At 35.5% G+C, this 72,089-nt stretch overlaps 3 protein-coding genes across 5 annotated transcripts; 2 read left to right on the forward strand and 1 right to left on the reverse strand.

Moving 5' to 3' along the window:
* Positions 1-5,816: 5,816 nt before the first annotated feature.
* Positions 5,817-37,965, forward strand: LOC129264540 (C-1-tetrahydrofolate synthase, cytoplasmic-like). Of its 2 annotated transcripts, XM_064102530.1 has the most exons (21): positions 5,964-6,529; positions 11,690-11,774; positions 12,746-12,805; positions 13,247-13,300; positions 14,775-14,911; positions 15,833-15,933; positions 16,306-16,442; positions 17,418-17,529; positions 21,874-21,906; positions 26,690-26,859; positions 27,622-27,851; positions 28,224-28,407; positions 28,953-29,135; positions 29,846-29,948; positions 30,712-30,998; positions 31,454-31,565; positions 32,465-32,604; positions 33,878-34,020; positions 34,467-34,644; positions 35,104-35,364; positions 35,900-37,965. In XM_064102530.1, exons 1-21 carry the CDS (start codon positions 6,315-6,317, stop codon positions 35,987-35,989), a joined length of 3,015 nt encoding a protein of 1,004 aa, XP_063958600.1. In that variant the 5' UTR covers positions 5,964-6,314; the 3' UTR covers positions 35,990-37,965. The 2 variants fall into 2 exon arrangements, with proteins under 2 accessions (XP_063958601.1, XP_063958600.1); XM_064102531.1 differs by lacking the exon at positions 21,874-21,906 and having other exon boundaries at positions 5,817-6,529.
* A 428-nt stretch (positions 37,966-38,393) lies between these two features.
* Positions 38,394-42,385, reverse strand: LOC129265270 (uncharacterized). 2 transcript variants are annotated; one of them, XR_010294184.1, is made up of 3 exons: positions 42,118-42,385; positions 39,514-41,831; positions 38,394-39,475 (listed from the first exon to the last, which is right to left on the reverse strand). XR_010294184.1 is itself a non-coding variant. In XM_064102532.1 (2 exons), exon 2 carries the CDS (start codon positions 41,821-41,823, stop codon positions 39,940-39,942), a length of 1,884 nt encoding a protein of 627 aa, XP_063958602.1. In that variant the 5' UTR covers positions 41,824-41,831; positions 42,118-42,342; the 3' UTR covers positions 38,394-39,939. The 2 variants fall into 2 exon arrangements, 1 of the variants encoding a protein (XP_063958602.1); XM_064102532.1 differs by having other exon boundaries at positions 38,394-41,831; positions 42,118-42,342.
* Positions 42,386-44,213: 1,828 nt separating this feature from the next.
* Positions 44,214-50,358, forward strand: LOC129264538 (cartilage acidic protein 1-like). The gene is made up of 8 exons (XM_054902420.2): positions 44,214-44,335; positions 45,143-45,542; positions 46,094-46,392; positions 46,937-47,134; positions 47,665-47,802; positions 48,327-48,472; positions 48,926-49,148; positions 49,427-50,358. Exons 2-8 carry the CDS (start codon positions 45,166-45,168, stop codon positions 49,873-49,875), a joined length of 1,830 nt encoding a protein of 609 aa, XP_054758395.2. The 5' UTR covers positions 44,214-44,335; positions 45,143-45,165; the 3' UTR covers positions 49,876-50,358.
* Positions 50,359-72,089: the final 21,731 nt, after the last annotated feature.

Consider the following 72,089-nt stretch of genomic DNA (forward strand, 5'->3'; position numbering starts at 1 on the left):
AATTACGCCATGCATGGCTGGGATATTATATCTGGGATATCATATCCTTCTTGCATATGTCTTTACCCCAGGGATTCGTGCCAAATTTTGATTAGTGATATATTATCTTCAAGAATTCTAACAAACGGTCTTTAAAATATTCCTTTTTAAAGACTTGTTATATGATTTTTAAGCCTAAGAATAAGACTGTTGAAGTAAATGAATTGGAAGTATATATGCATAATTACAAACTCAAGAAAGTAACCCAGACTACATTTTTAGGTTTAGTCATAGATGATAAATTAAGTTGGAAATAACATGTTAATGATACTTGCTGTAAAATGTCAAAATCGATTGGTGCAATGTATCGTCTTAAACAATTTATACCAAAACAAATACTGTTAACTTTATATAATACTATGGTATTGCCTTACACTACTTACTGTAACATTTTATGGGGCCATTGTGCCAAATATTTGACCAAAAGAATAATTATACTCCAAAAACGTGCAATCAGAATTATAAGTAATACTCATCCTCTTTCACCAACTGCTCCTCTTTTTTATCAAAATAGAATTTTGAGAGTATATAACAGAAATATGTGAAATCCAAACAGCAAGTTTTATGTTTCTATACTTCAAAAAATCTCTGCCTGACACTTTCAATGATATATTTTTATCTGACAACTTGACCCGCAGATATGAAACTAGGTCATCTATTACATGTAGTATGCGTCTCCCTTTATTTAGATATAACTTTTCTCATACAACTATAAAATATTCAGGACCTAAATGTTGGAACAGTGTACCAAAGAACTTGAAAGCTTGTAACACACTTGCATCATTTAAACGTAATTATAAATTTTTTATTCTGAAAAGATTCACATTTACAACTTAGAATGCCTGCTTAGGGGGGGGGGGGGGTTCTTTCTTTTAAGTATTTATTTGTGATTGTTTTTATTTTTGTTTTTGTCTTTGTTTATATCTATCTTTTTTAACCATATATGACCCTGGGAGCAACCTCGATAGGTATTTGACCTTTGTTGCTCCCCCACATTCTAGACATATATTACTATTTTTTTTTTGGTTCATTTTTCTGCTTTGTATTCTGATGTATTATGTAAGTTTTCTATGTGTCTTTGACATCTTTTTATGTATACGAATGTGGAAATAAATTTTTATGAACTTATGAACTTAAAAGTACGCAAATATAACTTTTCATCTCTAGCTGCGTTTCCATTTGGATTCGTTACTCTTCATTTACTCCTACACACAGGTCTAAAACACTTATTTTTTTCTGATTTAAATGTCAAAACTTTTTTTCACGCGCTGCTTTGATAAGGGAGATACAAATCTTCTTCATCATTTTTGTTTACAACAATCATATGAATACATATGGATACATATGAAAACAAAAAACAGCTCGCTCTTCGCGCTCGAAATACGCCGGTGAGATACGTACCGGCATAGGCGGCGGAAGCGGGGGGACGTGTCCCCCCCTAAATTTTAGGTGGGGGGACGACCCCCCTAAATTTTTTTCTTTTTTTGCTTGTCAATTTTTTTTCCTGCGTCCCCTCCCCCTATAATTTGTGGGTTTTTTTTTTTTTTTTTTTGCTAGTCAAAAAATTGTGTGGTGGTCCCCCCTAAAATCTTTGGCTTCCGCCGCCAATGCGTACCGGTAGGTCTATCCTTTTCATGAATTCCAACAAATAATCTTTAAAATTGTCCCCTTTCAGGTAAGTATTCAGCTCACCCTTCGTGCTTGCATTATTGCTTAGTTAGATCCGCATCATGTGATTACTTCTTTCTAAAATGTTTCGATTTCAGGTATCAAAAAATAAATAAACAAACAAATATCAACAATTTTTCAGCTCGCGCTCGCATTATTGTTGAGATTATAATTATGCATTATGTTAATGATTACAAAAAGTCTTCAGAATATTCAAGCACGCTCATAATATGTCGATTTATTTAGTTAGATACCTATCATCTTTCTGAATTTCTGAAAAGGGTATTTTAAATTACCCTTTTCAGGACAGTCTGAATATCAATAATTTTCAGCTCGCGCTTCGCGCTCGCATTCAATATTAAGTTGGATACGCATCGTGTTAATGATTACAAAAAAATGAATATTAACGTCTTAATATTGAAAAAAAATATTCGTACTCGCATTTATATTATATACAACACACTTTGAAAGGGTCTCGTTTTAGCACTTGGGCCTGGGTGCCGTTGGTTCTAGACTACGCCACTGTCCAAATTAAAATCATTGCTTTGTTTTTCAGGAATGGTGTTGGGATCGCGGAAACGGAGTCCGATGGAGAGGGGGGGGGGGGGATCCCCACTTTTTCAATAAACGTGTACACAATTGTAAAGATTGCAATGGTCAACCCCCCTCTTTTTTTCCAAAACCGTTTACAAACACAAATAAGCCCCATTAAATTTTAAGTCCAGTTTCATAAAGACTGGTTATAACTTAATAACAAAAGGACCATTTCTATAAAAAATGCTATCGAACAATCAATCAAACTGATATAGCCTTTAACTGTTATTGGAAATATATGTTATTGAAACTAGTTTAATTATTATTTTTATTATTTATGATTTTTTTTTTGCCTAGTCCGCGCCCCTCCCCACCTAAAACCGTTCCGGATCCGCGGCCCCTTTTGGGGTGTCCTATTGTTGTTGATGCTGTTGTTGTTTTTCTATGTGCACCTGTACGTCTGGCGCTCCACCAGACCTAGGTATGTTATTCCTTGCTTTCAGATACGTGGTTATAATTCTATATATTCCAGTTAGACGTGAGATGTGTAGGTCGCAACCGGGGTATATAGGACCATGTTCCAACTGAATATCTAATATCATTTATTGGGATGATGGACTGATACCCGGGGCTGATATCTCTGATTCCAATTCTCTCTTTTCCTTCCCGTTCATCAATTAACTCAGTCAGTGGCGTAACTACGGGGGGGCATGGGGGGGGCACGTGCCCCCCCAATCGGCTGGCAAAAAAAAAAAAAAAAAACGGGAGAAAAGGGAGAAAAAGAGGGAGAAGAATTTATTGTACATTATAATGTTATATTATATTATATGTTGTGTTATATTACATAAGAATTATTTTTTTCATTACTTTATGAAACATAATGTGCTCAGGGCCTATTTGTTCATTATTCCTGGTACTAGCATTGTCTGTTTAACGAGATATACATGTACAATCATGTTGTACCAAAACGTCCTGTTTTCAAGTCAATATGCACCAAATATATATCATCGCACTTCAAGTTATTATTGTTTTATGTAGTGACATATGCTTCTTTTCATGACTACTTAAAGTGATAGCCCCATTTTAAGGTCTGTATATAAAAAAAATCCTTGTTCGTGTTCGTGCTTACGTTCGAATTAGTGGATTGATGAGATTTGTCTGCTCTTCATGAATTCCCTGAAATCGGTCCTTAAAATGTCTCTTTTTCTAATGTAAATATCAAAAATTTTCAGCTCGCGCTTCGCGCTCGCATCATTTGTTTAGTGAAATACGTATGGTCATAGTAGATTCCTACAAACAAGCCTTAGAATGCCCCTCTTCAGATCTGAATTTCCTATATTTTCAGCTCTCACTTTGCGCTACTGAGATGCGTATGATAATCATGATTACTATGACTACAAAAAGCTCTTCATGTGTTTGAATGTGATTCTAACAAAATCAGCAATCGCTTGGCACTCGCATTGGATGACTATGGTGAGATATGTATACTCTTAATGGATTAAAAAAAAGAAATAGTCCTTAAAATGTCCCTGTTTGGGGTCAATATATACAAAAATTTTCAGCTCGCGCTTCGCGCTCGCATCATTTTGTACGTGAAGTACGTATGGTCTTCATAAATTCCTACAAACAAGCCTTAGAATGCTTCTCTTCAGGTCTGAATTTCCTAAATTTTTAGCTCGCGCTTTGCGCTCGCAATATTTGATTAGTGAGATGCGTATTCTAATCATGATTACAATGACTACAAAAGGTGTTTCATGTTTTCTAACAAAATCAGCAAGCGCTTGGCACTCAAATTAGATGAGTATGGTGAGATATGTATTCTCTTATTTGATTTCTAAAAGATAATCCTTAAACTGTCTCTGTTTGGGGTCAATAAATACAAAAATTTCAGCTCGCGCTTCGCGCTCGCATTGTTTGTTTAGCGAGACAGATACGTATTTTTTTTTTTATTTAATAGCTTATTTTGACCCTTTTTAGGTATGAATTTCAAAAATTTTCAGCTCGCGCTTCGCGCTCGCATCATTTGATCAGTGAGATACATTACATATCCGTTTAATGGCACAGTCCTTAAAATGTCTCTATATAAGGTCAATAGGCCTATAGCTGGTAATTGAGCGCGCTTTGCGCGCTCACTGAGCGACTCAAAATTTTTGCTGGTGCCCCCCCAATGCCGTGACCCACGGTACGCCACTGAACTCAGTCGAATAACTCATTTTTAGTGCAGCTGGATGCAACTTGATTATGTCTACTACACTCTAAAAATATTGGGTAAAAATGCTCCATGAGGGTAATTATGTGTCCAACAAACATTGGGCATTTCTTTTGGGCATTTTTATTTATCCTGTGTGATGAAAATTTTGCCCATTCTAAAGAAATTACTGCCTTTTTGTTTGACCTTACTAGACAATATGCTTTCCGCATTGCTGGGCCTGCCCCAAATTGGTAGGGACACAAATTACCCTCGTTCTGGTTAAAATTTCACCCAATATTTTTTACAATGGAGTCACAGCTGACGTATATTCTAGTCAGAAATAATCCTGTTCTAGTAAAATATGGCTAGAAAATATAATCAACCATGACTAGAATAACGGTTACACCCAGCTACATATGACCCGATTAACTAGTCATTTTGACTGATTGGTTTTGAGATCGTAAAGATCAATAAAATGTCATTTCCTTAAAAAAAATGAAAATGGTTTTTCTTCAGTATAACAATAGACAAATCACTTCACACACACACACACACACACACACACACCTATATAAGAATAAAAAATAATAATCACGAACCCTTGAAAATATAATATTTATGCATTTTATAATACTAGTATAGTGGGGCAGCTGCTCGTTATGACGTCACAAATAAGAATAACTTTCTTAATCTTTGATGGATTTTTCCTCAAAACTTCACTCGTGTTTTTTTTTTATTTTCTGCAATTTTTTACAACAAACTTTTCGTCAGGGAACTTCCCCTTTAAGAAAATATACTAATGGATATCTATGTGATTGGGCCAATGCGTCTAGTGATCGAGGATGGAGTCGGATGGATTATGTAGGCCTACTTACTTGCGCGTGCCTTTATATGCAATGATAAATACATCAATAATTAATTATTCTTCATTGTTGTACATGCCCAATTATGTAACAAGTTCAGTTTGATCAATCTTTGTCTTAGCCCCGGGTCTTATTATGTTCGTCTTAGCCGCTATAGGCTTACAACCATACATAATTTTATTAACTTTCAACTGAATTTCATATCGGATGAACTTGAACTTGATTTTGTTTGTTAATAGGACTCAGAAGATGTAGGCCTATGTTTACATATGTTAGGACAACGAGCCCATCTGTCAATTATAATAGATGGTTGTTATTTTCTCTTTTTTTATCCCAGGTTGATCATATCCGAGCTTTGTCTTAATTTCTTCCTTTACATGCCTGTTCAAAGTCAATAGGCCTAAATTAATAAATAAATGTGTGAGTAAGAAATTAAAACAAACAAATATCCTCGATCCCTTTCACTTTTCGTCCGCTTTTCGTAGAAAATCACAACATCGCTGTACATAGCAGGATGATAGGACCATGAGTTTTTCACGTGATCAATGTCTCTTCACACACCACTTCACCGACGATCAACGATGACGTAGACGCCACCACAATGAATTCGAATAATAGAATGGTATTCAATCAGGCGCGCGGTTTCCGAGAGCAGGGCGCGAAATGAGAAAAGCATTTTGTCTACTATACTACCGGTATGTTTTCATTCATTCTAATTCTCTCTCCGATCCCGCGCTCATATGTATGCTCTCATCCTAAATACACAGTCTCGACGATCATCTTGTGACGGTTTTCGGATTTCTTACCATGTCAGCAAAAACTTTTCATTCTATTTTATGATATTCTTTTGACTATTCAAGGCTTGTATTCATTGTGATCATGTTTTTCATCCGCAGACAGTGATAAATCGAGATATTTGGTATTTTATCCAGCCTACATCCAGTTTTTTGTCTTCTCTTGCCAGCCGAGCACGTTGTGAAGCAGCGCCCTCGATCGTCAGCAGCTGATCATCTCAAAGCATGTTTAGGATACGAACGTGTTCATGTCTTATCTCAAATTCGGAGGTGGTTAGTCCAAGGTTCACTCAAATCAAACGTTGGGTCTCAAATACGACGACAAGAGAACTGTCGAAAACGACATTATCTGCCAGTCAGAGGCTGAAAGTTCTCCCATATCCATATCTTCGTCCGTGTCTAAATATGGCCAGTATAATTGATGGAAAGGGCATTGCCAAGTGAGTATTCGAAATCGAATGGTGTTCATTCATTGACATTGTTGACATGGCATGGTTGATTTGATTCGACTCCAAAACAGTCTCATTTATTCTGCATGCATTCATTTTATCATTCATCCAAACATCTCTAACTTCACATTAAAAGTTAGCGCTAGGAAGGTTCTCATAGTCATAATCGATAATGATAAATGACATTCTAAAGTTAATCCAATTCCAAATTGGCCTAAATTCAGAGTCAGAGTCAGAGAGGAGTTTGCATGTCTGTGGCTGTGCAATAATAATATTGACATCAAGTGTAAAACTAGACCAAAAGCTTCAGTCTCTGTATTTTGGTTGTTCCGCTGAACTACGTTGGCTCCACTCACCATACATAGACTGAAGGGGATGGGGCCCCGTACCTACAGCCAACGTATAGTGAACTAGCATTTTATAGATCGCGATTTAAAACTGTTTTTTAAGCAAAATTGAAAGTTTCATGGTTTCCATCAGTAGAGGCGCACGGCCAATATGGGAGACTCTCTCCAATAGGGGAGACGATCTCCCATATTGGAGACTTGCTTTGCAAAAGAACAAAAGAAACAACACCAACAAAAGTGTAATTTTTTCCACCCAAAACTTTGTCTCACTGAGGTCAGAAGCCCATTTGTTTTGTGTGTGGATGACAACAAAAATCCTTATCAAAACAAAAGTAGACGGTGAATTTTTAAAGTAGACGGTGAAAAGGGGTAATTTTTCATGAGGAATCTCCTTATCACATTTTTATTTGCCGCCAAGGTAATCCTTTTGCAGCAAATGTAAACAAAGGAAATTGGTCTCCCAAACTGGAGACTGTCTCTGAAATTGGATACCCAAATTCTTTACAAAAGTCTCTGATATTGGAGATAATCTCTCTCATGGGAGACAGTCTCCCATATTGGCCGTGCGCCTCTACTGTCCATTATCAGGAAAATATAAATAACTTAAGCAAGGCTCCACATTAACTTTTTTTGGTGGTGGCCCGTTCGGGCCACCAAAACCATCAAATAATTTTTTTGGTGGCCCGATATTAAAGTTTGGTGGCCCGAAAAATATAAAGAAAAACATTAAAAATTAATAAAACAAACTTCTGAAATATTAATTCTGCAGCCACTACCACTAAGTTCCTTTCACTTTATACATCTTGTATGTAAACCTTGTTTGCTGTTATTTTACTTTGCTAATTGATAATTGTTTCTATCGTTGTAAAAATGAAATGATTTAAAGTGAATAAATGAATTGTATTGTTCGCAGGTTGTGTGGACTTTTTTTTAAATCTCTGTATAGAGATAATGGTAAAGTAAATAAATAGTGCATAGCAAACTCGGATAGATGTACAAAACAATGGTTTTTCCTTCCTTCCTCTTTGAATCCTAAAACCTAGATTATGCATGCCCCAAATCCAGTTTTTTTCTGTTTTCTCTTTTGCAGCATATAGAAGGAGAAAATCACAGAAAAATATGCTGCAAAATTAGAACAATTATGCATAAAAGGGAGAAACAAACGAAAATTATTTTCAAAAAGTATATAACAAAAAGAAAACAAAAATAATAAAAGGAATTAGTGAAATAAAACAAAAGAAAGAAAATGAAGAAAGAAAAAAACAAAGAACAGGGAAAAAAAGAAAAAAAGAAAAGAAAAAAATTAGAGAGAAAAAAGAAAAGAAAATTAAAGAAAAATTAATAAAACAAAGTTAATATAAAAATGGGGAAAAGGGGAAAATTAAGAAGCCATTACATATATTTTTAACAGCTGTGGCAACAGTCTATTCTGACTGGAATATAATTAAAAGCCAAGCATATAATTTTCACTTACCTTTTGGGAATGGCACATTTCTATTTTTACATCCTTTAGTTTGTATTATTTTATTTTCAGTAGAAACATATTTTTTAATCAGGCATATTCAATGGGAAGGGGTATAAATGGTTTAACCACTGTCAAAAAAAAATGAAAGAAAAAAAAAGAAAACAGCAAAAACTATATTGGAAAAAAAGTGTGAGAAAAGTCCTTCCCTATATTTGCCAAAATGTTGGAAAAAAAAAATCACATTTCATATCAATGAAATGCCTTCCCAAAGTATTTACTTTCTCAAGAGTTGTTTAAGAAGTCATTTATAAACAAGAAAGAAAGAAACTGTCTGTTTGTTTAAGGCTAGAAAATACACAGCTTCGAAAGAAACCAAGTATCAACATACATACAAATGCACACGTGGGACTGTGATGTACTTACCTATGTGTTTTTATGTGCATTAATTCATGTGGAAATCGGTCTTTTTGAGTCAAAAGAGAGGTCATAATTCCTCTTCTTAATACTTGCAAATAATCAGGGTACACCAGATTTTCGTAATATAGACTGTAGAATTTCATTTCGTTGGTGTAAAAGGTGACTTTGACTTAGATTTTCAAAGTTCTGTGGAAGATTTCTCAGCAGCAACATTTTTTATCGCAGCTCCCAGAGTCTGAATAGGCTGAGCTAGATCTAGAGCACAGCTGTATGCAGTGGCTTCATGCAAAGCTCACGCCAGCCGGCCGGCGCGGCTGGCTGGATAATAGCTACTGTATGCTATAGCTGTAGGCCTAATATGCAAACTGTGTGTGTGTGTGTATTTGTGTGTAGATCAACAAAAAAGGCGCATGACGAACTGGCTTGCAATTTGAGCTGTAGAAAGTTGATAAATGCGTGCAAAATTGGGAGAAAAATTGCGCTACTTTGAAAATTATTGGTTGCCCGATTCGGGCCACCAAAACTTAACATTTTATCAATAATGGTTGCCCGAGGTGAATTTTTGGTGGCCCCGGGCCACCGGGCCACCGCTAATGTCGAGCCTTGACTTAAGTAATTGCATACCTTGGGCCGGAGTTATTGAAAAAAATCCTCTGGATGATTGAGAAATCTGTCATCTAAGACATTTTCACCTGACCTGACGGTTTTTCTTGCAAGTTGCCATCTTGAATGACGTCATTATCGTTATTAACTTAATGTCTCGAATCGATATATCGCGATTATAACTAGTACTAGTACTAGTATAACTAGTATCGTTTATCTTCGGTTTCGTTCGCATATGGAGCAGATCGTATAATATCGAAAGCAATATCGATATCACATTCGTGATTGTTGACGTTCGTTTGTAAATATTTTATAGTTTGGCTGCCATTGTGACCATTTTTATCGTGTTCAACCCAATTAAACATCGGTAAAGTATATTTTTCATGCCTTTTTCATCTATATCGTTTAAAGTTTTTAAATATTGGAATATCAAGGTCTAAAAGTTTGTTGTTTATACATCCTTAGATTGTAAATTCGATGTGTAAAATTACATCAAACTTTGGACTGTGAATTGACAAAAGGGAGGGAATGAGAACACATGCGAGCCCACACGTACACCCTACCGTCGGTAAATGGGGATTACAGTAAAATGTCAGAAATTGTTGAATAAATCCCCAGAAACGACGGTTATTCCTGTCTAGTGTAAAACATGAACTTCATTTAAATTACACATACATGTACATTACTGCTAGGGCTAGGCTCCACACTATTTTTTCTTGGTGGGCTGATGGGTCCGCCAAATTCATCAATTTCTGACTTGGTGGCCCGCAAAGCAAATTTGGTGGCCCCAAAACAAAGGAAAACATTACAATTCATCAAAACTTTGGAAGCCCTACCGGGACACCAAGTAGGGTGTCTGGAGAAAAAAATTCTTTTTCTTATTTCAAGAAAATATCACATTTTCTTTGTGAATTTGAAGAGAAATAACCTTCAGACTGACAAAAATGTAACATGTTTGAAAAAAATCCAATTATTGGCTGCAAAAAAGAAGAATGAAATTAGGTAAATTTTCAGCATTTCTCTGCCATAGACTGTGTAGTTAAGAAATGGACGCACACAAATCCAAATTTTTAGCTTCCGAGAGCTGTTATGAATTTATTATTAATGCCAAAAACTTGTCCATGAAGAGTCCAATATGATTTTTTATGCTCTATCTGATGGTATGATTTTTATAAAGATTTGGAAACCAGATCACAATGAAAATTTGCAACAAAGTGAAAAAAATTGTGCAAAACAGAAATTTCATTTTCCCATAGAAAACGCATGGAGAAATGGCAATCTCAACACACACAAAAATAAGGGTTTGCAATTTATCTCTAAATCCTTATTTAAAATGATCATATAAACTTGTCCTTACTGTCAAAAGAAGCCCCTGAATTTTCTCTTTCCATACATGCCAAACACAAGTTAATAATCAATTCAGATCACATTTTTCTAGTAGCCTGAACTTCCCCGAAAAAATGTGCCATATTTTCCCCTAAATTAGCCTGTTTTATGCTGACACTTTTCAGTGTGGCTTCAGACACCCTACACCAAGTGTGGGCTTTTAACAGAATTTTGGTGGCCCAACTCTCATTTTGGGTGTCCTGGGCCACCGAGCCACTGCTATTGGCTGATTTTACTGTTAGTTCGTCCAATTGAAAGTTATTTAACAAAACATATATTGTTCCTCCTGATCCTGCTTGATTCTATTCCATACCTATCCTATGTAGGATGACTGGGATCAATCTATTATTGTCAGGCTAATCTGGTAAGATCCTTTGAACAGTAGTCATGGGTCAAGGTCCGAGCTGACGGGCCAGAATGTGTCAGTTTTGAAGAGATAAAGTTCACTTCAACAGTCACTCCATCAGCATACGTGTACATCATAATATCTCTAAAGACTAATTATATAGCAGTTTCTGCAAGCTAGTCTGAACAAATTTAGTAGTATTGTTATTATTGTTGATTTTTCCAATGCCGGTTTCTTACTTCTTTTTACATTCCTACACCCTGTCACACCACATCCCTCTCTTTATCCTCCTTATCTGCCATTCTCTATTTTCTCACCCTCTCACTCCTTGTCTTTTCCGGCTCTCATTCTGTCTCCCCATCTCTCCTTGTCTTTTCCTGTCTCTCATTCTGCCTCCCCCTCCTTGTTTTTCCTGTCTCTCATTCTGTCTCCTTCTTTCTCTCCTTGTCTTTTTCTGTCTCATTCTGTCTCCCCTATCTCTCCTTGTCTTTTCCTGTCTCTCATTCTGTCTCCCCCTCTCTCCTTGTTTTTCCCATCTCTCGTTCTCTCTTCCCCTCTCTCGTCTTTCCCTATCTCTAATCATCTAGGGAGATTCGTCAAGAACTCCAAGGAGAGGTGGCCATGTTGAAAGAGAGACATCCTGGTTTCATGCCCGGTCTTGCCATTGTTCAGGTCGGTTATGAACCCTTGGCTGGGCCTTGTAAATAATAAATGATAAATTGAACAAAAAAATTGTAAGCCTAAGTGCAGGGGCGGAACCAGGTTATTCCAAAGGGGGGCATATTTTCCCCTGTGAAAATTTGACAAGCAAAAAAAAAAGGGCTATCGTTTTCAAATGGGGAGGGGGCATACTTGGGTAAAATCTGTATTTTTGCATTACAAATTTTGGTTATGGCTCTCAAAAAGGGGGACATGGGTAGGCTGTCCCCCCCCCCCCTTCTGGATCCGCCACTGCCTAAGGGGGTGTTGAAAATCAATTAATTGCAAATATTCAATATATCAATTTTAACAGTAGCAAATCAGATTATGCTCCTTGTTTCAACAAGCGGATTAGCAACCAATCTCAAATTTGATGTTAATTGCAAAGCATACATGTATGATTGATTTAGGGACTGAAAATGCACTTGCTATTGATCTTGCAATGCCCCAATTAGTCTATAGCTGAGACCATATACAAAAGCTTAACAAAGAATAATGAATTTTATCTTGGGTCATATTCTTATTCATATTCTAACACTTCATGTGGCTAATTAGAGGTTTAGAAGTAAAGCCAACGGTAACAGAAGTTACAGGTCAGTCGCAAATTACAAGAACCATGTATTATGTAACCTCTATGTAGTTTTGTCACAAAATGTATTGTACAAGGGAGCATATTGCACCTTTTACTGTATGTAAATTGACCTCCAAAATAAAAAGAATTTATCATTTTGTGATGTCATTCCTCTGTCGATTGATTGGATGGCAATTTACTTCAATAAATGTATAACATGTATCTTGTCAATTATGAAATGTACAAATCTCAATTATTTACTTTTAGATACAATTATGAGCACCCCCTGCCCCCCCTGCCAATATCCTGTACTTCAATCAAATATTTGTGTAAATTATTCTGTTTGCATGTTTATGTTTGTTGTTTTTATCAGGTTGGAAACAGATGTGATTCTAATCGATATATCAAATTCAAGCTTGCTGCAGCTGCCGAGGTAAACTTCATAAATATTTTTACCTTTATCTCTAATTTCTTATATGACTTGGTGTGAGGGAAATATCTTATTCATATTATGTGAGAATGGTGATGAGGAAGAGGGGGGGATGGGGTGGTTGGGATGACATTGATGATGTTGATGATGATGATGATGGTGGTGATGGTGGTGGTGGTGGTGATAATGATGGTGGTGGTGGTGATGATGGTGATGGTGATGGTGGTGGTGATGGTGGTGGTGATGATGATGGTGGTGATGATGGTGATGGTGATGATGCATCAAGGTGATAAAATCTGTGTAAATGTGTGAATGTCAAACTGTCAAAGTTCAAATATGGTTTAATATGCAAATTACATGAATTCAATGATCATACCATTTTCTTATATATTGTATGTTATTGTTTGAAACTAATGTTCTGTCTATTTTTCCATTTTGGTTTAGATTGGCATGGTAGCCCAGCATTATAAACTTCCAAGCTCCAGTACACTACCTGAGGTAAGTTAAGTGTTGATATTGGTGTTTAGACCAAGAATCAGGCTTTCTTACCTTGCTCCAATATTAAATGTTGGTTTACATTAATTGCAGTCACATTTTTGATATTTTAACACGTGAAATCAGCCCAAGCTCCAAACTCATTTCAATTTAAGGGCAGTGACTGGTGTAGATACATGACACCAATCACATTATTGCTAGCTCAACACCTCATGAGATCTGTCTATACACTTGCCTTATTTTGAGTTTGGTGTTATGCATGGTGTAGGAACCGGTTCCATGCTAACATCACCCAACATCAAACTTCTATTAAAGGTAAATTCCAGTTCTGGTAACGATCTCAAAATGACTTTTTACAGAATCTAATATAATGGCCACCCAAGTGTCTGTTTGTATGAATAAAGAATATGTGCCAAAGGATTCTGGAAGAAATTGTGTAATTGCTGAGAAATAAGCAAAAAAAGCGCGGATTCGATCACTTCCGTCTGGTCTTTATTCCAGCAATAGTAATACACTGTCCCACGTGTGCCTATCTGTGTTGGCGATCTTCAGTGTGATCGTATTTCAGCTTAGATTTTATGATTTCACAATTTACGTAACAGTTTATGTAACTGTACCAGATCTAGATCCACGATGATATAGCTATACTTAACCTTGGTTTTACAGACTTTCTCACAAAATCAGTGTTTTACTGCAACTACTGTAATTTAGCTTTAAATACTCATTCAATATACCATAAACTGTTTTCTTATAATATGATCTATATCTCTAATCTGACTTCTAATGGATTCTAACAGATTTATGTTTATGCAAGAATACAAAGATTATTCTATTATTGACATAAAAAGAAGACATCAGTTTATTGTAAACAAACATTACTGGCAAGCAAGACAGGTGCAGGGGTATTCTGTCGTCTGGGTATCGCTTTCTAATCTATCATTTAAAGAACTACATGGTCAAAGATTTTCTGATTGAATTGAATATTTTAATTTATCCAATGTCACAGGAATTTTTTTATATTTGATGTTGGATGATGTGTTTTGAGAAACTGACCCTAATATCAATAGGGCAATGGAAGCTTCATGTTTACATTTATGATCTCAGAATAATTTAGCTTACCAGAGTTTGTTAGCATTTTGGGTCAAAACTAGTTTCAACTAGTCTTGTACAGTCATGTAAAAGTAAAAATCTGCTACACGGAAGGCTTTTTCTGTAGCAGTCTGTAAAAAGTTTGGAGCAAATTGCGGTGCAATACCAGGACCCTGTTGCATAAAAGTCACCATTATGGTAACTTTCCTGAAATCCTGGATTCTGATTTGCTGTTGAGCTTTGTTGCCATGGTAGTTACCATTGGATGGCAAAGTTACCATAAGAATAACTTTTATGCAACAGGGCTCAAGGAAATTATTCCTTGAATCTTAACATACATGTAAGTGTTCTAGCCTAAAATTTGCGTGATTTTTCTATCCCATCTCAGGTTGTGAATAAGATCCAGGATCTGAATAAGGATCCACGTATCCATGGTATCATAGTTCAGATGCCACCTGAAACCAATGAACCCATAGATGAGGATCTTCTACTCAATGCTGTGGCTCCAAGCAAAGACGTGGATGGGTAAGCTTAACGGCTGTTTGTTCAAATTCTTGACTGGAATGTGCGACTACTGGTACAGGAGCTTACCATGGTATATAGCCAGGGTTACCTGGAAAAATTTGTGTTCAGTGAAAAGTCAGGGAATGTGGAAAATTTGTGAAAAGTCATGGAAAGGTCATGGAATTCCATTTACCTCTTGGCTGTGGCAGCTTTCCAGTTTGTCGTGTCTCGCAACTCTCATACTCTGCTATTATAATTGGTGTTCATAATTTCCATTTTTCCCATTTTTGTGACATCTCAAATACTACACAACTCCCGGGACATCACAGGAATTCATGGAAAGCAGCATTTTAGTCATGGAATTATGTTTTCATATTTCTGTGGGAACCCTGATAGCTTAAAGTGGCCGGAACGGGAGGATTCGTGGGGGGAAGCAAACCCTTTCTTGGCTTAGGTTTGATGCTATATTTCAAGTGACGTGATTTATTGCCCTAAGTTTCAAATTTCATACTGTGGTTGGTCAGTCAGGCGAAGCAGGTGAACGCATGAAAAAACGATAAGCAAACTCACAGACGAAGCCTGAAAGGGTGGTATGTAATAATGGGCACTGTTAGGCCTGTGTCTGGAAAGGTCTAGGAGAAGGATCAAGTGATAGACTCATCAACCAGCTCGCCCAACCAGGAACAAACTACTTTTCCTTGCCCACTTTGAACATATTACAAGCACATTGCTGTCGGGGGGGGGGGGGGAGATGTGTTAAAATTTGGTAGAAACACAAAACCAAGCCCCTCCCCCTGCTGTGTATGGCCATGTTTTAAGCATTGAGCAATGAGCATGTTGAAATTACTGATTTAATGATTGACTGATAATGAATCATGCATGGAAACATATTGTCATATTTTCATGAAAATGCAGTGTGATCTATCAATGAATCTTTGACAGATTGACTGACCGCAGTGCAGGGAAGCTAGCAAGGGGTGAACTTGGGCAATGCTTTCTACCATGCACACCTAAGGGATGTCTGGAACTGCTCAAGAGATCGGGTAAATAAATGTCAATATTTGCAGGATTCCTTTGCTAAGACAGTCCGATCAAAGATCGTTTACAGAATCATTGGTCCAAACAGTTGAAAAGTGCAAATGTGTGTTTTTATGATGAAGATAATAGGTGTATAGATTTTGTCATGCAATTTGAAGAATGAAATACAATTATTCTTATTGATGATACAAAGTCATCCAGTTTCTTTCTTAATCTGAAGAAGTGGTTTGAAGTATTTCCATTTTGTTTCATCCATTTCTTGAGTCTTTTTTCTGTTTAATTTGGCAGTGATATTGTTTCAGAAGAGATGAAAATAATTGGCTGCATGTAAATAAGGAAGGAAAAAATTATTTTTTTTATTCTGAATAATATTTCAGGTGTTGAGGTAGAAGGTAAAAAGGTGGCTGTCCTAGGAAGGAGTAAGATTGTCGGAGCTCCGATGTCGGATCTCCTTAGAGCTAAAAATGCCACAGTCACCATGTGCCACTCCAGGACAAAGAACATTGATGAGATTGTAAGTAATATTTTGTCCTTATTTTCCCATCTTTTGTGAATGTAGCTTTATTTTTGTTTATTTTTCCCATCCCATTGCTGGTAAATCAGGCCTGAGAAGAGAGAGAAAAAAACTAATCAACACAAAAAGAAAAGTGTTGATTAAGCAAACAAGCTCAAGAGCCTCTTGAAATAAAGCTATCTGAAAAATGTTGCTTCAGATTGTGTATTTGAATGATTAAAAGTAAGAGGCACATATTCTGAAGTCTGATTTAACCTAAGCCATGGTCTAACTCTATGCTAAAATAATGGGAATCCAAAAACGTCAAAATGGTTGTAACATTGTATATTTTTTATGTCCATTGTGTTCTTTCATCATAATGGGGTAGAACAGTTCCAGTTTCCAGTCAGTTTTGAATAATTTGCGTGTCAAACATGCTGATAAACATAAATTGTGCTATCACAGATGTGTGCCACAATTGGCTATCCATAGTTTAACCACATCCTTAGACCAGAGTTTAAATTGCATGTAAATATTGAATACTGATCATAGTGTTCATGTACATCCTGACCTGCTGGGCCCCATCTTAGAAAGAGTTGCGATTATTCTCTGTTCCCCCTCTATGATTCCTCCGTCCCCCTCTCTGTCTCCTCCGATCCCTCTCTAGCCATGTATTCCCCCATCTTTCTCTTGACAACTATGGACGGCCAGCAACGTCAACATCTATTATGCACGTTTGTTCAAATTTTTTTCTAACTATGATGTATATTCATGCATTCATTGTTTTCTTGAAAATTCACTGTGCTTCTCTTTGTTTACAAAAGACATTGTGTAAATTTCCTGTAGAAAAAATTATGACACTGATGGGATTTCCATAGAGTTACGATTGATCGGATCAATCGTAACTCTTTGTATGTATAGTAATTCTATCTTGTTTCAGTCTGAGCAGCATATGAATCCTCAGTGACATAATGGTATCTTGCTGTTTAACACTAGATTCGCGAGTCTGATGTGATCATAGTTGCTATACGTCAGGCTAAGTTTGTTCAGAAGGAATGGATCAAACCGGGAGCAGTAGTTATAGACTGTGGAATCAACTTCATTGAAGGTAAGGTTTATACTCATCCATGTCATTCCGAAGATTTGCCTTGCACTTTGATAATATATCCTCAGTCATCAATGCAAGCTGCTTCAGCTTAATTTGATAATAAAGCAACTATCTAGATACTTACATTGCCTAGACTTTGTATACTTAATTTTCATTGCGAGTTTCAGTGTTGTATTTTACCCTGATGAATTTTATAATTTGTTTGATCTTTTTTTATTGTATTAAGATTATTTAATCAACACTTGGTAGACAATAAATGTATAAATCACAATTCAAAGTCAAAGTTTAGTTTTTATTATTATTACACACTTAAAGGGATGGTCTGGGCTGAAAGTATTTATAGCTTAATAAATAGAGTAGAATTCACTGAGCAAAATGCCAGAAATTTCATCAAATTTGGATAACAAAGTTATTGAATTTTAAAGTTTAGCAATATTTTGTGAAAACAGTCGTCATGAATGTTCATTAGGTGGGCTGATGATGTCACATCCCCACTTGTTCTTTTAGAAAAATTGGATTGACAACTGATTTAGTGCATTAGATATTCATTGCTGCAACTTATTTCATTATAAGGGAGACATATTATTCACCCAAGTATGAAAAAATGAAAAAATTATGATTTTATGTAATAACATAAGAAAACGGAAAGTGGAGATGTGATATCATCAGCCCAACTAATGAATATTCATGATGGCTGTTTTCACAAAATATTGCTAAACTTTAAACTTCAATAACTTTATTACTTATTATCCGATTTTGATGAAATTTTCGGCATCTTGCTCAGAGAATTCTACTCTATGTATTAAGATATAAATATTTTCAGCCCGGACCATTCCTTTAACAAATTTCGTGTCTTTTTTGTATTTTGAGGAGTGTACATTTGTTTAATCATTTTAATATTTTTGTAAATGATTTTTTATGCCTCGGCTCACCACTGTAGATGGTTGCTGGAAGCATTATGTTTTTGGGTTGTCTGTCTGTCCCATTTTCGCTCTTGCGATAGCTAAAGAAGCATTTGATGGGTCAACTTTAATCTTGGTCCTAGTTTGCAGGAGTATGTAGGAGTGACGATAAGGTCAAAGGACACGTCATAAATTATCTCTCAAAATAATTAGAGATCAATTTGTTCATTTGAATTTCAAACTTGACTCATTTATGCATATGAAGGTGATGATGATCTCAAAGGTCAAATGTCACAGAGGTCATATAAAACATTGAAGAACTATATATTGAATATATTGAAGAACTGTTAAAAAGAGATCAACTTCAAATTTGATTCATCAGGAAGACAATAATCTAGGGGATTAGATTTTAGGGGCATGAGGTCAAAGGTCTCAGAGATCAAAGGTCTTAAGTTCAGAGGACATTGAAATGAGGGATCATCTATAATCTTGCTTCATGTGTACATATGTTTTATCTTGCTTGGGGTAGGAATGAAATTCAACTGTGCCGTCAAGAATCCATCTAGTTTGTTGAAATTATTTTAGTAAATGGTACTATTGAATTATTTAAACAAATTAAGTTGTTGCATCAAGATGTGTTTCTATTTCAGGCTAATACAGTGATATCTCTTGCATGACAAATACATTACATTTCCTCTGTTTTATTTAAGTCAATAATTATGAAGTGCCTTTGAATATTGTTGATATAAATATAGAAAAAGATACAAATCAAACCCGAAAACATGGCGTTATTGAAATTTTAATTTTTGTTTAATTCAATACAAGATCAACATTATACTGTATATTGCATTTGCATCGCTCATAATTACTCTTCAGAATATTTTCCCTAGTTTTTACCTTTTGTATTGGGTTCATAACCATTTAAGATTAAATAACTCCACTCTAATGAAAATTGATTATTAAGAACTCTCAATTTTTATTCAACCATATTGTATATTGTTTGTAATCAGATTAGTTACATTAGTATTAACCACATTAACATTATCAACTCATTAGCAGCGAATCCCCCCCCCACCGCAGGTGACTTTATTTTTTAATTTTTTTTTAAAGTTTTAGATTGACATGCACTAAAGTCCAATTTAGAGATATAGACCTAATGTGAACTATTTAACGCAATAGTTGATTGATTTGAGTTGGTTGATTAGATGTACATGTAGTATTTGTGTGTGACGATTAATTGGCATGAAAATAGTTTAATGTATGAATTCAATACAGAAAAAAAACATGTATTTCTCTTGTGACATAAATCCATGAATACACAGTATGAGTGATTTTAATCATATCTAATGACATAATTAAAAGATCAATTTCGATAATCACACTTTAATGACTTTTATACGTAGTTAACAAAAAATATTAAAAATGGAGTGACATCAAATTCCAAGACCACCAAATAAGTACACATATAAAAGAATCTCATAAATCATCAATTTTATGATGTGGATGAATCTGTTCCTAAACATTTCCAATTACCATTTTCCTTTTTTGCTGTTTTACGTGGAAAAACCAGGGTCTGGTGAAGAGTTGGAGGTAAGGTGGGGGGGGGGGGGATGGGGTAGGCAATCTCCTTATTGTACCCTCAATGTCACTTTGATAGGATGTATGCAGTTAGTCCAGCTAATCAGTGAATACATCTATATCAGCGTGTTAGTTCTCTACTTGATTTTATTTCAGTATGATCACAGTGCATCGAGTGCTTGAAACAATCAATATATTCAAATCATGCTCCCACTGCTGATGTTGTCATATACTCCTGATAGTTCATTAACCCTCAATGAAATCGTACCATTTCAATGCATTCTGAAGGGATCAAGATTTAAGTCTTCAACATATGTACATGTACATCACTGGCGTGCATCTGAGGGGTTTTGGTCCTGGACCCCCCCCCCCCCCCAATTTTCTTGATCAAGAAAAAAAAAAATTAGAAAAGGAAAGGGAAAAGGGTGAAATATGATATTGCTATCTGAATAATATGTCTAAGTCTATCACAAACTTAGATTTTTGTATTGAAAATGTCAAAAATTTTTGCTTGTATGCTTTGCTCGCTTGCAGCTGTTTATGAATTTTGCCCGATTTGCTTGTCATATGAGATATGAAGGAGAACTATAGCAATTTAAAATGCAAATATTAAGCACTGTAAAATAAAATGATTCTTATTTCATACCACATCATGTACATATATATTATTAAGTATATTTTGCCCAGGTTTGGCTAAAATGGAATAATAGTCTATTTTATATAAATATCATTCATTTAATTTGGTTCTTTATCTTATTTTATTTGTACTGTATCTTAAATAGTGACCCAAATGGGCAGGATCTGGGGAGCGTTTCATCAATATTTTCATCCGACAAGTTGTCAGATCTGACATCTTTCCATGATTTTGATTGGCTGAGAGGCACTGTTCCTATGGTAACTGTCGGATAAAATGGGACTTGTCGGATAAAACGTCCGACAAGTCCTTTCATGAAACGCCCCCCAGTTCTCGAGTTTGATTACAAAAAAAATGTATCTGGAGATCCCTTTTTTTTTCCAAAAAGGAAGGTATAAAGATATATGTAACCCCCCCCCCCCATTTGTAGCATTTGCCATTCCTATACTGTCTGGAATATTTGAATGATATAGAGGCTCTATTTTACCAACACAACAAAGCAATCGAGGGGTGGGGGCAATGCACTTTTATTTTATAAACTTTTACTGCTAGCACATGCATCTAGATCTTGCAAGATCATCACTGCATACGATTAAGAAAGATGGAACAAACATAAACACAAGTGGCAATTACACCTATTTCGCATGCATTTACTCAAATAATGAATACTTAATAATGCATTTAATTATGAGTTTTATGAGCCTATACGCTGAATTTATCAGTGAAATACTAAAGTTCCATCACTGTTAGTGATGATGGAAAATCACATGATTGACTTTTGACCAATCCTGTAGCATATGTGGAATATGATAAATTTAAACGACCAGTTATCATTTTTCAATTAACACGTGAAATCAAACTGTCTTTTGTTTTCCATACGTTGGGAAGTAGATATACACATTGTGTGAGAAACTTATTGGCTGTATCTTTTTTATGTGAAATTGTGTTCCTAAATTTACTACCGTGTGTAGTAGTCATGGACTTTCCATGATGTAATGTAAAAGTTCCTGTTCTAGATTTCATTTACGTGCATCTCTCGAATGACAGTGTGATTCTTGATGTCTGTTCAACTTCTGTAATTATATACTGACCCAATTCCAGTTGAGAATGAATGACCACTGAACTATAGGCCAGCCAGAAGTCACTCCCTAGACTACAAATTCCCATCTTTGATCCATTCAAAAGTTTCTATACAAATCCACTTTGTTTATCCACTTTTGCATAACACAGATGACACCTCTGAATATAATGATGATGATGATGGTAAGAGAACTAGAATTGATCATTAATAACCCCCGACTCTATCACGCTATAGGCCAAAATTCCACCTAATTGATAACAATAATGTATTCACCTTGCTTTAATATATCCCAATTGGCCAATTCGCAGCTTACCAATTATTACTTTTTTTTGCCAGTACATGTATGTCATTCTGTAAACATGATTTTGTTATTAAAAAAAATACTGGTAGATGTTTTGGGGTCATTTAAAAAATCTAAATTATGTTTTTAATTTACCAGTCTCTGTTCAGTTATCTGCCTAAAATAAAATGAACTCTGAAGCAAAGAACAAAAACAGAGGTCCAAATTCAAATATTTTGTTTTCTCCTTGAGTAATATCTTAGTTAAGTTTGAAATATACTGTGAATAGTTTGCTTTTATAACTTTCTTCAGTAATGTAATTGTAATATCAGGGCGTAATATATGCAGATGTCAAGTTCTGAATATTGTTATCACTTAGGATGGACAAGGGTTGCAATCCTTGGAGAAAAAGACTTTCAAAATACTAATAAACCCATCAGTGAAAACTTGAACAAACTTATCTTTATAACCCGATGGATTATAGAAATGATACTTAAAATAACAAAATCCACTTTTAACAAAACAGATTGAAGAATATTGCTTGATGTCTCAACATCCAAGTGAATGTCAGTTTTCCTTTGAAGCCTCTACATGAAGCTGGCTTCTACTTGGAAGGAAAGCAAAATAAAGACAAAAATTTGTTAAAATCAGTTTGAAAACCTAATGGAGAATTGATGGGTCCTGGGGGCAGCAAAATGATTGAAACTATGTGTTCAACCCACCTCTCAATTTGTTCATATTTTCACTGTTTGATTTATTGATCAAGTCTTTTTTTTTTCTGAGGATTGTAATTACCATTTGTGTCTGCTTGGTTCATAGGTGCTTTGTACATTGCTTATTATATGCATCGTGTGTCTGTGTTGTCAGTAAGGAACGATTTAGTATGAAGTTCTTAATTTGAAACAATTACATGTATGTAACACTTGCATGCATCTATTATTTTTCTGCACACTTTCATGATTTACATGTATGCATATTGCACAGTAATCATTTTAAACTAGTATTGATGCTTGGAGCAAGCCTCTTTTTACTTGCATATATCACCATCATAACATTAAAAAAATGTTTGCTTTTGACATTTTGGGGCTTACGCATCGTCAGAAAGGAAATGTATTAAAGTATGCATTAGTTGTGTAAAGGAGCAGGTTGGAGAGGAGAAGAGAAAAGAAAATGAAGAGATGGAAGGAAAAGAAGAAAGTGGAGGGGAAGGGGGGATGTAGGAAGAAAAGGATGGTTATTTTTGTTTATTTATTCTATCACATGAAAATTCAACCAGTCTTTATTCGTATATTGTATTCAAATTCAATTTATTCAAATATGAATAAAAGAAGGGATATTTTTTAAACAAGCACAGAGTAGACTTTTAATGTGTTGGGGAAAACATCTTCCTGGTATCATTTCTTGGTTTAGATTTGATATGAAACACTTTTGTGTGTCTCATATTTACTTATGCATATCTCAAATTGAATCTGCCATCATATCTGGTTACTTTAATTTTTCTTGTTGTAAATGCAACCTCAGATTTAATTAAAATTCACTGAATGAACTTCAGTACCGGTACATTGTTGGTGACTCCTTATATCATTGTGGTTCTGGGTATAAACTGCAGACTCTTGTATAGTCATTGCAAAATAAATCTCTCCTGTCTGTTCAGTTGTAAAAACCAAGATTTATGATAATCAGAGAAAAATTGTAAGAAAACTTTAAATGATATATATTTCATTGATAAAACAAAAATACTAGGCCTTTGTAAACTGATTTTTGATTGGTACTTTAAAAGGTCTTTAACACTCACTCATTGAATCATTCAAGTGTTTGCTGTTTGTCATATTGTTGTCTATTCAGACTTTTTATCATTTAAAATTTGATTTGAAAAAAAAGTGATTCAATTGAAAGCTTTATGTTTTTCTTCAAAAATTAATTTCTGGTTCCATGATTATAATTATTTAACTCATGTTCAGACTCAGTCCATCAATATGTTATGTATTTCTTTTATTTTATCAACATAATTCCACATCTAAAATGATGATTAAGAACAGAAAGTATGTTCATCCATATCAAATGCTCAAATCTGTCATGCTTGAATTGCCACATCTTCATGCAAGCACCCATCTCACTTCTCACAGGACGATGAATCTCACTCTCGCATCTATAATTCAATCCTCTTCCTCCGCTCACTCGATCTTTTGATAATGCCAACATTCATCAATTCCTCTTTATCATCCTCTCATCTCTGATCTTTGAAAGCCCCTCTACTAATGGAACAAGCTGTCCCGTCTGACATTTGGTATAAATTGGCTTTATTAACCAGTGGCCTGACCACCACGTACTGTACACCCACATTGCTTGCACAATGTACTTGTTGCCTGTGCATAGTTCAATTACGTACTGAAATTTTATTTTTGTGTGTAAATGTGTGTGTACTGTTCATTTTGCCATTAAAATAGTCTACAAAAGTACCCTTGTTCATCTACTCTTATGCATATAAATCGTAATTAGAAATATTTGAAAATGTACCTTTGAATATCATATCATTTAAATTATTTGAAATCATGTCTTTATTAGTGACATAGCTGAAAATTTGAGGGGGGTTTGTAAATTTGCAAATAAACCAAGAACTTTTATTTTAAATGATGATAGATTCTGTCCTATTTCATAGATAATGGTAGCTGTAGGTAACTTTTATTTATTCCTCTCTGGTTACTATCATGTGCATGAATGCAATAGTTTAATTATTATTGTTTGTATTCAACCAGTCGAGGAAGAATTTCTGTTATAGACTTAAAATTGAATTGAATTTGATTTCTAGAGAAAAAAAATGGCAAAGTTTTCAAAAATATGATACAAATTTGTCATTCTAAATAAAAGTATTTAACAGTAATTGAACATTTAAAAAAATGTTCTTAAAAATTGGGGGGGGGGGGACTCTAGCCCCCCTGACAAACTTAATATCACTGAATAAAAGTTAGTTCATTGTGATGCCCTCTTGTGAATTAATGTAACTCAGAAATAAATATTGATAATTTACAAGTAAAAAATAGCTTCTTGTGCAAAAATTGATGAAATGCATTTATTTGCATGAATGCACCTGAAGAAGTTATTATTCATCTTTTATAACTAGACATAGCATGTATCCTTATCAATTTAATTGCTATTAAATGAAATTGCTAGGTCATCCAGTTTACCTAGCAAAGAACAAGCTCTCAAGTTTCAATGCCAAACTATTCCATTTTTTACACAATAGACTTGATTGATAGTGACGTCTTTATATATGAAATCAAGAAGGGAAATCATATTTGTGAGTTCCAAAGAAGTGCAAAGACAAAACTGTTTCTTGGGGATCAAATAACAAATGGGTCAAAATTCCAACGTCTTTTAAATAAAAAAAAAATGGTATTATTTAGTGTTCGGAAATTGTAAATTTGATTTGAACAATCGTTGAAGCATTCAATCAAGGAGAGTCCATGATTCAAAGTTTGATTGGGAATAAGATAGACTTCACTAGAAATTCGATGGGAATTAAGGGACAATTCGTAATGAAATATTGTTTTTTATAGTATTTCTTATATTAACAGTGTACCACTGTTACCATTGATGCTAGTATTACTTCACTAGAAAGTCAATGGGAATTACGGGACAAGTCTTAATGAGATATTGTTTTTTTTCAAGTATTTCTTATAAAAACAGTGTACGACTGTTACCATTGATGCTAGTATCGATATACATGTAATAATAAGTGTATTGTCTGATATAATGTTGATCATCCCATTTTCTTTGTTTGTAGATTATAGTCTAGTATGATTTCTGTTATCTTTTCTTTTATTTACTTGTACTTTTCACACACACATTGCCATGTCTGTTTATATGCATATCTTTGTCGTGTAGAACTTGACATGAAGATGTACATTTCAGTGTTTTCATTACTGGCAATGTTATCAAATACCTTTAGATATAATTTACCACACTTTTTCATCTTGTAAAAGAATACTGCATTTAAGTGCATTCTCAATGTAGTGGCATTGATATATTTTAATATTTTCATTATTTATTTTGGTCTGTGTCTTGTCGAGTCAAAGTAGTGCTAACCAATGGTACGAAGATTTAGTTTATTCTCATATGTACCCATATTTTTGTATATATGTTAAAACATTTTGCAGTTCAGATGAGTTAGAACTCTACCAAAAAACTGTGATAATTCCAAAGCTACAAATTGACTTTATTTTAGGATATACATGCAATTCTCTCTTTGCCTGAAAAAAAATATATAAAAAAAGATAAATGTATTATTGTGTTCTCATATGCATTAACTTAACAAACGATTCTTAAATGAACTTTGATAGCATACCTTCACTCTTCATTTATTGTACAAAATACTGTACCCTCATATTATTCAACACTCAAATACCGTTCTGCATTGTCCTCATTAACCTCGTTTTGTATGTGTACATGTAGATGAAATCTATACCCAACAAATGTTAAACTGCATTGCTCTTTCCAAACAGAAAATAAAGTGGAAAATGTTTGCAATCGATTTGCTTTCTGGTTATGGACTGAATTTTAGGAAAGGAAATTACAAATAATTGTTTGCATTCAGCGTTTGCAAACAAATATGTTATGAAGGTACCATCTCACCGTGTAAAAGATAGAACTTTTGATGACGATGTTCCTCTCCATCTCCATCCTAGATCCATTCTCCAAGCAAGGTAGGAAGATGGTTGGTGATGTAGACTATGATGGTGTCAGGGAGGTAGCAGGAGCTATTACTCCGGTCCCCGGTGGAGTAGGACCTATGACTGTAGCTATGCTCATGGGGAACACCGTGGAGAGCGCCAAGAAGACCGTCGAAGGAACTCTGGTGAGTTCAATACGTTGCTTGCAGGAATCGGATGTTCCCTGTACAAAGTCTGTGGGATTGCAGGGTCCCATTTTTCTGAAGACTTGTATGATAACAATTGCACAATTTCTATGACAAATTTACAATCAGCCAATCAGATTTGAGGATTTTAGTAGCTTTTAACTGTTATTTGAAATTTGTTATTGTAACGAGTTTTATGAAACTGACCTTAGAATTCAGGTTAACCTTTTGTCTTCTAGAATCATGTGATCCCTTTTCAAAGATCTTAGCCGCGGATCGCGAGATCGCGATGAAAATTTGCATGATGGTAGAGAATGACAATCTGCAATATGCCTAATCTATAGTACATGGTTGCATACTTGAATTTCTCTTTTTTTATGAAATCACATAATCTGCTCCAATTCACTAGCTAAAGCTCCTAGAATGCTAATTTGGGGATTCTTGGAAGCAAGAAGTCAGTGAGAGGTGCTGTCAAAATTTTTTTGCATGGCACGTTTATCACAAAAAAAATGTTGAGGGGGGGAGCATTATGACCCCTCCCAGCCAGGAGTATTGTGGTTCGAAAATCATGAATTCAATGATAATATAGAAATGGTCATCATATTCCATAGCAAAGATGTGCTCTCATGCCTCTCAAATAGCTGATTCCTGAAAAGTTACATTTTCCTCCTTTGGGAGGGAATGTTGGAAGTCTATGTGAACAAATGCTGAACGTGAAAGTAAATGTAAGAGATTTCATACCTATGTTACTGTTATTCTCAGGGTGACCAATGGAAGATGAGATACCTACCCCTTCATCTCAAGCAACCTGTCCCCACTGACATTGAGGTCTCCAGGGCTCAAAAACCAAAGGAGGTCTCAGAATTAGCCCAGGAACTACAGCTTCTACCCAGTGAAATAGACTACTATGGCAAGACCAAGGCCAAGATCTCTCTATCAGTACTAGATAGGCTAAAGGACAGGGCTCCAGGAAAGTACATCGTTGTTGGAGGGTGAGTATGTCTGAGAAGATTTGAATCAGGTCTTTACTGTAATACCGCTCCAAGGAAAAGCACCACATTTACCAAACGTACTTGATTTCAATATTTAAAACTGATTAAACTCTTTAAATTTGAGGAGGAATAGTAGCTTAGTCTGTAAAGGGGGTTTTCAGATTGGTGAACTTGGTGCACTTGTGCCTTAATGCATTTATCTTCATTACCAGTTAATGATGATGGTGGTGGTGGTGATGATGATGGTAGTGATGATGATGATGATGATGATAAAGTTTAAGAAAAAAGCTTGATCAATCTTCTCAATATTCCATAACAACTGCACACGCTTGAAATATCTCAAACTGATTAACCACCCTCTCTCTGTTTCAGAATCACACCAACTCCTCTGGGAGAAGGCAAGAGCACCACCACCATCGGACTAACCCAGGCTTTAGGATCCCATCTCAAGAAGAATGTATTTGCATGTGTGAGGCAGCCATCCCAAGGACCCACCTTTGGTATCAAGGGGGGTGCAGCGGGTGGAGGCTATGCTCAGGTCATTCCTATGGAAGAGGTGAGACTTCCCTTCCTGGAATAGATGGTACCTGTAGAAAATATGTGGGGATTACAGAATTTGGCAGTAGTTTGTCAGAAAATAGGTGCACGGGGGATATGCCATGGTAATCATTTGAGGGGGCGTAAACAAATACCCCATCTCCCCTTTCCCTTAAAAAATATACAATAGATCTGATTTTATATTTAGTCTTTTTTGCAAATCTGTAGTTATTTGGCAGTAAATGTCTATTTTACCAGTTTTGCTAATTGTAGAATATGATAACATTCTGATGGTTTGCAAGTTTATTTAGCAACAACCCAATATGCCACTCAATTTTCTTGCGATGAGTAATAGCTTCTGAAACAATAAAAGTATTACAAGCGACCATTCAATTTCTTTGTCCCGTGTTGCAGGTGGCAATACAATCTCTTTAACCTATATTATAAGTGACAATTACAATTATCTCTAATCTGTATTACAAGTGACCATTCAATATTTTTCACCTGTATTATTAGTGACGATTCAGTTTCTTTAACCTATATTGCAATCATTTTGTTTTCCAGTTCAATCTCCATCTTACCGGAGACATCCATGCAATCACAGCCTCAAACAACTTACTTGCTGCAGCCATTGATGCAAGGATCTTTCACGAATCAACTCAGACAGACACCGCCCTCTATGGCAGGCTAGTGCCAAGCAAGAAGGGCGTCCGACAGTTTTCAGATATCCAGCTCGGCAGACTCCAGGTGAGTTAAAAGACTGATATGTGCAGGGAAAATATATATGATGTCTGCACATACATGATTACCATATTACTGTATTGGTGGTGGTGGTGGTGATGATGATGATGTTGGTGGTGAGGATGATGGTGAGGATGATGATGGTGAGAATGATGGTGAGAATGATGGTGGTGGTGGTGGTGGTGAGGAGGATGACGATGATGATGATGAGGATGATGATGATGATGATGAGAATGATGATAATGATAATAATGGCTACTTATAATACACCACCTTTGGTGCTCATGGCACTTCAAGAAAGTAAGTGTACACATGAACAATAATTGAAATAGAAAAGAAATGGAAAATGAAATGTCTTAAAATTCTATTAAATGTAATACATTATTAAATCATTCAGCTGATTTTACAGCTTGAGGATCTGAGATGTTATCAGGCATTCTGTAAAACTTTGTGTTCTGGTTCACTTATTAAGCACCTGATTAGATTCTCAATGAATGTAATGTTACAAGACAAACAAATGTATAAATGTTTCATTTGAATAAAAAAGATAAGGATGCAGGCTGGAAAATATTTATGTGTGTATCCTTCATTAGACTTTGTTAACTTTTAAATTTTCATATCACTCCAGAAGATGGTTATCAAAAATAAAAACTTGGGTGGCGTTGAGAACGTTCTTAAGTTAATAGTTATGTCACATTTATCTTTGTTTCTAATAGCGTCTTGGCATTGATAAGACCAATCCTGATGACCTAACAGAAGAAGAGATGGGACGTTTTGCTCGTCTTGATATTGATCCATCTACTATTACGTGGCAAAGAGGTAAGAGATACTCTCCATCAAAACCCATGTCACGTAAGGCAGGCCTTGCCCTTTTGTGACATTAATCCTGGGAATGGTCGACCAAAGGGTACACAACGCCATACATTAATCACAGATATTTTGTTTTTTGTGTGTGTACAGTTGAATCAATTCAATTTCAGTAGATTAGGACATTACTGTTCATTCTATGTCATTATTAGGTAATGAAGTTTGCTGTTGTACCATGTAAGTGAAGTAATCCTGAAAAGGACTGTCAACTGTTCATCTCAACGTTCTAAGATATATCTCCGCTCTTTGTCAGGAGTGAAAAAACCAACAGATGTTTTCAGGACTACTTCACTTATACTTGGTGCAACCTCAAACCTTGTTACTGGTCTTTACTGGCATGCAAACCTTCAAAGATCATATATTGTTATTGTACATGTACAGGACATTAAGGTAATTCAATTCAATTAATTTTATTGTCATGTATAAAAAACACAAAAATTGTCCTCAGACTCTTTTCTTAACAAAAAGTGCATTAAAAAAAAAATAATAATAATGGAATTGCCAATGCCATCTGAAGATTTTTCTACATGAATGGGTTTTGGGGTTCAAATTGAATTTGAATTTTTAATTGATTTAAGCTGTAAGTATGAGGGACACTCCACTTGTTGACAAACTACCTACAGGGTAGTGATCAGTTTAATTTCCAACACATATGATAGTAATTGGAATAATAAATTAATTACTTTCCTTCCCATACTCCTCCATCTGCTTCCAGTCATGGACACCAATGACCGCTACCTTCGTAAGATCACCATTGGTCAGTCTCCCACCGAGAAGGGCTACACCCGTGAGACACAGTTCGATATCACTGTGGCTAGCGAGATCATGGCTATCCTTGCCCTGACCACAGACCTAGGGGACATGAGGACCCGTCTTGGTAAGATCGTCGTCGCTAGCAACAAACAAGGAGAACCTGTGACGGCTGATGATGTTGGTGTCGGAGGTGCTTTGGCTGTTCTTATGAAGGATGCTATCAAGCCAAACCTAATGCAGACACTTGAGGTAAGGACTCAATCCTAATGGTTCTGGGCTCTCCTTTTTGTATTATGACTTATCAATAAGAGGTTGTAAGCACTGTTATAATGTAATTAAACTCTTCCACTCAAATGGGTGGGATCAAATTAATCAAAGAATTGTAGGATTTGTTTAAAAGTTTTTGTGAAATTGTGCCTAGAGTTATTGTGCGACATGCAATGTGGTGAAGGCCTTCTAATGGAATTATTTCAAATTAATTTGTAAGAATGACTAGATGAGGATATATACCATGAATTTTCTTGATGTATTTCTCTACAGATAATAGTAAAACTATTGAATTCATGGATTTATTTTTATTTACTGAATCTGGCTGAAGATATTGGGACAAAAACATGGATATTAACATCAGAATATATGTAGTAATGCGTGTATGTATGATGTGAACACTAATTGATTTGGTTGATATACTACTTCTTCTATAGGGGAATCCAGTATTCGTTCATGCTGGTCCATTCGCTAACATTGCTCATGGCAACTCTTCTATCCTGGCTGATAAGATCGCTCTGAAGCTTGTTGGAGAACATGGATTTGTCAGTATGTATTTCCCAGTTAAAAGAAAAAAATTTCGGAACACTTATTGTTAAATTATTCAGAAAGTTCCTGTTGTGGTAACTCCTGTAGGAACTCGACAGGAGAGCTTTTTGCTGGTATATAACTTATTACTGAGAAACGTTTTACTTCCAAGTTAATCCGGTTTAGTCGCTGACCACATAAGAGTATAGACTAAACAAACCTCTGTGATGATTCGATGACGAGGCTGATCACAGCTTCATGTTACCATGGTAACAGCAGGCTAGACATGTTTTGTGTCTTCCTGTTGTTCGCCTGGTGATATGATGGTTGTTCTTTAGTGATGCTAGATTCGAGGCATTTGTCTGAGAGGCTCTGAAGAATTACTCTATTGACATCACAAGTCGTTCCTCTGAAATAAAATCCCCTTCCAACAGAAATAGGATTTACTGGGGGCTGATCTGTTTCATGAGATGTAATTTTGGCTTGACTTGAAATTTTTAATTAATGGAGATTATGAGTTATGAATATGATGGGCATTGGCTCTTATACATGGCTTTGAGTCACATTTGAAAGTTTGTGAAACAATCCTTGATCTTCAAACCTCTAACAACTCTTCAGTTCTTGAAATATTCCTTTGAAGCATGTGTTCTTTCAACCTTTATAATGAAATTATCTATAAGTTTGACTTTGATGTTCTGGAAAGGACATGAATTATTTGCAAGAATAGCCATAATACTGCATTTGTATAGAGACATGCTATCTCTTCACTACTCAAAGTGCTGCCACTGAATATTCTCACCAATGTGCCATGTTTTGTATTATGATTGTAATTGAATGAAAGGGAACTTTTGCCGAGATTTTTCAAAAGGAAAACAATGAGTATAACCTTTTCTATTTCTGTTTTTTTAATATTTCTTTAGTCACTGAGGCTGGATTTGGGTCTGACATTGGAATGGAGAAGTTCTTTGACATCAAGACCCGATACTCTGGTCTAACACCCAATGCCTGCGTGATTGTAGCTACAGTCAGGGCACTCAAGATGCATGGTGGTGGACCCAATGTAAGTCTAACATAATAGTGTTTCACTTGTCTGTAGCGCTTATCACATTTGTTGGGTTTTTCATATAGCTGTTCGCAAGTAACTTTACGAACGACTGGTGAAACCTTGGGTGCTGTAATCAGTATCTTGTTCATTTACATGGAGCACAAGAAGGTATCACCCGCCGTGTGTAAGTCGCTTGTAACTTATGAAAATATCTATGAAACACCCAAAACAGTGAAACTAAGCACTTTACAGACACAATTATTCCCCTAGTTATTGGATTCTGTGTGTATGCACATACCCCACTCCCTGGGGAGTATTCCAGGAATGAGCAGTCATGACACTTTAATATCTAAGCCAATGGCATTAATGTCATATGATTTAACCCACACTAGGCCTATACATTTCACGCAATATTCCCCCCCGCCAAACGAAGTTTGAAGGGGTATATAGGATCAGTGTACGGTCAGGCGGTCAGTCAGTCCGTTGCAAATGTTGCACATTGAACTTCTTCCTCGGTTTTTAACCAATTCTCATGAAACTTGAAATACATGTTGGTGTTAGGGTGAAGATGTGCATGACACATTTTTCGCATGTGTCGGAAATTGTGTTGCCATGGTAATGGTATATTTTGGCAAAAATAAGGTAAAAATCTTGCAGTTCAAACTACTCCTTCAGTTTTTAACCAATTCTCATGGAATTTGGCACACACATTGGTATTGACATAAATATGTGCAAGACATGTAGTTTTCAAAAATTGTGTAAAAATTGCAGTTTTGATTACTTCATCAATTTTCAACCAATTCTCATGAAAATTGGCTCACACATTGGTTTTGAGGTAAAGAAGTGCGATACGCTTATTTTGTGTGTGTTGAAAATCGTGTTGCCATGATAACAGCATTACATGCCCCAAATTAGTTAGAAATCTTGCGGTTCAAATCACTTCATCAGTTTTAACCAATTCTCATAAAACTTGGAACACATGTTGGTGTTGGGGTGAAGATGTGCAGACACATTTTTCGCATGTGTTGTAAACTGTTGCCATTGTAACAGTGTAGGGCGGAGGTATAAATCACCTTCAGTGATTGTTCTAGTTTGCTAGGTGACAAGCTCGTTGAACCCCCCCCCCCCCTTACTATACTGGTGTGAAATATTCAAATTGAAATGGGGTGAAAGCTCTGCAAGAATATAAATGGGATTTGTAATCAATTACAGCCAGGACTAACACCTTTCTTCAGAGTTTATGTAGACCATAAATACAACATGTGTGATATTTCCATTGTGTGTTTAGGTGACAGCTGGAAAGCCTCTTGCCTCTGAATACAGTGAAGAGAACCTTGAACTACTAGAGAAAGGATTCTGTAACCTTAGGAAACAGATTGAGAATACAACACATTTTGGAGTGCCATGTGTCGTTGCTATCAACCAGTTTGTGTAAGTCCTCTTTTCCTGTGCATGTAAAATCTTTGCACCATTCTTTTTAGCTATAGATTCACTGTGTAATTTTATGATTTTTTATGAATTTTTGACTGAAATAATCTCATCAGCCCTCACAGTGAGGGCCTTTCATAATATCAAATAAACAAATATAAATTTTCGTGTTTGCAACAGTGGATAATTGATTAAAGTTTAAAATGGAAATGGATTACAAAGTCAAAGAATGTCTCATGAACCCTTTTACCCTTTATTTGAACACTGTATTACTTCTAATTTAGACGAATGATGTTCATGTGTTGGTATTTTATTGAGTTATTAATGTACATTGAAGCTCTGCTCCCCCCAAAAAACAAAACAAAACAATAAAAAATACCTGTAATAAATAGGTTTTATCTTCTTGCTTGTTACTGTATACTCAATTTTATATTCTTTTGGTATTTCAGAACTGACACCCCCAATGAGCTAGCCCTTCTCCAGCAGCTATCTAAGGAATGCGGTGCCTTTGATGCTGTAGTATCAAACCATTGGGCTCATGGAGGACAAGGTGCTGTTGATCTAGCCAAGGCTGTAGAGAGGGCCTGCTACCAGCCAAGCGACTTCAAGTTCCTCTATGACCTTGAGGTGAGCCTGCAACTATGTCTTGGTGGTGGTAGTGGTTGAAATAGATGTGGTATTTTTTAGTGGAAGTGGTGGTAAATTTGGTAGCAGTGGTGGTGGTGATTTTGGTAGTAATGGTAGATTTGGTATGACTGACTCTTGTGATCTCACAGGCCATTCCTACAAGGTCACCAGTAAATCTTCACTCATTGCAATTTTCCTTTATTTGTGGATTAATTGAATAATTAAATTTCATACTAGAAAGACCAAATCTTGTGTGGAATATGTACAATTATGTCCACCTGAAAATAAATTTTGGATTTGGCTGGCGATCTGTCTAATACATTTTTCCCAGCTCATCCAATAATTTTATTGTTCCCTCTCATAATCATGCAGTTCTATCTAAATATTTTAGTGCTGTTGTTTCTAAAAATGTACATGAATCTTACTGATAATAGCCTTATCAATGTTTCACCTCTGTAGCGTCCCGTTGAAGATAAGATATCAACCATCGCCCAGAAGATCTACGGAGCTGATGGCATTGAGCTCTCTGAGGAGGCACAGAAGAAGATTAATCTGTATCGAAGCCAGGGATTCAACGATCTACCCATCTGTATGGCCAAGACTCATCTCTCCTTGTCACATGACCCGTCTAGGAAGGGCACGCCCTCTGGATTCACTCTACCAATCAGAGATGTACGAGCCAGCGTAGGGGCGGGATTCCTGTACCCTCTTGTGGGAACCGTAAGTACCATGACCGGTATTCATTGCCTTAATAATTCCAAAAGATGAATGAAATTAATCATCTGCTTTAAACATAAAAATGATTGTGCAAATAGTTTCCATAGAAATGGGTCAGCTCAGCATATTTTTCTTGTGAAGACCCTTTCAACCAAGTTGACTTTTACTTGTGATGAAATTATGAAATATGTAATTATTTTCAATTATTTTCATTATAATTTGAATGTTATATCAAAGTGAACATGTATGCCAGAGCATTAAATTTATGATTTCTTTTAACTCTGCCACAAGTGTAATTGTCATGGTAACATTGCTTAATACCCAATTAGAATAAGATTTCATTATTTCATTAAAGGTTACCCTAAATAGTTACCATAGTTTATATTTATGCATCATCACCATGGGCTTGGAATTTTAAAAACTTTTCAAACTTGGTCTTTGTAAATCTTCTGCAAACCATGTTTATAAGTCTTTTAAAGTATGTTTATTTATATAATTAAGCTAATGAGTGGTTGATTTATCTCATTTTGATCTACAGATGAGCACAATGCCTGGCTTGCCGACCAGACCATGTTTCTATGACATCGACATTGACACCGATAATGAAACAATCTTTGGTCTCTTCTAAATGAATGATCTCGTCCTTGTTCTTTTGGCAACCAAGGAATTATTTCGTCCATGGAGATTGGCTGTTGATATGGCATGTATTCTTATTAATAATTATCATTTGAACAGGACTGATATGTTAATTCATTGTGTTGGACCTTATTGTACCGTATGGAATCTCTGTGATGTGCACATTTATTCTTCTCTCATGTTTTACAAGTTTACAGGTGTGCTCAATTATTTTATCATTAAAATTGTCCCTTTGTTGGGTATTAATAATGAATACAACATTACAGTGTCACACATGACTCTACTCACAATAAAAGCAAACATGCTTCAGCTTTATGATGTGCACCATTTTGAAATTCTATTGACTCTGAGTTGATGTACTGTACACAGATAGTATTACCATTGCATTCAATATTTGACATATTTTTTACATTCCCCCCCCAAATATTTGTAATATGCAGATATTAAATTGAGTTAACTAAAATGGATGTTTAGAATGTTGAAAAATTATTGGTAAATTTGAACATTTTTATCTGATATCCAACCATGTAAATTTATACATTCCTTTGACAAACAGTCAGAGTTGAAAAGAAGTCGTCATTTTAATGTTGGAGTAGATCATTCAGATGCGCTCTTGATTAGTGAGAAAAAGATCTGTCAGCCAGCCTGATAAGAAATGTAAAATGATGTCCAATAGCGCAAAAATGTACATTATTCAGTGTGTGAATTAGACTTCTATCAAGCGTAGATGCTTGCAGCAATCTTGCATTATGTCTTGGCTTGGACAATGATTTTTGTATGAAAAAAATGTTTTTTATAGGATATTATCTTGGAGTTCCATCAAATTATGTTTCATTTATTTCGTGAAAAAAAATTGTATTAATGAAGTAAGAAATTTGTACATGTTGTAGAGGTTTATAGGCTGTTTGTCTTCAATAATGTAATTAGATTTGTATATAATTATAAGATTATTTAGTGTTTTTCTAGTTCTATATAAATCTAACTGAAATTCTGATGATGTTTCCCATTTTATCATGAAAATATTCTATTCTCTTTCTCAATAATGCATTGCCAGCTTTAATGCTAGGGAGGGCTGAGGTTCGAGGCAGACTTGTTTCCTCAAAACTATAAATATTTTTTAAAAGGAAAAAAATATATTGTCTGCTATTATGAGTTGCGATTGACTTAGTTCACATGAGGATGTAAATGAGAGAAAATAGCAAGGCCTGAGAAGGATATTATGAAATTTATTTGTAAGATGTGCCTTTGATAAATCTTGAATATAGGACATTATATATTGGCAACAAAGTTCTGCCAGAGCTAAATGGTTACCTTTAGCATTACTGAAGTGTGTTTACGATGGAATGTTGATAATATTTGTATCTACTCGGCATTATGGATGTTCTTATGTGATCTTATGTATTTATCGCTGTGATTGTTTACATGAAATTGACTTTTATGTATGTTTCAAATATAAATACTTGTGTGGTTTTAAGGCCTGTAATGGGGCTTTTTTTTATCCCTAATAAATGAAGAAGAATCCATGAATATTCATATTAAATCAATGCAAGAGTCCAGAGTTTATATAGTAGAAAGAGGATGGGCCCCTTTACACTGAGATGGTGGCATAATGCAGACAAGTTCTATATATTATTTGGTTATTTCACATTATCATTGTATCAACTAATGCATGTTTATCTGGTATATGTTGTGTGTACAGATCACCGTTGGCAATTAATCTGTCTTACACTGATGTTAAAATTCATTGGTGTGGTTAGTTGGGTATGATGTATTTTGTTTATCGAGCACTATCTTTTATGTAGCACAATGCAAATTACAATCTATTCTTTTTTGGTGATTTTTTTTGGTATTATGTTTTTGCTATTTTGTTTTCCCTTTGTGTAATAATCTGGGATATGATCCAATCAGTGAATACTGTTGTATGAAAAAAATGTATTTTGTTTGAAATTAAAGGTTAACATTATTTAATTATCGTCTGACTTGACTTTTGTAATGAGATCTTATAATTTTTTTAGATCTTTTTTTCTTTAGAAAGAAGAAAATACAATAATTTTAAGTATATGCTATTCATCACAGCAGTCACGTTTTCGACTCACAAGTGAGTTTAAGCCAAAATGATATTAAGTAGGCCTATTAATGCATGTATCTTCACAGTTGACCATTACATTATATAAAACGGATTTGGTTGTTTTAGTTGCCACAATTTGACAGGTATTGTGGGTAAAACATCCATTTCATTTTCTAAAATTGTGATGGAAACAGTCAGACACACGATTCATAGTTGATTCTGTATAAAAATCATACATAGCTGTACAGCTTATGGACAGTTTAAAACTCCCCGATTCCTTGTCATACCTTTGCACAACTGAATGAATGTCTATTATAATACATTTCAATAAGCCACCATAAATTTATTTACTGGTATGCAATGCAGCCAAGAAAAAATATAATTGATCTCCACATGATGTAAAATACTATCGACTGTCTATTACTGTTCATCTTACTCAAAACAATAGTCAAAATGACTGTCCATCCCATAGAAAAGTAGGGAAAATTCAGAAGCATGGATGTGTGATAGGCTGCCATAGAAGGCTTGTCACTTGGAAAGAAGATGAGAATTCGTATATGCTTTGATTCAATCACATAATGTGGAGCAATATGAAATGCACAAACGGATGACTCGACGATGTTGAATCTGTCAGGGTCATTGAACCTGTCATGCAGACGCAGTGGATAGTGATGATGATGGTAATTATGGTGGAGATGTTGATGATGATGATTGTAATGATTATGATGGTGATTATGATGAAAATGATGGTGGTGGTGATGATGACGGTGATGGTGATGATGATGTTGATTATAATGAAAATGATGGTCGTGGTGATGATGATGGTGATGATCTTGATGGTGGTGAGTGGTGACACTGATGATGATGGTGGCGGTAATGGTGATGATGATGATGGTGGTGACACATGATGATGATGATGATGGTGGTAACTGATGATTATGGTGGTGATGATGATAATGATGGTGTTGATGTGGTAATGGTGATGGTGGTGATGATGGCATATAACTGCCAATATTAAATAAGAATCTTCTTATTTTTTTTGGGGGGGGACAAGAAATCTACCATTCTAACCATTTTAACTCGTGTGTTCCTATTTCTGTGATTTTTTTTGTACCATTGAATAGGAAATTCAAGAGAACACCGATTTTCATAAATTTCTTAGTAAATTAATTCTATTTCTTGGTTTACAGGATTGGATGTGATGATGATGGACGTGCTCTATCAAAGAACAATAATAACTGTGGCTAATGTAATCTACTGTACTTGCCTTTTTCTATTTGAAACAAATTTTCTTTTGATTTTTTTGAATTGGTTTAAATAAGGTAAGCTCACTTCCTACCATAAATACCTACGAAATAATGTAACCTGCATGTTGAAAACTTCCATCTAAAATGATAGGTCGACATTTCACTATCGGGACAGTATGCAACTAATGAGTACTTTGATACAAGTATCATGATATACTTTTTCAATATCTGTCGTTTCATCTATAGCTCAATCTTTTTCTACTTATCTATATTTGGTTAATTATGAATTTAAAAGAGTAAAGCTGAATGTCTGTTTCTATTTAATATACCGAGCTAACTAAGGAGCTACTATATACTTTTTATTTCACTGATGAAATATTCTACAACTAGGATGCACAAAATTAATGACTGGGATAATTTCAATGAAAACAAATGGAGTTTTTTTATGAATGAACTTTTCACTGAACATTAGACCTGCCAGTTTCCAATCGTTACCAACCAAATGAACCCCTTCTGACTTATCTGAACAGAGACATGCAGACACAAACAAATGAACAAAATTAATATTCTTATTCTTAACTAGCAGCATGGAAGAAGAAATAATTTTCGGAATGAAACTGGTAAAACTCATTTTTTCTTGAGAAACACGTAGAAGCTTGTGTTGTCACAAATGGCGATCTCACCGCTGGAAAATTCTCTCATCATACGAAACTCCCCATTGAATGGGAAGTCGGAAAGGACGGTGTTCACGTACTTGAGATGGTGACTGTACATCTCAACACAGAGCACACCTTCATCCTTCACCCAACCTATGAGAATATTGTCATCCCGTAGAACGGCCATCCGACCCGAGATGAAACGTCTGTCGACCTCGTGTTTCACCCTGCCCTTATCATCGACAACCCTGACTGTGAGAAGATCACGAACCACCAACATCTTGCAGTGACGCATAGGACAGATCTCGACTGGTTCATAGTCGTGACAAGCAAGCTCATTGATAGGTGCCCCGCCCTCTGGATTGAACACCAAGATCTTCTTAGCTGACCAGTAACCGACGTAGATGTGATCCTCCACGTCCACACCCAGGCCTCCAAAACCGTCTTCACGGAGCGTCTCGAATTCTACATCCTCTTTCTTCCATTCACGTGTGTAGAGGGATATGACATGCTTCTCGTTTTGCACCACGAAGCGACCATCGGACAGGACAGCCACATGCCCAACATTTTCATCGTGGAGTACTGTCTTTGAGGACCTTCTACCACCTTGCGTGGAAGGCCTGTACATGAGCTTGGTCGGCGTTCGCACCATTTCCTGTGGTCCGTCTACCGTGAAGAGCTCAACACCACCACCCAAATACCCAACGGCCATTTTGCCATCAAGTACAGGTACAAGGTCATACACATCTGATCCAGATAGAGGAAAATCGTTTATCTTGTCCATAGTCCAGTTGTTCAAGATTACTTCACCTAGACCCAGCTTATCTCGATAGAGCCTCAATTCAACATTCGCTGCCCTCTTTGTGATGTTCGTCGCTTGTTCGTCGCTCGGTTCACGATGTTTCAACAGTTTCTGCAAATCAGCTGTGATGTTATTGTGAACACTAAGAGCCTGGCCCTCCAGCAGAACCTTGGCTCCATTGTTGACTAATTCAGAAGCGCTCTTATAGCCATCTATCAACTGGACATCGCTGTCTCTTGCGTGTTGCAGTTCAGCCATGAGAACTTCTCTATGTCCCTTGCACATGTCTATCAGCTTTGTCTTTTTCTCCAACAGCGCTGTTAGACTCTCCTCAAACATTTCGTTGATGCTCACTATCCTTTCATCAATGATTTCATCAACCTTTGTTGATTCTTCATCCACGACCTTCACGTGGTTCTCGACTATTGCTATCTTCTGTTGGGTTTTCTCCAGAAGAGTTCCGATATCAGATTTAATTCTCATCAAGAACTCGGGCACTTCCTCGACACGATGGTCAGGCCCAGAGTGGTTCTCCATACGGCACCTTAGGCAGATTGCTACTTTACAGGAAGTGCAGATGCATTCTCGTTCATTTGATGGATGCTTAGGACAAGTCTCTTTGACCTTAACTCCACCGGTCTTGATGTCATCAACGTTCACCACTTCGTGTTTTGCGTTTTTCTTCCATTTCCTGTGGACATCCAGACAATCTTCACACAGATGATCCTGACAGGTTTGGCAATATGCCACAGCCGTAGATTCCTCCCCCTCTTCGCATACAGAACAAAGCTTCTCCGCGCTCATCATAGCTTCCAATTTTGCCTCAAGTTCGGTGTTGATTTCTAATGTAGAAACATCACTGTCATTGATGGTACTAATCTTCAAACAATCTGGGCAAGACAGCTCCGCGTCTTTCATTTGAGACTTTAATACAAGGGACAAGCATTTCTTACAAAATGTATGTCCACACGAAAGAAGTTTTGGATCTTCTGGCAGATCATGACATATGGAGCAATCCAATTTCTTGGATTCTTCTGGGTCTTGGCTTGCCATCTCGGTGTCTAGAGAAGATAGATGTGAAAATAGAAGAATGTCTATATTTATGAAAATAAAACAAGTACGTCATTGACATCGACATGTCTCTTCATTTATATTAAAACATATAAAATATTAATCATTAATTTTAAGCAGTGTATCCATGAGTTTATGAAAAGCCCAATAAACACACTGTATTCTGCATCTCTTGTTATCTTTTGAGAGATAAGGCTATACTTAAATATTATTATTAATATTATTCTAACGGTTAATACACAACATTTTTTTAATCAATTGAAGCGTAGATCTCACCTGTAACTTGCAAATTTCAATTATTTCTCCAAGTTTCATCTACCGTTTCAAATTTCCAACTTTGACTTCCTCTACAAAATACAGGGTCCTTTAATAAATAACAGAGTTTTTAGATAGTAAATAAAAATAAAATTGAAGTGAACAATATCCGTCATGTCAATGTTCATCCAGGCTCGCATAACAGCACGATCATTCGTTCCCGTTGGTTGATAGATTCTGACTGATACATCATCAAACAGAAAATTGAGTTTGATTAAACTTATGTTTTACAATTACAATGGAAAAATCTAACAGCTGCACAGAGATTAATTGAAAATTAAAACAATGATGAATAGTGTCCTCGGTTAGCGTTGAATTGAAATATGAAATACTCTTTCCGTCCTTTGTCTTTACCACTATCGATTCTACGATTGATTTTTTGAGGAGAATATAGGCTGTCTGATTTACCAAGTGTGATCCACAGACAAAAAGACATCTATTACTATTATTATATAGGAGCGCCTTGAGCACAAATCCTATATTATAATTTATTAGATATTAGTAATGCCTAATTAGAATACGACTCTATTGTGTAATGTTGCTAGAACACTAAGCTTATGATAATGCAGTTCTTAGTAATATAGGCTTATTATTTCGTCTCTCTCTACCACAGACCTTAAATCAATCTCAAAATACAAATTTCGACATTTTTATTACAAAAATCTAATTTTGTAATTAAAATGTCATTATATCCAGAAAATAATATAATGTTTCACCCTTCTCGGGTTTTTTTTTTTTTGGGGGGTGGGGGCGGGGGGAGCAAAAGCTCCACCATCTGGACGCCACTGCCACTGTTTGTTTTGTTTCTTAATTAGACGAAAAATATATTTTGTTTCCTAGACGAAAGTTATGGCTCATTACTACATGTATATATTTTTGTTGTGTTTCTAAGACAAAGTTTGTAACTGAAATTAAAGGCAGATTCACACATTATTCTGCGCAATTTGTTCCCGATACACCTCAGCTTTTATCCTTTGCAAAATGTAATTTATTAGGTTAAAACTCTCCCGTTGAAATAAAGAAGGAAATTAGACCAAATACAGTAAGACAAACAAGACGAAGGAAATAAGCGAAACAGAGAGGATTATTAGCAAACCATTTCAGAAAATGGAAAAAATTATTTTTTAGAGATGCTGAGGCGAAATGAAGAGGGAAGGGGGTGAAGGGTGAAGGAAGGAATGAAGGAAGGAAGGGAAGAAAGAAAGACAGGGAGGAAACCTCACTAGAGGTATATATAGAGGGGGAAAGGGAGGCATATATGCAGAAGGAAAGTGCTGTGTCGTACGGAGGTAGAGGGTTATTAGTGTATCATACTTTCATGTCCGGTGTTCGAAAGTCGATTTATGAATTTCCAAACAGGTTGATTTGAATGAAAAGAGGAAAATCAGACAAGCATACCGCTAAAAATAACTATATGGTCGATGTCAAATATGAAATCAAAACACGTTTGATGATTGCGACCGAGATCTTTGGAAATTGTATTTTCTGGACCAACAGTCCTGCACTTAATTGCAGATAATATTAGTTTCAATTCGATGCACTTTATTTTCATCCTTTTGAAAGTGAGAGGCAAGAATTTGCACTTACAGACCAGGGGAGCGTTACATGAAAGGACTTAATTGTCGGACGTTTTATCTGACAAATAAAAAAAAAATTATGATTTAAAAAACCCATAAAGTTTATGGAAAGTTGCTGGTAGAATCCTGGTTTTATTTAATGCAGGTTTGCACTATTTGAATCGGTAGGACTGATGAAGATCAATTCCAGCAACAATTAAATGCACAATAACAAACAACGTATATAGGATGTCAAAGGCAAAGAAGCGTAGCAGACGATATTAATATGTCGGGCTTTACATAAATTAACTTACGCAACATACATGTTATGAATAGCTCGTTTCGCACGTGTATCTCCAGCTGAGAGACTGGTACAAAATCTCCAGCGTTGATCACCGCATGCTTTAGTGCGTACAGAGGCAGAGATAGTAATATGATTATACCAGTCTTTATCATTATGTAACTTCGATTTTATAACCAGGGAAGTCCTATTGTCGGAGTAGAACTGACGAGCTTGACTGTAAACGCTTGACCAAACTGACCAGAGCAACTATAGCAGACGTGTGAAGTGAATGCTTACGAACGGTAGTTCAGCTGTGGTGGATTCCTTCCCAAAACCAGAGGTAAGTGTTATAAATGTTGCTATTTCATTTTCGATTTCTTCACTTAGCTTAATATGTTTTTTCTTATGATTTTTATTCTTATAAATGATGTGATCCGGGATGTGATGCTGCAATGTATGATTTTATTTATCACGAAATCAAAGAGCAGAATATACCGGGGATATACAGTACCCTTCCATATATGTTTGCATGGAACTATATTATATAAATGTATATATACGTTGATTACTATTCTCTCGATCTGCCAACTGATATCACGGGAAACTGTTCATTTTTGTCCACAATTTCGTGTAACATTCTTTCTTCAAACAGCATGAACTAACATTTGGAGTATTAATATGTCGGAAAGGGATAAAGCACGCCAACTAAAAAATTATTATGAACTAAGTGCCTTGGCTTTATGGCTTTTGAAAAAAAAAGTAAATAGCAATTATTAGAAGTTATTGAAACAGAAAACCTTTCTTTTCGTCTTCTATTACAGCTGAATATTCACCCTGCATATATGCACTGCTCACAATTAGCGGCTGCATGGCTTATAACTCGGCTTATGTTCACTAAAAAGGCTAGAATTATAAAATGCAACGCATCTAATATTCACGTTGCTCTTTAAAGAAGATCGAGAAACAAATGAATAAAACTCATGAATGCATTGTACTTCTGAGTTTTTTTTTCTTGCATTTTTTCTTGATCGCATCTTATGGATGACAATATACGTCACTCCAAATTTTATTATCTCACTCTACCGCTTGACTTTTCATATTACCCATTTATCATATTAACATCGTTCGGTCTTCCCCAATATTGCAGATTGTTTGAATTGACCAACCCTAATGACCGCCATCATGTTGGCTAACCTAATTCGTCCATCCCTTCGCTATGTGGCAGGCTTGGTCTCTGTAGTCCTCCTCAAGTCTACCATCCACTCATCACCATCATCCGTAGCCATGGCAACCAACCCATCAAACCCTTCAAAAATGCCACATCGAGGAGTTAATAATCATTACTACGCCGGTCATCATCATCGATATCATCATCATCCCGAATATCATGAACCAGGCTATGCCGGTGTTTCGTCGTCGTCGTCGGGGCCGTGGTTTGAGTCGATGAGGGAAGGATTCTCTGATAATTCCAATCCAGTCCAGAAGAATTATGGCGTCGCTGTAACAGATGTTGACAACGACGGAGAACTCGAAATCATCGTTGCTGGGTATGTTAATTGATGATAATTATGTTTGATTGTGTACGTTAAACCATTTATAATCTAATCAAAATATTATAAACCCTATATAAGTATGCCATCATGCAAAATCGTCAATAGGCAACACAATCTAGCTGCGATTTCCCTGGCATGCTGAGAATAATACGTAGATTTATATTTGCTTATATAAAATATATAATTACCAATGGACTTTGATCATTCTAACACGGGATTTCGGATGCCGTCCACCAATTCCTTAATCATTCACGTTTATTACATCTACAAAACGAAACAGTAACTCCTGTTTCTAAAAACTTAAACATTTCAAACGGAAATAAATGTATATTATAACGATGTTTGTTGTGAATAAAAATCAATAAATGCGTCGACTTCTTTGGATATATTCGATTTCGTTTTGTTTATTGTTGCATTTAAGTGACGCAGGTGCTGTCACTTTTCGCCTCATAGCATGATCAGACTTCTCTGTCATTAAGCCTCATTTGGCAATTATCAGATTATTTTATCATAAAATCTATTTCATATACGTTCTTTCCTCGTAGGTTCGACGGTCCTAACTTAGTCCTAAAATATAACCACGAAACAAGACGACTCGAAAACCTAGCCATCGATGATCCCACCTCACCGTACTACCAACTCCGTGATCAAAGAGGAAGCGCAATAGGCGTCTGCGCATGTGACGTCGACGGTGATGGGCGGGAAGAAATTTATTTCTTGAACACGAACAATGCTTATAGTGGCCGGAAGCAGTACATGGACAAGCTCTTTAAATGGAGGAATGACCAATATGAAGATGTACTGTCGGATACGATCAATTCAAACGTCATTAATCAGTATGCTGGTGAGGAAGGCAACCATTATAATATCATGATTCAATAAAATTCGCTTCTGAAAAAAAAATGAATATATAGGATCATGTTGTAATCTTCCTCGCTGAAATCATTGGATGTTCAACTAAGATGAAGTAGATTTATCGACATTGTAGGCCTATAGTTTTTCTTGATTTTTTTTCGAAGTACCCACTATATTATTAAGATCTTTAAAATAATATCCGCTGTTTCATTGTAACTGGAATTTTTGTTAAGATCAGTCTTCCTATTGAAATATTATCTAATTCTGCTGAGACAGTATATGCATTGTGCGCTCGTTATAAACTGACGTACTGATTTCGCTATATGTTTTGAAAATAGTTATGACAATAATAGTGATAATGATAATAATGGCAACACAAATTGGAAGGAACTTTAATGGATAATAATGACATTGTGTGTTTTCAACTACTTAGGTCAAGTGAACTAATATTTCGGAAAATAAGGTTGGAACAAGGTTGCAATGGGTTTTTTTATGAAGTTGTTTAGATTTATACTGTTTTTTTTTCCAAACAGGTCGTTCTGTGGCGTGTATTGATCGTAAAGGAACTGGTCGCTACTCCATCTATCTATCAAACTATGCTAACAGATGGGTGTCCCCACCCATTGGTCCCTGTGCTATGGTAGAAATGGATGAGACTCAAAGTGACGTCAGTGCTGGTATCATCAAGATTAGAAACGTCGCATCCGAAGTAGGCGTGGAAGGATACACTGGTAAGTTTTTGTCAAGGAAGTACTTTTATTTACACATGTATGCTGCTCTTTTGATGTTCATGCAACTCGCATAATCAGTAATATGAAAATAATCTTGTTTTGTATACTTTTGACTACTTTGGAGGAATATTATTTAGCATATCGGTTTAGAAACTTAAGTTTCACGTTCTTTCCAAGATGTCCACAGATGCACACTTACATAACAAAACTGGTGAAAAAGCGAACTTCTTACACTTTCTGCCACTATATACGTGAAACGAGGAATGAATTGGCTTAAAGTAATTCCCCTTCCCTATCGACCTCTATTGATCGTTGGGGGTTGAACCCGAGATTAAATATTACAGAGGCATTTGATGCTCACCTAATCATTGGAGCCAAAACTTCTGCCTATAACCCCGCAGGAGGAACGTTTTCTTTTCATATGTTTTTATCTTACGAAATGTCGCGTCGTCGAGTATATAGGATTTTGTTTTTATAAATACCGTCACAATTAAAAAAGAGATCATCATATTCATTCTTTTTTCTCGAAGGTGGCCGAGGTGTTGCAGTTGGTCCCATTCTGAACGACGAAGGGAGGTCAGATATATTTTGTGACAACGAAGGTGGGCCAAACTTTCTCTACAAGAACGATGGACGCGGAAATTTTGAAGAGGTTGCAGCCTCGTCAAGTACGTTAAATTTCTTTATATTTTATTCATGTTTTATTAAGTCAACAAAAATCAGATATAAACAGAATATAACATATAAAAAGTTACATTATTTACTGGTAATCATACAGTCAGAAATAAAAATGATAAAGAGGCAAACATATCCCCAATAAAAATAGATTTAAATTTTTTTTAGTATTGCTAAGAATAATTTCGGATGTTTCAACGAAAAAAAATTGTTTTTTAAAAAGTGTTTTAAAAATCGTTGAAACACAGTCAGACCGTTTAATAAAGAAATGTGATGCCTGTCGAATTAAGAAACTTAAAAGTGAGTGACCTGATAAACAGCACAGGTTCCGCACATGGCTGTTATGTAACTGCAATCAGAACTTTATTTCAAGAGAAGAATGTAACTGTTAGATCGTAAAAATTTGTGTAATACTTATCATTTGGTTATTTACCGATGACTTGTGATCACAAACGTCAATATTTAACTCTACGAAAAATCTTTATTATCCAAACAAAATTATTTTTGTTTATTGCAGGGATCTCTGATGCAAGAGAAAACGGCAGAGGTGTTGCTCTTGCTGATTTCAACGGAGACGGCAAGTTAGATATTGTCTACGGCAGTTGGAATGGTCATCACCGTCTCTATTTACAGAAAACAAGAGGTGACAGACGATGGTTTCAGGTAAGTCCTAACCCATCCTCCTTGGGTCATGGCGATCATTTCTCTTTCGCACATCAATGACATAATAGCTGATTGAGTTGTCTGAGACCTTTCTCCATTTTAAGTGATAATGTCTTTACTATCCAAGTATCATTTACCAGTGATATGAGTTTTGAAGGTTTGCATAATGTGTGTCTTGATGACAAGGTTCTCTGGTTCACCCCTTTCACCATGTGAGATTGTCCTGAAAAGGACTGTTAGGAAGATCTTTCGGATAATAGTTCTTAGAGGAACTAGTGGCCTCGGCGTTTCGAGCACGGGAACTCTGTTGTCCATCAAGATTATTTATATATTGAAACCGTAAAACGTTGTCATTCATCTATCAATGATGTATGCTTGTTTCGATATAGGTCTTTGAGAGTGATTTTAACATTCATTTCTCGTCTTTGTAATATAATTTCATTTTTTCCCCAGAATGTTGCCAATGCTTCGTTCGAGGAAGCTTCGCCTATCAGGACGGTCATTGCAGCTGACTTTGATAATGACGGTATCCTCGAAGTATACTTCAACAACATTGCCTACCATGGTCCCGCCCCTAACAGGCTCTATAAGATCAGACCGACGGGAGATTGGGGTGTCAACATTGAAGAACAGACCAATCTAGGTGATGCTGCAGAGGTCAATGGATATGGAACAGGTAAATGAAAGTATACAAACATGATCGAGGGCAGTAGTAAGAATTACACAATCATATAAGGTTCCTTTGGAACGGTTCAAACACTCCCGAGACATTAGAGCTAAAGACAGCATGTTTCGCTTTTTATTACTATGTGTGCCATTCAACGTTCGCTATTTCTTCCAGCGTCCATTCTTGAGTACCTGTGCAAGGGCTGTTAACCGAAAAATGACTGACACATTATTTTCATGACTTGTGACATTCTCTTTTAGAATGACTCTTTGTATATTCCTTCGCAGGTGGAGCAGTGACTGATCTCGATGGTGACGGTCAGCTGGAGCTCATCCTATCCCATGGTGAATCTGCTAGTCAACCTCTTACTCTATACCACTCCAGACGTGCCACCAACCATCGGTGGTTGCGCGTCATGCCCTTGACGCAGAACAACGCCCCTGCTCGCGGTGCCGTCGTCAACGTCATGACGCGGAATGGCAACTCCCATCTTCGGGTCATTGACGGCGGGTCCGGATACCTTTGCGAGATGGAACCGGTTGCACACTTCGGCTTTGGCCCTTCGGATGTTCCGGTGACCATTGAGGTCAAATGGCCGGATACCTCAACCATCACGCGGGAAATAACCGTGAATGAAATCAACTCGTTTATAAAAATTCAGCACCCGGTAAATTCTCAGAGTGATACGAACCAGCGAGATACCTCCGGATCCAATCGAAATGACCGACCAGAATGAGAAGCAACCCAGATAATCTTTGCAATAACTTTACTCCTCTATGACGAAGTTTTGTCCTTCTTTATTTGTATGCTACTATGTTTTTCTGAAATGTACTTAAGATGATTTTATCATCATTCCGTTTTTTGCATGTTGTTTATACTTGATAAGCATGAATTGATGTAATTATAAATATGATATGCAGTTATTCAGTATTCAAATTCGTGTTTTTTCTTGAATCAATATACGGTGCTTTTTTCAACATTGTGTGTAAATCGATTTAATACGCACGTTTACTTAAGTAAAATAATATTTATATATCATGCATGTAATATGACTCAATGTAGGCCGACTTATATCTTGAATTCTGATGTATGAATTTATTACGTGTTACTTTGTGATGAGGGAGCAGAGACTTAAATATGTCTTCCATACTTCACTGTTCACGTGATTCACTGTGTTATACTGTAAATATATTTATAAATGAATATTTGCATGACATAATGCTTGCAGTGTAATTATTTAATCACACACTAACAACTCGAACATTAATTCAAAATTCCAGACATGTTTGCATACGGGCACCTATTTTCACTATCAGTGAAGAGTACACGACCCGGTACACGATGACTGGAATATGAGCTTATAATGAGAGAGAGAGAGAGAAAGGGGAATGATAAACAATTTGGTAACATAGATTTATATGAAGTTCGCGGGGTCAGTGAGAGGAGGAAGGAGTGGAAAGTAGTATTGAAGAGGGAGTAGAAGGGGGGGGGTGAGGGAGTGAGGTTGATCGATTCATGGATGTAGTAGAGACATGATGAATTGTGACTTGTTATAGAAGGTATAGGAGAGACGGGATTAAGAGATGGGGGTGAGAACGAGAGGGAGAGGGGGGGAGTGGCGAAGAAGGTCATGAAATAGAAAACGGGTAAAATGCATGCACATATTTTTTTGGAAACTTACAAGAATAGCGTGATTTGTTAGTCAGATTATCAATGTATAAGACTCTGACCAACAGGGCCAGGTCGTACGGTATAGTACGTAGCCCGACTTCCTTGTCTATCGATATCTCACTGATCGCAAATGATCAGAGGAGCGTTTCATCAACATAATCATGTTATTCGATAAGTTGCCACATCTGACAACTTTCATTGATTTTGTGTGGCTATCAAGCATATTTTCTATGGTCGCATTTCCTTTATGGTAATTGTTAAAATAAAATAAAAACTTTGTCGAATGAAACATCCGACTATAGTTATTTGATGAAACGCTCCCGGGTGAGACGGTTATTACGAAAGAAAAGTCATCTTCTTTATTTGGGTACATGGCATTGTAAGTATATACTGCTGTGTTTTCACATAATTACTTTTTTCAGTTTTTCTGAACAGTGCTTTTTAGTCGCAACTGGCACAGAGCAAAATTTGCAGTTGATGTCAGCGTAATCAGCCAAAAATTTGGACCTCTTCTAGACAAAAAAAAAGAAGAAGCTAATTTCATGATAGATTTTTACACAATATATATTCAGAAAATGATACCCCTTTTGATCACCCCTTTTCCTTTCCTTTTCTTTCTTTTTCACCCTTTTTTCTAGGTCGTATTTTTTTTTTTTTTATTATTATTATTATTTTTTTTTTTTTTGGGGGGGGGGGGTCCATGGCCCCTACCCCCTATACCAAAATAATATTATTAAACATCTAGTAGAAGATATTCAACAAATAAGTGATATTCATTTGAAAAATGTACTAGGGGTCAATTCAACTCCAAAAAGTGTTATGAAGAAAAATAACAATGATAGAGGCAAATTAGGTGAATAAATGCTTGCAAAAAAAAAATCATTCGAAAGTTGACATTTTGAGACGACTTTTTTCTCCCCCCCCCCCCCTCTCTCTCTCTCTTTCATCTTTTTTTGTTGGTCGTATTTTATTCGGGGGGGGGGGTGTCTATCTATCTATCTATCTATCTATATATATGTATACAGGCTCCTGTACAGAATTCGAAATACGACCCCCCCCCCTCCCACGAGGGCGCCCATGGCTGGACGTGATGGAGCAAAGGGGAATCTCCAGCACTGTTAAATTACATATCATTGGCCAAAAACAGAAAAGTGCGTAATAGGTGCTAACAGAAATCAATATAAATAGATAAAAGAAAGGAGAGATAGAGAGAGTTTTACTAATAAAAAAGGGAAAACGCTGAAATTATACATTTTCAGCATCCAACCACAGACAAACATGAATGTGGTGTCAATTATTTTGTACTTAGACTTCTAAATTTCTAAACTAAATTATCCAAGCAAATGAATAAAAAAATAACAAAACAAAACAAATCTTTCAGACTAGGCTATATACAATATGTAGTTGAGATAATAACAACTAAAAATTAATACTTTTTGTGTAAAGGGTAGCCTTATTTATGTAAAAAGCCTTCTTTGTATCACAACATAAGAATGAAAAATCTAGAAAAATACATGCCGTATTTCTCAAAATGAAGAGTGAGATAGTTTGGTATAGAAGTTGTACAAATTTTAGACATACTAGTTTTGATACCCCCCCCAAAAAAAAAAAAAAAAAAATCTAGAAATTTTGACTCAATAATGGATTTGAGGCCGATTTGAGGTTACTAACTTTAATCGCGACTTTACATGATTGTTAATTGAATGGTATAAAACTATTCTGCTTACGTAATTCATCATAATATTAAAAATAATGTTTTTAACCAAAATATAATTTTGATCAATGAAACCTTTTGTAGGTATATAGTGATAACTTTTAACAAATTTGAGCTAGAATCAATTTAATTAAAGGAGTATGAAACTCTTGGAGCAAGTTAGCTTTTGTGAAAGCAGAAAAATCAAAGAATAAGATCAACAAAAGTTTGAGTAAAATAGGACTAGCAATAGAAGAGTTATGAGCATTTGAATGTCGAGATCACTAATGCTATGGAGATCCTCCTCTTGGCAATGCGACCAAGATCTATGATGTCACAGATGAACAACTCTCCCCTTTTGGACACTGAAAATATACCCCAAAACATCTCTTTTTGCTCATTCTAATCATATGACAAACGATTCATCAATGATATAATGTTGTGAAACCTCTGTACTTGTCCTCTCATAAAGAGAACACATCACCTTGTGATAGACTCTATAAAAATGAGAATATAAGTGAAATAAGTACTAAAGTAATGAGGGAGTTGTACGTGTGTGACATCACAGATCTTGGTCGCATTGCCAATGGGAGGATCTACATGGCATTAGTGATCTCAATATTCAAATGCTCATAACTTTCTTATTATTCATTCAATCTTCCTCAAACTTTCAACAATATGTTTCTTTGATTTTTCTCTTTGATATGGATTCAGCTGGTTTCAAGGGTTTCATTCTCCTTTAAGAAATAGTTTTTTGGGGGTCATTGTCATGGGAAATATAAAAATCTTTTTAGTTTTTATACTTTCATCCTGTTTTTATGAGATTGAGATCATAATTTGAATACCAACTTTCAATAATCCTGATATAGAGATATATAGCAAAATGAGATATAATATTATCAGTAGAACTATATATCTTCTCCTTCTTTTTTCGTCTTTGGGTCCGGCTTTGGGTATACTGCCCAATGCTCCACAATGGGAGCCAATCGGGCAGAAAGTGCACTGATGTTGATGGCGCGGAGAGAAAATATACATTTTAGTCCTGCTATGCTTTGCATAATTAATTTGAAGTACATGTACGTTTCGCTTGAAGGTTTCGGTGCCTTTGATTTCAATGGTTGGGGTGTGAGAGAGTTTTAGTCTGGGACCCTGGGATGGGTCTTGGGATGAATGAATACGTGTAGCAGTTTTTTTTTGGTGGAGATGGGGATGAAGCTAATTTGTAGGCCTACCCTGATTTTTATCTCTGTGGCCCATGCCTTCTTCTTTTTTTTATACTAGCAGACGACGAAGAGCAGTAAATCAAGGCCCTATATAAACAAGGTTGCGACAACAGGGGTCAAAGGTCAAATTTGAAGGATCTCGAATAGTTCCAACCGGGCCTTTTTGTCGACTGCTGCCATTGGAAATGCGTGCAAATTTTTGAATCATTTTTTATAATTATATCGGAAATCGACGTTAGAAATTCATTTTTACACTGCACATCCATATCAATATATTAGCGACCACATAAATTTATCAAATTTGTACAATCTTATAACAAAATCCGTGAAATATCGTTGATTTGAAAAATGGCAACCGAGTTCGTCGCAAGCCGCAAATGCTCACTGCTGCTGGTAGCGAGCGGGACGCTGCACTAATTTTCCCCGGAACTGTCGGGCTGGATGTAAGGTTCTGCTGGCCCCCCACGGGTCGTTTGGAGAGCGAGAGGTAAGTATGTACCGGAATGTCATGTGGTGCCATAAATACTAGTTTCATGTCCTAAATTCTTATTGTAGATTTTGCGCCGTTGTAAATTTAGCTGAATTTGATTTTTTTTACTAGAGTAGGCCCTACTCAAAAACATGAATGATTTGAGCATATCTTTGTGCTTGTCTTTAGTTTGAGTTTGACTGAGTGGGCCCTTAAGGCTTAATTTATTTATTTTTTATTTTATTTCTGATATTTAACATGTTTGAATAGGCCACAGGGCGGCACATATCATCAACTTGGTGGTTTTCCATGTGGCCCTATTAACAAAAAGTACAGCAAAAAATGTTACTAGATCTATTAATAATACCAAATAGATCTAACGTTAGATCTACTAGTACTAGATCTACATCAGTACATGCAGTGAGTTGAAATAAACATGACAAAATGTACAGGCAAAAAATGTATGCAAACATGTTATAAGAAAGATTATTGGTATCCTTAATTGGGAATTTGTTCATTTAATATTAAAATCAACTATGACAATTTGAATCAAGCTTGTGAATTTAGATTTTGAAGATGAAACATATATTGCCTATTAATTGATGGAAAGTGAGATAAGTGCTGTGCAGAATGCAGATATTCAATTCTACTAACCTTATTTTTAATAAGAACAAAACTAATTTCAAGAATTCAATTCATTTTGGGGGCTTGGGGCCAATGCATAAAATGAATTTACAACCAGGACTGTACCATATAGTAAAGTGCTTTATCCAGTTTAGATCAAAAGAACATAAAAAAAGAAAGTAAATATTTATTCATTTCAATCACCACACAGCAAAAGGTTTACAGGATAACGTTAGGTTACTTGTATAAAATTTTACATTGGATAAGTGGTCTTGTCAGTTGTCACCAGAATAAGGCTAGTGCCAGTTTCCCCTTATATTCCTATCGCTACAGAATTTTTCATAGCGTTCTTAATATTTCTACCCTTTATGCCCTGTAAAAACATACCATGGTGTTCTTTGGATTTTATACCATTTCAATGCCTTACATACATGTACCTCGTTGCTCTCGAGATCAACATGCTTTATTTTATTTTCATATATGATACAGGCCAGGGTTATCCTTATAGTTGCCACCGTGATGTAAAATTATTCCGAAGGAAAGTGAAATACCCAAGTAGGCCTAGTACAGTACTAGACCAAAAGCTTTAGTGTCTGTATTTGGTTGTTTTGCTGAACTGTGTTGGCTTTTCTCACTTAGTAAAATCCCTAGAAATGGTTATTCCTGTCTAGCCTAGTTCCAATTTGGCTATAAACTCTTTGTTGTGTACTGGGTGAGTTCAATTCTCACGAGGCATATTCGAACATCATTGACCACCAAGTCTATGATAACCCTAAATGCTTTCATGGTGTCAGTACATGGACAAATGAGTTTAGTAATCCAGTTGGTTTGCATGTAGCTTCCTTTTTTTTTTAAATATTACTTTCATTTCTGCACTGCCAATACTTTGCACATTTTCTAGACCAAAAATCTTCAATCTCTGTACCATCTCAGATGTTGTTCTGGAAGTTTCCATGGCAAAAAAGAATAGTGTAGAAAAAAACATCTGAGATAGTGTAGTAGGTTTCATGGTCATCATGTATCTTTCTTGGGCAAATGTTGGTCCTGAAAAGGACCACCCAATCTTGACGTTGCGACAAGTGTGTTCTTGTCGTCCTACTCATGCCTTGTGTACTGAAAGCCCTCTCGCTCAGACAGCAAGTATTGTATGTGCTAGTCCTTACGTGGAGCCACACTTACAACAAGTTTCATTCGGTCTGTGCCTGCAGACTAAACTAATGTGGCCATGGCACCTCCTCACCCATCCAATGCCATATAAAGTTCATATTGGCATTAAAATGTATTTGCTTAATAAAACAACCTCTTTACAACTATCTAAATTAACGCATGATCCAACTATATTATCATTACATGTACACTAAATATGAAATAAAAGAAACAATAGGTAGAGAGTGAGAGATTGACCCTCATTTTATGCTGTTGCCACCAATGAAAGTTCTTAATTTAAATTTGGAACTTCATGAGAGTCGAACTCATCCAACATTGCACAAAATGCGGTCAGAAGACAGGCGGAATGATACATGATGAAAGATTTAAAGGAGAACATTTCAAGCAAATAAGAAAGATTGACTGCACAATGTAGCCCTACATGTATGTTATATAATCACATCTTATTAAAATCATGATGAAAATCAAACAATCATACTTACACAGCTTACTGGCTTATCCAGTAGTTCCTCTCATCCAAAACAGATCAATCGGCAGCAATTACATGTAGGGCCTATTTTATTTTCCACAATCAAATTGAAAAAAAAATCTACATTTAGATCTAACTTAGATAAGTTTGGTGCATCAATGATTATCTTGTCAACTAAGCACGTATTATCATTGGCTTTTGTAATAAAGTTATCACACCATACATATCAACAGAGTAGAGGTCTACATGTGCATGTATGCTAAATTAGGCCTTTAAAGTTTCTTTGAAAACTACAAAGAATTGATTTTAATTCCAAACCATTTCAAATTACTTGGCCTAGTCGAAGAAATTTTTGGTCTAGATACCCAACCTGTCCGGACATGCAACTAGTGGTATGATAGGGGCACTTGTCCAATACTACAAGGTTGTGATAACATCCATGTGGTCTTAAACCACTTTTAAAAAATGCAGTGCTAAGCTAACACCACTTTTATCACAAGGTTGTGATAACCTTGTCCACAGTTAGTAACCTGTGTGGTGAACAAGATTGTCTTGAATCTTGAAGAAGTACTTTTTGAGTGTCAACAAGATTGTCAATTTTCTCTTGATCTAGACTGGATGAATACTTGATCAACAGTCAATTTTGACCATACAGTGAATTCATCATCATAAAAAAATGCCTTGGCACAAAACTAAATTGAATTCTTGAAATTTATAATTTTTTTTCTAATTAAAAAGAGATTAAAAAGAGAGTCTGTGGAGATGAAGATCTGCATCAGTCACAGAGAGCCTCACAAAAATATGCTCAAAATTAAAAGTTTTTGAGCGCTCTTGTGAATAAAAAAAAAAGATTTCTAAGTCTAGAATGAAAACAAATAACTGAATGGATCTGTCTTTTTGAGTGTGCATTGTACATGAATGTTGCATAGACTCAAGACATAAAGAGTGGTTGGAGAGTGCAAGAGGATGGGGTGCTTCCACTCTTCCCGCAATTCGACAAATTTTTACTTTTTCCAGGAAAGGTTCCAGAAATGAAAAAAATTCCAGGAAATTCAGGGAAATCCACAAATTACAAGGGGGGCCCCTTGAGAAGCAAAATTTAAAATTGTAATGTAGAAATGCAGAAGTGTGCCCCCCCCCCCTTTGAACGTGAAGTCCCTTTTATTTTTGCATGTCAATTTTTTCCTCAGGAAAATGTGCCTCCCCTTTTGGAAAATCCTGGATCCGCCCATGATTACAATTAAATGACAATTTACCGTAGCAACTTTAAAATATTCATGTAATATTTTACAAAGATTTAGATCTTCCTCCGGATCCAGACATAGGCTCCGTCGTCGGAGCTCAAAATTTTCTGCGCTCGTCATTTCGTAATTTTGTTCCTATTTTTCAAGAGGACATGATGAACAAAAATGTTTTATTTCTTGATTTTGGTCACTTCTTGGACCAAATTTAGGCTCACTGTATTAATTATTATTGCCAGATTTTCATTAAAAATCAAAATGGAAAATTCCAGGGATTGTCTATGAATTTCAGAAAATTTGGGATTCATTTTCAGGAAATTTGTTTTAGATCTGTGGAACATTGATGAGGGGTTTGGTGTCCGGACACTGAAAAATAAAGCCTTGTATTTGTAGAAGTTTAGGCTTGCTGTTGTTTATCTCACTTGTTTGTTTTTTTATTTTATCTCAAATTCTCACTTCTCAGCAAAATAAAGCAAAAAATATAGCTTGAATAATGCTTATCACCATCATTATTTGTTCTTTATAATATTTTCTTACATTCTGAGCTAAAAAAAATCAAAGACATTGCTTGTATTTTTTGTAAACTTTTCAAAATTAAAGGAGATGTCGTGAGTCCGGACGGCCCAACCCGTCAGGAAACACAACCACAGCGTATATCGGGCTACTGAGCCAGCCGCACTGCCGGCTACAGTTGCCAGTCCCATACCGTATCTTTACTGTCATGTTTACGCCTTGGAACTATTAAAAATTAGTAAAAAAGCATGTTAAAATTCAAAATTATTGCAAACCAATCATATCAAAATGAAGGACATAAAATTCTCTTTAAAAACTATCATTTTGTTTTTATCAATAACAATTTCAATTACCTGAAATTTGCTGTCGAAAAATCTCCCCCATTGACTTTGTACACAAACTTCGGTGAGTTTGGAACTATTCAAAAGCTCCATGAGCAAATGACGGCAACTTCCGGTGTCGCAACCTTGTTTATATAGGTAGGCACTTATGATCCAAGTTTGAAAGGAGACTCGTAAAATGACGTCACTCTCGCCGATGAATATTCATTAGATCGTGGTCGTGCGTGTTCAATACACACTGCGTGCAGGCATGCAGATAGTTATATGCGAGGAACTTTGGCTCAAGTTGTCAAATAACGTGTGTGTGTGTGCGCGTGTGTGTATCATCGGCTGGTAGTATTCCATGCTGTCTAAGACTTCAAACGCGTCGGAGAGAGTGCATGGCAATTCGGTAAAACGAAGTTTCCGATATAAAGAGATAATAAAATAACACTATGTACAGTACGTTGAGAGGCAAATGTCAGATCAGGGAGGCAGGAGTACAATCAGGTTTTTTTTTAAAGGGAAGAATAGTGTAAAATAAAAGGTATTATATATATAGCCAAATGGTCTAGGTGAGGGAAGTGAACAATGATGTTTTTTTAAAAAAAGAATGAATATACCTTACCTGAATATTATGGTGAAGCCAATTTAAAAGGAGGTGAGACAAGTTTCAATGGAGGTTTAAAAAAATAATAAACTGTATTATGGTGAAGCCAATTTAAAAGGAGGTGAGGCAAGTTTCAATGGAGGTTTAAAAAAAAAAAAACTATACTAAGAATTATGGTGAAGCCAATTTAAAAGGAGGTGAGGCAAGTTTCAATGGAGGTTTTTAAAAAGAATAAACTGTACTACAAATTATGGTGAAGCCAATTTAAAAGGAGGTGAGGCAAGTTTCAATTGAGGTTTTTAAAAAGAATAAACTACAACAAATTTAAAAGGAGGCGAGGCAAGTTTCAATGGAGGTTTTTAAAAAAGAATAAACTGTACTACAAATTATGGTGAAGCCAATTCAAAAGGAGGTGAGGCAAGTTTCAATGGAGGTTTTTAAAAAAGAATAAACTGTACTATACAAATTATGGTGAAGCCAATTCAAAAGGAGGTGAGGCAAGTTTCAATGGAGGTTTAAAAAAATAAACTGTATTATGGTGAAGCCAAATTAAAAGGAGGTGAGGCAAGTTTCAATGGAGGTTTTTAAAAAGAATAAACTGTATATGGTGAAGCCAATTTAAAAGGAGGTGAGGCAAGTTTCAATGGAGGTTTTTAAAAAGAATAAACTGTATATGGTGAAGCCAATTTGAAAGGAGGTGAGGCAAGTTTCAATGGAGGTTTTTAAAAAGAATAAACTGTACTACAAATTTGAAAGGAGGCGACGCAAGTTTCATTAGAGGTTTTTAAAAAGAATAAACTGTACTACAAATTATGGTGAAGCCAATTTAAAAGGAGGTGAGGCAAGTTTCAATGGAAGTTTTTAAAAAAGAATAAACTGTACTACAAATTATGGTGAAGCCAATTTAAAAGGAGGTGAGGCAAGTTTCAATGAAGGTTTTTAAAAAGAATAAACTGTACTACAAATTATGGTGAAGCCAATTTAAAAGGAGGTGAGGCAAGTTTTAATGGAGGTTTTTAAAAAGAATAAACTGTATTATGGTGAAGCCAATTTAAAAGGAGGTGAGGCAAGTTTCAATGGAGGTTTTTAAAAAGAATAAACTGTATATGGTGAAGCCAATTTAAAAGGAGGTGAGGCAAGTTTCAATGGAGGTTTTTAAAAAGAATAAACTGTACTACAAATTATGGTGAAGCCAATTTAAAAGGAGGTGAGGCAAGTTTCAATGGAGGTTTTTAAAAAGAATAAACTGTATTATGGTGAAGCCAGTTTAAAAGGAGGTGAGGCAAGTTTCAATGGAAGTTTTTTAAAAAGAATAATTAAGTGTACTACAAATTTAAAAGGAGGCGACGCAAGTGTCAATGGAGGTTTTTAAAAAGAATAAACTGTACTACAAATTTAAAAGGAGGTGAGGCAAGTTTCAATGGAGGTTTTTAAAAAGAATAAACTGTACTACAAATTATGGTGAAGCCAATTTAAAAGGAGGTGAGGCAAGTTTTAATGGAGGTTTTTAAAAAGAATAAACTGTATTATGGTGAAGCCAATTTAAAAGGAGGTGAGGCAAGTTTCAATGGAGGTTTTTAAAAAGAATAAACTGTATATGGTGAAGCTATATTTAAAAGGAGGTGAGGCAAGTTTCAATGGAGGTTTTTAAAAAGAATAAACTGTACTACAAATTTAAAAGGAGGCGAGGCAAGTTTCAATGGAGGTTTTTAAAAAGAATAAACTGTACTACAAATTATGGTGAAGCCAATTTAAAAGGAGGTGAGGCAAGTTTTAATGGAGGTTTTTAAAAAGAATAAACTGTATTATGGTGAAGCCAATTTAAAAGGAGGTGAGGCAAGTTTCAATGGAGGTTTTTAAAAAGAATAAACTGTATATGGTGAAGCCAATTTAAAAGGAGGTGAGGCAAGTTTCAATGGAGGTTTTTAAAAAGAATAAACTGTACTACAAATTATGGTGAAGCCAATTTAAAAGGAGGTGAGGCAAGTTTCAATGGAGGTTTTTAAAAAGAATAAACTGTATTATGGTGAAGCCAGTTTAAAAGGAGGTGAGGCAAGTTTCAATGGAAGTTTTTTAAAAAGAATAAAGTGTACTACAAATTTAAAAGGAGGCGACGCAAGTGTCAATGGAGGTTTTTAAAAAGAATAAACTGTACTACAAATTTAAAAGGAGGTGAGGCAAGTTTCAATGGAGGTTTTTAAAAAGAATAAACTGTACTACAAATTATGGTGAAGCCAATTTAAAAGGAGGTGAGGCAAGTTTTAATGGAGGTTTTTAAAAAGAATAAACTGTATTATGGTGAAGCCAATTTAAAAGGAGGTGAGGCAAGTTTCAATGGAGGTTTTTAAAAAGAATAAACTGTATATGGTGAAGCTATATTTAAAAGGAGGTGAGGCAAGTTTCAATGGAGGTTTTTAAAAAGAATAAACTGTACTACAAATTTAAAAGGAGGCGAGGCAAGTTTCAATGGAGGTTTTTAAAAAGAATAAACTGTATATGGTGAAGCTATTTAAAAGGAGGTGAGGCAAGTTTCAATGGAGGTTTTTAAAAAGAATAAACTGTACTACAAATTTAAAAGGAGGCGAGGCAAGTTTCAATGGAGGTTTTTAAAAAGAATAAACTGTACTACAAATTATGGTGAAGCCAATTTAAAAGGAGGTGAGGCAAGTTTCAATGGAGGTTTTTAAAAAGAATAAACTGTATTACAAATTATGGTGAAGCCAATTTAAAAGGAGGTGAGGCAATTAGTTAATGGAGGTTTTTAAAAAGAATAAACTATATTACAAGTTATGGTGAAGGCAATTTGAGAGGAGGTAAGGCATGTCTACAATGATTTTTTTTTAAAGAATGATAAGTGTAGAATATAATTCAAATGATGAAGCCATCTTGAGAGGTGCATGAGGCAAGTCTACAATGAGGTTTCTAAAAACAATGAATAGTGAAGAAAAAGATCGCAATTGCTTTTAATAATCCACAAAATTGTTTAGTTATTTATTTCATGCAAATTGCTATTAATTGATTATGCTCATTTGTGCATAATTAGTATACTATACCTATTCCTCTAACTCCCTAAATAAAGCTCCAAATGTTCTAATTTTTGGTTTAGAAACTCTTTGTGGTGTTCTTCGATAATGTATTTCTTGTGTTTTTACCTTTGTATTGCATTGTTTTTTTTCAACGATGCTCGGACTCTCGTAACAGCATAAAATAAATCAGTTTAGTTCAACAAAACTAAAAACAATTAGGCATTCATGAATTTTGGTTGAAAACGCATATTCCATTGACGTGGTACATAAATATCACAATTTTGAGCCATTTTTGTCTGATATGCACTTACAAATTGTTTGGTAATTTTCAGAACCCAGTACCCGGGCTTCGCAAAACTGGTCTCAAAACATGCAAAAGACTTTTTTTTTAAATCGCAGAGCTCAGAGCCCCCCCCCCCCCTGCGTAAATAGGTTAAGTTTGCATTAATTTTGAACTTTTCCATTCCCAAATACGTAATATCCCCTCCCCAAAAATGCAATTGTCACTGAAATGGAATATACATAATATATTTTTTAATAAGCCATGTTTTGCAAAATAATCATCATGTCATCCTTTGTCAACAAGAAATCTGTACATGTCCTCTGGAAGAAAATAATACCTCGGCCGCCTATTAAATTCTAAGTTTTGATTTTGTAAGTATTTTACTTAGCAATTTGGCTGGCTTATCAAAATGCTTAAACTTGTATGCAGATCAGATCTCAGAATTTACCTTATCCAAATTGAACTAAATACTAATACCCATTGTGATGTTATAAATTTTGAGCCAAATAGTGCCAAATGTGTGAATGTATTTCTGTGCGTATCATTTTTGTATATGTAGACTTAAGTCTAGTAGATGGCTGACTTACATTTAAGCAAAATATTTAGCCAAAAAAAATGCAATTGAATACCAAAGATGGATAAGTATTTTACTTTTGCAAAATACTGAGTAAAATATACTTGAAATTGTGGCTTTAAGAGTAGCATTGAATACCGGCCCTGTTCCTCATCATCATTATCATCCCACTACTTGACTGAACCATATAGTATTAAACAAAGCTAATTCCACATGTTCAGGGAGGAATTAATCGTTGTATCACTTGACATTAAGGAGAAACTTAGAATATTTCATATTTCCTATAATAAAATACAAAAGAAATAGTGTGAGGATGACGTCATCAGTCTCCTCAGGTGCATACAGACCAGGATGTGCATATAACTGTTTTTTTTAATTAAGCAAAACTTTAAAATGTCATAACTTTGAATTATATTCTACACTTATCATTCTTTAAAAAAAAATCATTGTAGACATGCCTCACCTCCTCTCAAATTGCCTTCACCATAACTTGTAATACAGTTTATTCTTTTAAAAAACCTCCATTAACTAATTGCCTCACCTCCTTTTAAATTGGCTTCACCATAATTTGTAATACAGTTTATTCTTTTTAAAAACCTCCATTGAAACTTGCCTCACCTCCTTTTGAATTGGCTTCACCATAATTTGTAGTACAGTTTATTCTTTTAAAAAACCTCCATTGAAACTTGCCTCGCCTCCTTTTAAATTTGTAGTACAGTTTATTCTTTTTAAAAACCTCCATTGACACTTGCGTCGCCTCCTTTTAAATTTGTAGTACAGTTTATTCTTTTTAAAAACCTCCATTGAAACTTGCCTCGCCTCCTTTTAAATTTGTAGTACAGTTTATTCTTTTTAAAAACCTCCATTGAAACTTGCCTCACCTCCTTTTAAATTGGCTTCACCATAATTTGTAGTACAGTTTATTCTTTTTAAAAACCTCTATTGAAACTTGCGTCGCCTCCTTTTAAATTTGTAGTACAGTTTATTCTTTTTAAAAACCTCAATTGAAACTTGCCTCACCTCCTTTTAAATTGGCTTCACCATAATTTGTAGTACAGTTTATTCTTTTTAAAAACCTCCATTGAAACTTGCCTCACCTCCTTTTGAATTGGCTTCACCATAATTTGTAGTACAGTTTATTCTTTTTAAAAACCTCCATTGACACTTGCCTCACCTCCTTTTGAATTGGCTTCACCATAATTTGTAGTACAGTTTATTCTTTTTAAAAACCTCTATTGAAACTTGCGTCGCCTCCTTTTAAATTTGTAGTACAGTTTATTCTTTTTAAAAACCTCCATTGAAACTTGCCTCACCTCCTTTTAAATTGGCTTCACCATAATTTGTAGTACAGTTTATTCTTTTTAAAAACCTCTATTGAAACTTGCGTCGCCTCCTTTTAAATTTGTAGTACAGTTTATTCTTTTTAAAAACCTCCATTGAAACTTGCCTCGCCTCCTTTTAAATTTGTAGTACAGTTTATTCTTTTTAAAAACCTCCATTGAAACTTGCCTCACCTCCTTTTAAATTGGCTTCACCATAATTTGTAGTACAGTTTATTCTTTTTAAAAACCTCTATTGAAACTTGCGTCGCCTCCTTTTAAATTTGTAGTACATATTATTCTTTTTAAAAACCTCAATTGAAACTTGCCTCACCTCCTTTTAAATTGGCTTCACCATAATTTGTAGTACAGTTTATTCTTTTTAAAAACCTCCATTGAAACTTGCCTCACCTCCTTTTGAATTGGCTTCACCATAATTTGTAGTACAGTTTATTCTTTTTTAAAAACCTCCATTGAAACTTGCCTCGCCTCCTTTTAAATTTGTAGTACAGTTTATTCTTTTTAAAAACCTCCATTGAAACTTGCCTCACCTCCTTTTGAATTGGCTTCACCATAATTTGTAGTACAGTTTATTCTTTTTAAAAACCTCCATTGACACTTGCGTCGCCTCCTTTTAAATTTGTAGTACAGTTTATTCTTTTTAAAAACCTCCATTGAAACTTGCCTCGCCTCCTTTTAAATTTGTAGTACAGTTTATTCTTTTTAAAAACCTCCATTGAAACTTGCCTCACCTCCTTTTAAATTGGCTTCACCATAATTTGTAGTACAGTTTATTCTTTTTAAAAACCTCTATTATTGAAACTTGCGTCGCCTCCTTTTAAATTTGTAGTACATATTATTCTTTTTAAAAACCTCAATTGAAACTTGCCTCACCTCCTTTTAAATTGGCTTCACCATAATTTGTAGTACAGTTTATTCTTTTTAAAAACCTCCATTGAAACTTGCCTCACCTCCTTTTGAATTGGCTTCACCATAATTTGTAGTACAGTTTATTCTTTTTAAAAACCTCCATTGAAACTTGCCTCGCCTCCTTTTAAATTTGTAGTACAGTTTATTCTTTTTAAAAACCTCAATTGAAACTTGCCTCACCTCCTTTTAAATTGGCTTCACCATAATTTGTAGTACAGTTTATTCTTTTTAAAAACCTCCATTGAAACTTGCCTCACCTCCTTTTAAATTGGCTTCACCATAATTCTTAGTATAGTTTTTTTTTTTTTAAACCTCCATTGAATCTTGCCTCACCTCCTTTTAAATTGGCTTCACCATAATACAGTTTATTATTTTTTAAAACCTCCATTGAAACTTGTCTCACCTCCTTTTAAATTGGCTTCACCATAATATTCAAGTAAGGTATATTCATTCTTTTTTTAAAAACATCATTGTTCACTTCCCTCACCTATAGATCATTTGGCTATATATACAGTGCGTCCCAAAAAAAACTATACACTTTTGAAATGGCTGCCAAATAAAAAGTATATCACTTTGGGGGGAAAGACTTATACATATGGAAAGCCGATAAAGTCATCTTTCAAATTACACCAAAATGTTGGAAAACTATTCATGCTTGAGTGAGCACTACCCGCTTAAACAAAGGGTATGAAAATTAGGGTGGGCAGGAATTAGCCTTTCGGTTTCTTTCAGTTTTTGAGAGGCGAATCCCTTGGAACTTGCAAACTTGAGGGTGTTCTGATGAATTGATGGTCATTCATTATCAATTTAAATTGTTAGAGCAAATTTCATGAATTATCAAATTGAAATTCCATGCATGAGTAAGCATGAATTGCAATCTTTAGTGAAGCATTTTACTTACAATGTGGGTCTCAGCAGTGTGTTCATTGGAGTCAGGAGAATAGGAGTAAGAAATGACTTCAGTGTGTGAAGTAAGCTGATGGGAAAAGGGTCAACAGAACGTTTAGCCTCCCTCCTACAGGTCCGTCCCTCCCCCCTCCTGTTGAGATTGAGACTGATTGCTATTACATGTACGCATTAAGTGCAAAGCGGACTGTCAATTTGATAATAAATTCTGAAAATTAGATCATCAACTTTTATCTATCAATCATTCAATCAACAATCTGTTAGTAAATAAACTCAATCAAATATTCACCTTTTTCAATACATTATCAATCAAACATTCAGCTTTTTCAATAAATGATTTCATAAATTATCATAATTAGTCAAGTTCTTAATAAATCATTCAATGGAAAAGAAAGACCCATCAACCATCAGTCACTTGGCATTTTAAGTTTTAAATACCAACCAAGAGAAAGAAAGGGGTGGAGGGCGGGGTGAGTACATGACATGTAATTTGTAAGAGAACACAAAGAAGAATGCCCCTTTAACCCAGTCTTACCCTATCTCATCCCCTTGCATGTAACACCATCACATTACTCTGACTCTCACAAGCACACTTGCTAAGATCCACATAATAAACGAAAAATGCTACACTAAAATTACAATTCCTGTTTACTCATGCATTACATTTCAATTTAGTAACTCGTGAAATTTGCTTAAGAAACCAAAACGGATCTCCATTTATCAGTAATTTAGCATAACACCCTTAACTTTGCAAGTTCCAAAGGACTCACCTCAAAAAAAAAATGGAATTAAGGCTAATTCCTGCTCACCCTAGCAAAGGCTAGTCTCTCAGGAGGGGTGAAAGGGGTAGAGAGAGAGAGGGGGGGGGGTTATAAGTGTTCTGTTGACCCATATCCCGTCAACCTACTTCCCCCACCTAAGTCCTATCCATATTCTGACTTCCATGAACACATTGCTGAGATCCACTTAAAAAGTGAAAAATTGTATTTCATGTTCACTCATACATTAAATTTCAATTTAATAATTCTTAAAATTTGCTCTAAAAACCTAAATTGATAATGCTTGATCATTGATTTATCAAAACATCCTCAACTTTGCAAGTTCCAAGGGACTCGCATCTCAAAAACTGAAAGAAATTGGAAGGCTAATTCCTGCCCACCCTAATTTCCATACCCTTTGTTTTAGTGGGCAGTGCTCGCTCAAGCATGAAAAGTTTTCCAACTTTTTGGTGTCATTTTAAAGTTGACTTTATAGGCTTCCATGTATGTAAGTCTTTTCCCCCAAAGTGATATACTTTTTATTTGGCAGCCATTTCAAAAGTGTATAGTTTTTTTTGGGACGCACTGTATAATACCTTTTATTTTACACTATTCTTCCCTTTAAAAAAAAACCTGATTGTACTCCTGCCTCCCCTGATCTGACATTTGCCTCTCAACGTACTGTACATAGTGTTATTTTATTATCTCTTTATATCGGAAACTTCGTTTTACCGAATTGCCATGCACTCTCTCCGACGCGTTTGAAGTCTTAGACAGCATGGAATACTACCAGCCGATGATACACACACGCACACACACACACGTTATTTGACAACTTGTCTCTGGAGCCAAAGTTCCTCGCATATAACTATCTGCATGCCTGCACGCAGTGTGTATTGAACACGCACGACCACGATCTAATGAATATTCATCGGCGAGAGTGACGTCATTTTACGAGTCTCCTTTCAAACTTGGATCATAAGTGCCTACCCGGTTTATATAGGGCCTTGCAGTAAATCAAGGCCCTATATAAACAAGGTTGCGACACCGGAAGTAGCCGTCATTTGCTCATGGAGCTTTTGATTAGTTCCAAATTCACCGAAGTTTGTGTACAAAGTCAATGGGGGAGATTTTTCGACAGCAAATTTCAGGTAATAACAATTGTTATTAAGAAAAACAAAAGGATAGTTTTTAAAGAGAATTTTATGTGCTTCATTTTGATATGATTGGTTTGCAATAATTTTGAATTTTAACATGCTTTTTTACTAATTTTTAATAGTTCCAAGGCGTAAACATGACAGTAAAGATACGGTATGGGACTGGCAACTGTAGCCGGCAGTGCGGCTGGCTCAGTAGCCCGATATACGCTGTGGTTGTGTTTCCTGACGGGTTGGGTCCGGACTCACGACATCTCCTTTAATTTTGAAAAGTTTACAAAAAATACAAGCAATGTCTTTGATTTTTTTTTTAGCTCAGAATGTAAGAAAATATTATAAAGAACAAATAATGATGGTGATAAGCATTATCCAAGCTATATTTTTTGCTTTATTTTGCTGAGAAGTGAGATAAAATAAAAAAAATGAAAAAAAGTCAGTGAGATAAACAACAGCAAGCCTAAACTTAGAAATACAAGGCTTCATTTTTCAGTGTCCGGACACCAAACCCCTCATCGATTTTCCACAGATCCAAAACAAATTTCCTGAAAATGAATCCCAAATTTTCTGAAATTCATAGACAATTCCTGGAATTTTCCATTTTGATTTTTCAAATCTGGCAATAATAATTAATACAGTGAGCCTAAATTTGGTCCAAGAAGTGACCAAAATCAAGAAATAAAACATTTTTGTTTGTCATGTCCTCTTGAAAAATAGGAACAAAATTACGAAATGACGAGGGCAGAAAATTTTGAGCTCCGACGACGGAGCCTATGTCTGGATCCGGAGGAAGATCTAATGTTAGATCTAAATCTTTGTAAAATATTACATGAATATTTTAAAGTTGCTACGGTAAATTGTCATTTAATTGTAATCATGGGCTGATCCAGGATTTTCCAAAAGGGGAGGCACATTTTCCTGAGGAAAAAATTGACATGCAAAAATAAAAGGGACTTCACGTTCAAAGGGGGGGGGGGCATACTTCTGCATTTCTACATTACAATTTTAAATTTTGCTTCTCAAGGGGCCCCCCTTGTAATTTTTGGATTTCCCTGAATTTCCTGGAATTTTTTTCATTTCTGGAACCTTTCCTGGAAAAAGTAAAAGTTTCTTGAATTGCGGGAAGAGTGGAAGCACCCCATCCTCTTGCACTCTCCAACCACTCTTTCTGTCTTGAGTCTACGCAACATTCATGTACAATGCACACTCAAAAAGACAGATCCATTCAGTTATTTGTTTTCATTCTAGACTTAGAAATCTTTTTTTTTTATTCACAAGAGCGCTCAAAAACTTTTAATTTTGAGCATATTTTTGTGAGGCCCTCTGTGACTGATGCAGATCTTCATCTCCATAGACTCTCTTTTTAATCTCTTTTTAATTAGAAAAAAATTATAAATTTCAAGAATTTAGTTTTGTGCCAAGGCATTTTTTTATGATGATGAATTCACTGTAAATATCAAGTATTCATCCAGTCTAGATCAAGAGAAAATTGACAATCTTGTTGACAATCTTGTTCACCACACAGGTTACTAACTGTGGACAAGGTTATCACAACCTTGTGATAAAAGTGGTGTTAGCTTAGCACTGCATTTTTTAAAAGTGGTTTAAGACCACATGGATGTTATCACAACCTTGTAGTATTGGACAAGTGCCCCTATCATACCACTAGTTGCATGTCCGGACAGGTTGGGTATCTAGACCAAAAATTTCTTCGACTAGGCCAAGTAATTTGAAATGGTTTGGAATTAAAATCAATTCTTTGTAGTTTTTCAAAGAAACTTTAAAGGCCTAATTTAGCATACATGCACATGTAGACCTCTACTCTGTTGATATGTATGGTGTGATAACTAAGTAATTACAAAAGCCAATGATAATACGTGCTTAGTTGACAAGATAATCATTGATGCACCAAACTTATCTAAGTTAGATCTAAATGTAGATTTTTTTTTTCAATTTGATTGTGGAAAATAAAATAGGCCCTACATGTAATTGCTGCCGATTGATCTGTTTTGGATGAGAGGAACTACTGGATAAGCCAGTAAGCTGTGTAAGTATGATTGTTTGATTTTCATCATGATTGTAATAAGATGTGATTATATTACATACATGTAGGGCTACATTGTGCAGTCAATCTTTCTTATTTCCTTGAAATGTTCTCCTTTAAATCTTTCATCATGTATCATTCCGCCTGTCTTCTGACCGCATTTTGTGCAATGTTGGATGAGTTCGACTCTCATGAAGTTCCAAATTTAAATTAAGAACTTTCATTGGTGGCAACAGCATAAAATGAGGGTCAATCTCTCACTCTCTACCTATTGTTTCTTTTATTTCATATTTAGTGTACATGTAATGATAATATAGTTGGATCATGCGTTAATTTAGATAGTTGTAAAGAGGTTGTTTTATTAAGCAAATACATTTTAATGCCAATATGAACTTTATATGGCATTGGATGGGTGAGGAGGTGCCATGGCCACATTAGTTTAGTCTGCAGGCACAGACTGAATGAAACTTGTTCTAAGTGTGGCTCCACGTAAGGACTAGCACATACAATACTTGCTGTCTGAGCGAGAGGGCTTTCAGTACACAAGGCATGAGTAGGACGACAAGAACACACTTGTCGCAACGTCAAGATTGGGTGGTCCTTTTCAGGACCAACATTTGCCCAAGAAAGATACATGATGACCATGAAACCTACTACACTATCTCAGATGTTTTTTGCTACACTATTCTTTTTTGCCATGGAAACTTCCAGAACAACATCTGAGATGGTACAGAGATTGAAGATTTTTGGTCTAGAAAATGTGCAAAGTATTGGCAGTGCAGAAATGAAAGTAATATTTAAAAAAAAAAGGAAGCTACATGCAAACCAACTGGATTACTAAACTCATTTGTCCATGTACTGACACCATGAAAGCATTTAGGGTTATCATAGACTTGGTGGTCAATGATGTTCGAATATGCCTCGTGAGAATTGAACTCACCCAGTACACAACAAAGAGTTTATAGCCAAATTGGTACTAGGCTAGACAGGAATAACCATTTCTAGGGATTTATTTAACAATTTCTGACATTTTACTAAGTGAGAGAAGCCAACGCAGTTCAGCAAAACAACCAAATACAGATACTAAAGCTTTTGGTCTAGTACTGTACTAGGCCTACTTGGGTATTTCACTTTCCTTCGGAATAGTTTTACATCACGTTGGCAACTATAAGGATAACACTGGCCTCGCCTGTATCATATATGAAAATAAAATAAAGCATGTTGATCTCTAGAGCACTGAGGTACATGTATGTAAGGCATTGAAGTGATATAAAATCCAAAGAACACCATGGTATGTTTTTACAGGACATAAAGGGTAGAAATATTAAGAACGCTATGAAAAATTCTGTAGCGATAGGAATATAAGGGGAAACTAGCACTAGCCTTATTCTGGTGACAACTGACAAGACCACTTATCCAATGTAAAATTTTATGATATAAGTAACCTAACGTTATCCTCATTTAGTAAACATTGTGCTGTGTGGTGATTGAAATGAATAAATATTTATTTACTTTCTTTTTTTTTAATGTTCTTTATATCTAAACTGGATAAAGCACTTCACTATTTGGTACAGTCCTGGTTGTAAATTCACTTTATGCATTGGCCCCAAGCCCCCAAAATAAATTGAATTCTTGAAATTAATTTTGTTCTTATTATTTTTATTAAAAATAAGGTTAGTAGAATTGAATATCTGCATTCTGCACAGCACTTATCTCTCTTTCCATCAATTAATAGGCAATATTATATGCTTCATCTTCAAAATCTAAATTCACAGGTTTGATTCAAATTGTCATAGTTGATTTTAATATTAAATGAACATAATTCCCAATTAAGGATACCAATCATCTTTCCTATAACATGTTCGCATACATTTTTTGCCTACATTTTGTCATGTTTATTTTAACTCCCTGCAGCTGCATGTAGATCTAGATCTAACGTTAGATCTATTTGGTATT

This window comes from Lytechinus pictus, chromosome 7 (assembly GCF_037042905.1).
Source record: "Lytechinus pictus isolate F3 Inbred chromosome 7, Lp3.0, whole genome shotgun sequence".
NCBI lineage: Eukaryota > Metazoa > Echinodermata > Echinoidea > Temnopleuroida > Toxopneustidae > Lytechinus > Lytechinus pictus.

Excerpts from the sequence above, each read along its gene's own strand:
- LOC129264540 (XM_064102530.1), top strand. The coding sequence starts at position 6,315 with ATGTTTAGGATACGAACGTGTTCATGTCTTATCTCAAATTCGGAGGTG. Across the intron at positions 16,443-17,417 it reads CAAAGAACATTGATGAGATT|ATTCGCGAGTCTGATGTGAT; the intron begins GTAAGTAATATT and ends GTTTAACACTAG. Across the intron at positions 31,566-32,464 it reads TGGAGAACATGGATTTGTCA|TCACTGAGGCTGGATTTGGG; the intron begins GTATGTATTTCC and ends ATATTTCTTTAG.
- LOC129265270 (XM_064102532.1), bottom strand. The coding sequence starts at position 41,823 with ATGGCAAGCCAAGACCCAGAAGAATCCAAGAAATTGGATTGCTCCATA.
- LOC129264538 (XM_054902420.2), top strand. The coding sequence starts at position 45,166 with ATGACCGCCATCATGTTGGCTAACCTAATTCGTCCATCCCTTCGCTAT. Across the intron at positions 45,543-46,093 it reads CTCGAAATCATCGTTGCTGG|GTTCGACGGTCCTAACTTAG; the intron begins GTATGTTAATTG and ends CTTTCCTCGTAG. Across the intron at positions 49,149-49,426 it reads GGTCAATGGATATGGAACAG|GTGGAGCAGTGACTGATCTC; the intron begins GTAAATGAAAGT and ends ATTCCTTCGCAG.